Source organism: Protopterus annectens, chromosome 13.part0 (assembly GCF_019279795.1).
Source record: "Protopterus annectens isolate FY-2018-M chromosome 13.part0, PAN1.0, whole genome shotgun sequence".
In the NCBI taxonomy this organism is placed as follows: domain Eukaryota; kingdom Metazoa; phylum Chordata; order Ceratodontiformes; family Protopteridae; genus Protopterus; species Protopterus annectens.
In genome coordinates, this window is record NC_056747.1 from 581,673,629 (window position 1) to 581,745,717 (window position 72,089).

Below are 72,089 nucleotides of genomic sequence, written 5' to 3' on the forward strand. Positions count from 1 at the left end.
AAAGCAGTACAAGCTTTTAAAAACCAGTATTTATTAAAGAGTGATTGGAATCAGCTGACCGTGCCCTCCCCCCAAAACTTTAAATCCAGGACAGTTGCTCCCTTCACTGTGTCCTAGCTGTGCTACTGATTAACAGCTCAGAGCCTTAATCCTCTGTGATATCCACAAAGCACACAATCATACCTAAACTACTAACAGAAAAGAAAAGAAAAAAAAAACAGTTTCCCATTTTTGTAAGTGTTATTGGTAATTTTAGAGATGTGGAGGGTACAGCTTTACTATATGCACAGTGATTACAAGTTACTCGCCCTTTGATTTCCTACCTTCCAACACCCCTGGGCATACCCTTTTGTGCATTTTTGACTTATTGACAACATATATGTCTTGTCTACGCACAATGTTTTTCTTGTAAAAGCTGGCAAACACCACTCTATATAATTATTTAACTAATAATGATCTGAAGGGGTGTGAGTTATGACATATTTATTCCTGACTGATCAGATTTAATCCTGAAGGATAAAGCCCAATATATCAAACACTAATGCCATTAGGAAGCCAATCGCAGCCATAACTCTTACTTCCTCATGGCATTATTCTTGTTACACGGTTTATCTATGTTTTCAGTTGATTATTTTTATTACTACTACGATTATTATTATTTCAATCAGACATGTGATTGCTAGGCATGTGTCGTTGTGTGCTGCTTACCTGTCACATAACCGGATTAGTTGACTTTTATTTAATTTTTCAGTACCAATGGAGCAGACAATGTGCTGCCACTGGTGTCTCTAATTGATTTTGGATGTCAGGAGTCACATCTGACCCACCTATACCTAATCCAATACCCTCCGATTGTATGAGAGGAGGTAAAGGCATTCCAGTACAGTGTCATAATAGTGGCCATATTGATTTTTTTATTTATATACTCTGTCCATTTACCACTCCAGTGCTTGATATGGAATGACATAAGTGCATTTCCCCAGAACTTGTAAGTCCTGCATATCTTGGTATCACAATCAGGACTTTCATCCTTGCTTAGAACCCCCTCATCTTTTCTTTCAGCAAGTTGTTCCACAGTATCTACATTACAAAGTAAAAGATTTTTGGACACTGAAGTAGAATATTTGTGAATAGAAGTTTATTTTACAGCACTTGCGTTTATGCAGCAGAGAAGCAGGGCGGCAAAGGTACTGAATTAAAATTTTAAATTAGCTAAGAAGTTACACAGATGCATTTCGTTTTGTTAAGTGTTTCTCTTAAATTTGATAGTATGATTTATTCAGTGTTTCTCACTCTTAATTAGTAAATGAAAATTCATGTTAAAGAGTTTATCTTTGTGGAACAGCAGAATAACAGGTCATCTGTGGAACTAAAGCTGTATGCAGGTATATTGCTTTATTCAGTGTATGTTTTAAGTTTAATTCTGTCTTATACTTCCATTCTGAATGGAGATTCCAGTCTTTTTCTGTAAGAATTTGATGATCTGAGTGTTTCTTGTGGTTACAGTTGAAACTCTTCCATCACGGATGTTATAAAAGAATAATGGATAAATGAAAACTTACCAACTGCGATCATTGCAAGTGCCTTTTGTGCGAATCAAAATCTCTGAAAACCACTTTCAGTGAAAATATTTTTTGCAAGGACAAGATACCTTTACTTCTATATTAGGGAAACTGTCGAGTTATATATACTTACTCCATCGTCTTACAAAAGAGGTGAAAAGCACTACATCAATTACTGTGAAAGATGTTTTTAGAATTCTGATTTGTATGAACAGCACTAGTTGTGATTGATTGCCATCAGCAAATTGACTGGCTTCCCTGCTGAAAGCTCTAATGATTGATTGTTAGGACAACAGAAGCAATAATCAATGCGGTATACTGATCCATAAGTGTTACAGTTAGGCCACGAAAATGAAGCCTAGGTGGAATAACAAAATCAATACTGGGTGAAAAATTGAATAACCTGTACTCTCAGCATTGACTATTACACTTTTTAAACATTTTCTTTCATTTGTATTTTTGTCATGTACTGCAAAAGTACACTTGTTAAAAAGTTGTCAATTTGTACTTGTTAGTTTGTGCCCCCTGTATGCTGTTTCAGAAGAAGTAAGTGTAAAACTACTGAATATAATTACCAGTTTCTATCCATTTTTTTTAGCAATGGCCATCATTTTCAGATCAAATAGTATAAGTTTTAGTTCTAAAGTACGTACTTCTACCTTATTGTGCCATTTAACTGATATTAAGCAGGAAAGGTCTTAAAAAGTATTCTCCACCTCCTCCATGTGACTAGGGACTTGATGGGATATGCAACCTTCTGTTGAGTGCTGGTAACACCGAGAAAGGGGCAAAGTTAAGAAATGTGTTGCTTCAAAGTACGACACTTTGGGGAAAAAAGTGATATTCTGTGCTTTTTATATAGTGTATATCTGACAGTGCCGTAACATGAATCTCATAAGCAATCTATGATTTTTCTTAGCTTGCTCTTGTTTAGTGTTGGGGAGGAAGGAATGTGTTAAGCCTTATATGGCATAGTACAGAGTAGTTCAGTAGTACAAATGTTCTACAGTTTTTGTTTTGATTATCTGCAGCTGGGTCTCGGTGTTTAAAATTTGTAAGAAATTTTGTCATGGTAAGGCTGGGCCACTAACTGGCTGAATAACAGAATCCATGGTATAATCTCAGATATAATATGACACAGACATCTGCTTTAAGTTCTGACTAATGAAAACATTTCTCATAAAAAGGAGATGCTTATTCAAAACAAATACCTATTCCAGAAAAATGCGTTATACTTCAAGAGAAGTTATTAGGGTAATGAAACTCATTTTTTGTCTGAAAAAGTTGGCAAGCTGTGCAAATAATACATTCATTTCTCAGATGGTCACATGAAAAAAAAATCTCTCTATTCACAGTTAGTGTTGCATAAAGTAAATAGAAGATTAGAAATAAATCTGTATTTAGAAAAAAGTTCAGAAGGAGGGAATATAATGTCAAATATTTAACTAATTAGCAATTTCACTGCCATGAGTAAATTCTGCTTTCTAAGAGAAGACATGGGACCAGCCAGTTTACACAAAATGGAAAATGGTTAATAGTAACTTACTGGAAATGACTGTTTCAAATGTCAGGCGTCCTGTAGGCAATCTTTCATTTTATTTCTGATTTTGCATGTTTATGTTAAGGAAGTGGCATTTTTTCACTATGCTAGGAAGTTATAATGGTATAGTTATTTTCAACAAGCATTACTTACAATGAAAAATGACTAGAAACATAAGATGCTGGCAAGCTTCTCTTTGGCTAAATCATCACTGATGACATTTTTTAAAAGTGTAAACTTTGAACATTTCAGTGGGCAAAATTAAACTTTTCAGATTAAGTAATGCAACCAGACTTGCAAAGTTATAACTTCACTGCATTTGCTAGAGAATAGTAAACCTAGAACCTCTCCTGGAAAACTAAGGGGAGTGTACCAGTTATTACACAAGGATGAATTTGAAGACTGATATGTTATATTTTATATATTTATGTTTACATATATGTATATACAGTATATATATATATGTGTGTGTGTGTGTATGTATGCTATATTTTACTACATTACTGGTGTTTAAGCTGTGTTTTTTAAGTGATATTTGCATTTAAGAACTAGATGCTCTCAAATCTAAAACTAGACATAACTAAAACAATTCAAATTGTGAACCAATTGACCAATGCTAATAACATAGGATCAGCCACATCATGGAAAAAGTATTCTCTGGAGGGAGTCTGAATGATTTATTTACTTATCAAAATGTGATGAAAAAAAAATTAATATGATATAATGTCAACAGAAATAATTTTTCATGCTGATGTTTAAATAAAATTAAACTTCTGGCAGCCTATGAATGTGAAAATCTTTAACATTCATGTTAGGTAATATTTTTTTCTTTCAAAAATAAAACTGGTTGCAAAAGCACACAGATCACATCAGTAGGAAAATAAGTTCTTCCAAAAAAACCAGAACATACTGAAGCCTAGCTGAGTTTTGAAATATACATAAGTACCTATCCATCCGATTGTTGAGACAACTAGCTCACCACAACTGCACTGTTTCAACAGCACTTTCCATTATATTTAGCATTTGTCAAAGATTAGAGCATCTCTTTGTGTTTCAGCTTGCATCAGTCTCTAGGAATGTTTCTCTGGGGTTGGTGCCAGAGTTTTTGTTATACCTGCTTTAACTAAGGAAAATAATCAGAACTGTATTTGACCTTAAAATACGTAGTATAGCTGCAGAAAAAAGCTAATTGCAGTGATACATATGAAAATGAGTATGAAGTGTACCCCAGTTTAGCTAAACTTGTAAATCAGCAGTGAAGACATTTGTCTTGCTAAGAAGATATTTTGTCTGCTTTTAAACAGAAGCATCTTAATTGAGCCAAATACATAAAAAGCTGCTCTTTGTAATGGGAATTATAGATGCTGTATAAGATGCATGAGGAAATCAAAGCAAGGGTTGTGAGCGGAATAGCTATACAGTCATTCTGAATAAAAAATATCTAAAATGCAGTGCAAAGACTAGAGCATTGACAACTTCAGAGCAGGAAATACATGAAAATAATCTACTGAGAATTGTATGAATGATGTAAAATAATGTTAGAGGGAAAGAGGAAAGACTAAGAGTTTCTGCATGCTTGAGTGGATGCAGTGCAAGTCAAAGGTTTATTAATAACCAGTTGAAACATAACGAAGAGCAAGGTATCAGAGGCATTCTACGTTTCTGGAAAATGACTCAGCAGATGGTACAAAGAAAGTCTGTCAGGTTGCAAGATAAAGAAGAAAGATAAAGAAGATAGTCATCAGAAAACATTCATATGTTCATAGGTGAACACTAGATTAACTGCCTGGAAGGCCATTTTAAGCTTAGCCAATAGCATGAGGTCAGAATTAAACCACGTACCTTATGGTGCTGCGGTAGCGTTGTCGCCTCACAGTATGACGTTGTCCTGTTCGATTCTCAGCTAGAGGGTCTTCTTTGTGGAGACATGCATGAATGGGCGTACCTTCGTTGAAGGTTGTGCGTCAGAGCTGGCAACTTGGCACATAAAAATCTACTGCCAATCATTAGCGGACCGGAGTTCCGCTGTGGCGACCCCTAACCGGGAAAAGCCGAAAGACACAAACAAACCTTATGTTTATGAAGTGAAGACCTTAACTGTTATGCCAAGCCCACTCATTCATTAGGGATGCCAGCAACAACCTACTCACCAGTCCACAGGACATCAAAAGCAGATAGAAGTAAACTTTTGAATGAAGAAAACCCAACAGTAACTGTATTGCCCCAGACACAGCCTATAATGAAAGAGGAAGACTAGCCCACTCTAGAAAAAAGAACAGCACTGAGGAAACTGAAATCAGGGAAAGCAGCAGGCTCAGATGAGGTCATGGGAGATATAATCAACATGTTGTGAGTTAAAATCTCCCTACAGAATACTCTTTCAGAAATATTGGATGAGCAAATGGGTGTAACTAAGGAAATATTTTTGAGCTGTGATACAGGATCTGAATTGCTTAGATATAGCAAGGCCTTGTTAAGTTTAATTCTGGTGGCCACCAAAAAAGCAATTACTAGAAAATGGAAATCAAAGTCTAAACCAACTGTATTTGAAGTATTGAATATTGTAACAGAGATAAAAGAACCGAAAACGTGATCTTTAGAAAAAGGTATGAGCAAATTGCATAGAAAAAGGTGGAAATTGTGGGAACAATACATGCAGAATAATGTTTTGGAGTAAGGTTTAGATGAAGGCAGGATTTGATCAATTTATGTAATGTTGGACTAAAGATAATTACACAAAAGAATACATAGGTTCATAGTTTCATACTAGGCTATCTGCCCTAGGTTATTTATAAGCCTAGCCAGAGTGTGTTTGGCTTTCGCCACCCATTTTAAATTAATTTTGCTATGCCCTTTTTCGAGGTTAGTATACTGTGCCTCTGTCTAACAGTGACACAGAAGTGATACCTGGAGTAAACCTACGATCTCCCATCCACTCATCAAGATTCCTCTTGAAGAGAGTCAATGAGGGACTCTGCCTAACCTGGACTGGGATTTTATTCCAGAGTGAAGGGAGCCTCTGGGTTATGAATCTGTCCCTCCAGCATGTCCTATTTATTTCAGTGCTGAGGTTCAAGGTTCAAGTTATATGTGGTGTATAATGCTTGCAAATGGGCATATGTTAATTTTTTATATATAAATATATGTTTATCTGTATTTTAAGTGATAATTCAATAAAGGTGTTAAAATCAGATGTTGTGTGAGTGAGGGGAAAACTGTCTCCTAAGTATCCTCATAACAGTATGGAGAGAAATGGGTATCAACACATGACTAGAAAACAAGCATTCTATTTTCAGTGTACAAGAACAAAGGGGGCATTTACAACTGTGGTCAGTGCAGAGGTATCAAACTCTGGTCACACTGCAAGAACATGTTGGAGAGAGTGACTGATAAATTAATATACACAGTAGTAGAAAGTAAGATGGGAGATGAACAGTTTGGATTCAGATTAGGATGCAGCAGGACCAATCTAATGTTTGTAGCGAGTTAGACAATGGAAAAGAAGTTACTGATGAGGAAAGAATCTAACTAGATATTCCTAGACATGGAAACAGCATATAACTTAGTCAAAGTAAAGCTGATTTGGGCAGTATTGCAAATGGTTGAAGTCCCAGAAAATTTGGTATAATTAGTGCAGGCTATGTACAAGGATCCACAGACTCATGTGCGAATGGTGCTCGGACTAACTGAAGGGGCATCCCACAGTAGCGTAGAAAGAGTGGTGAGAATGGGCAACTGCTCCAAATGCAAAGTGTTAGGATGTGCGATGAGCCACCCAGTACATTATTCTGATCACTGTTTAGTGCATAAAGGCTTTAGCTGGTAGTGCTCCATGTGTGGTCTAAATCTGATTTTTATGAGATAAAATGCTCAAGACTAAGCTTTATTGTGCAAAATTGTAAGATGGTAGGCAAGAAAGTAAGGAAACATTATGCTGAATGCTTCGGTATTGATCAAGATGAAAATCAACAAAACCATTTTTTTCAAGCAAAACAGAGGCAGAATATGTCAAGTACAAGACATATACTGAATAATAAAGATAGTACATTGGGTAAGCTGCGTCTTTATTTGCTGTATTTGTTTTTTGTCTTATATTTTCATTATCCTGATGTATCACGTTATGGTCATATCACCTGACTCCTGGATGCCATGTAATTAGTAGATTAATAATGGTACATCCTTATATGTTACATACATTATGCAGTGCTTGGTTCTGTGTGGGCCATTGATGTCATCAATCATGGTGAGCAGTAGGGTTTATAAGTGCTTACACACAGTGTGCTAAAAGTGGAATGTTCCCTCCATCAGCACTTGTAATATCAGTGAAATGTAGATGCCTTCCATGGTTGTTGGATAAAGTGATAGGAGTCATATCTATCCTGTTGAATGAATTGATGAAGGCTATTTCGCTGTAGAGATGCTTCTGGAAAAAACTGCTCTGACTTCCCCTGGATGACCTACTTTTTGAAATTATATGCTTTATTACATTTTTAGCAAAATAAAACACTATTTTCAATAACTATACAACAGAACAGAAATTAAAAAAGAAGAAATGACATAAAAGTGCACTAAACCATTAATCCTATTTATTCAGTCTGTCTGATCTGACCTGATGGTGCTTAAGCCTCTTGTTAGATCTGACCCAACAGTATAAATGCTCCATCCTCAAGCTCCTTTAAGATTTTCTTTTGCATAATGCCCTAGTGCCCTGAGTTACCCCTAATCTCATTTGCCGCCAGTGTGTACAGACATAGATTCCATGTTGCTCGGCAAAAGCTTGGTGCTCCACCTATCTTTATTAAAACTTTTACCTTGTGTGATTATGTGAGGTATTGCCAGCTATGCCAGGAGAAGTAAGACAGTGGATGTGCAGCATATGCCAGCATAGCTATCTGAAGGTTTGTAAAGAATTATATGTAATTTGTATATGATGCTGATTTGTACAGGTGCTTGTGTTGAAAATGTATTTGTAAAGTTGCTTGTGTTAAAAAAAATGTGCCAACAGTGAGTGGGTCCTGCTAGACAGAAAAAAAGAAATGCACCTGTATGTCAGGCTGCATTATAACTGTGGAAATTAATATTGTAACAGAGGATACTGGAAGAGAAGTGGTGAAGCTCAGCCCCAGCTTTTACAAAAATATCTTGAAATTAAATTACTTAATTTAGGCCATAAAGATTGTATGTTACAGGCCTCAGTGCAGACAGAGATAAAAATTCTATACTAGAAAGCTTTCTGTATTGTTCTTGGGGGTGAACTAATTTCTACTCTGGAAGGGTGGAAGTCTGGAATTATTTTATGACTTCCAGAAGCTGAAATACATCTTTGCAAGGCTCTGACTGTGTGTATGGTCACATATAAGTGCGAGATTCTGGATATTTTTTTAGTAAAGGGGGTAGAGTGGGAACCAGAAGTCAGATGACCAGCTGTATGTGATGTCATTCTGTAATCCAGCACAAAAATGATGTTTTAATACTAGATGAGACTGAAGTCTCAGGGCAGTCTGTTTTTGGAACCTGACATAGAAGGATCACTCACCCACTTGATCTTGCCTTGCTCTCGTAAGTGAACTAGGGAATAGTAATTCTTTAGATCACTCAGGAAAATATGGTGAAATTAGCTAAATACTGCTTTTCTGTATCTGTATGAATCTATTCATCTGTGTTATTTTAATATTTCCTGTGATTGAAACTTTGGTGTTTATTGTAAATAGATATGTAGTATTTTCATGTTCTTTTATTATTTATTATTAAATAGGTTCATAGGTACTTACTAGGCTAACAGCTACAAGGGCCTTTTTAAGTCTAGCCATGCATCCCAAACCTCTGACACATTCTGATACCCTTGATACGTGAAAGCATATGTCTGGGAGATGAACCATTTACAGATTACATCTGTCCATTAGAGACAGGTGCCAAACCAGGGATAAATTTCCGGTTTCCCATCCAATTGTCCAAGTTGCATTTGAACTGGTTTAGAGAGGAACTCTGCTTCACATGGATGGGGAGCCTGTTCCATAGATGGGGCAGTTTCTGGGATATAGACCTATCTCTCCAGCAGGTCCTATTTATATCACAGGCAAGGTTTAAGTCTTTTGAATGGGTAATTCTAGTGCTGTTTGTTTTGTGGATATGCAGGAGGTCCATGAGAGTGGGATCTGACAATGTCCTGTATGCCAGGCATACATCTCCCCTCAAAAGCTTGCAGGAGAATACAGGGATAGGGCCTTGAGACGGTCTGCATAGGACATATTACTTACGCCCTTTATTGTTCTAATGAGGAACCTATGTGGATGTTCCAATTGTTGGATATACCTGGTTAGGTACATACCAAAGGGGGCATTGTACTCAGTGATAGGTCTGATGAATGCCTAATACAGTGGAACAATGACTTCCTTGGACTTAGATGGCATACCTTTGTTTATAAGTTGCACAACATAGAATTATTTCCTCACCACTGTAGACACATGATGATCAAAGGCTAGATTACTATCTATGTGTCCCTAAGTCCCTGACTACTGGGTCAACTCTAAGGAGTGTGTTGTAAATATAATAGTTACCAGGGATAGATGACTTCCCAAAGGATACTATATTATGCATTTCTTGGCATTTAGGTTTAGCCCATGGCTCTGACACCAGTTGTTTGTCTGTGTCAGCCCCTCCTGAAGAACATTTGTGTCAGTGTGAGATTCAATGACAGCTCCTAATTTGTAATCATCTGCAAATTTAGTCAGCTAGAGCCCACTGACATTGGTCTTGACTTCTGAGAAGTGGCTGTTTTTTAGAGAATATTTTAACCTTTGAGAGCACTTATATTTATTTGGTGACACTGTGGCTGCTCCTGAAAGCCTTGCTGTTGGGTCAACATTACCATTTGTATTAGTATTCATTTTACTCAGTATAACTGGGTACCCTTATAAGAGCCTTAGAGTACCTGACTTTGGAGTGACAGGTGGCAGCAACTACCTTATAGTCTGGGCAAAGGGTAGCAAAGCGAGTAAATCTGTATCTGCCTTTTCCAGGTGAGTGGGTGAGTGAGTGAGTGTGTGTGTGTGTGTGTGTGTGTGTGTGTGTGTGTGTGTGTGTGTGTGTGTGTGTGTGTGTGTGTGTTGGTAAATCAAATCTTAAAGAGTGTGTGTGTGTCAGCTGCTTGGAGCAGGGACACAGAGCACTAGTTTCACAGAGAGAATGGTGGAGGACCTGGCTTGGACACTTGGCTGAGGACTCTGCTCTAAAGCTGTGCCATTGGGGAGTCTTATTGGGTGCCTGGAGAGAGAGAGAGGGAAACCCAGCCCCCAGAGTGTGTGTTCCCTGTGTACTCTTAAGGGAAATTGTGCTTGGTGTAGAGAGCTGCATCTGGAAATACGGTGTGCATCTATTTTTGTTCCAAGTGAACGTCTCTCACCAGTGTCAGTGGTGAGGATTCAGGCTCCTTGATTACTGGTCCAGAGGAGGGGACATCACATATTGGTGAGCAGTGGTGTGGATATTAATTGAACTTCTATTGCTTGTAGGCAGTTGACACTGAAGGCGTGTATAGCAGCCACAAGGTAAACATACAGAGTTTCATTTTCACAACATTTTTATTTATTTTTTTAGTTCAGTTTAGTCAGGGAAAGCAGGCAAAGATGTCAGCAGAGGATTATGGCAAGCTGACAAAGAACCAGTTAGCCAAGGTGTATGAAGCCAGAGGACTGGTGCATGCCAACATGACTAAAGAGGAAATGATTTCAGCCTTAGTCACAGCTCAGACCAGTTTGGTGATGAGAATTTGAAGCGCCCAGAAACAGAACAGTTCACCTTTTCCTTAGAGGACTTAAAAATACATCTTGAGTGAAAGAGACTTGAACTGGAGGCTAAACATTTGGAATCAGAATCAGCAGGGAGACTGCGGTGTTTAGAGGTAAATAAAAATGAGAAGCAGCATCAACATGAGAGGGAGATGCTGACCCTTTGCCAGGGTCATGGAGGTAATGGGGAAGGGAATAACCAAACCCCAGAAGCAATAAAGGCTAGTACATGTCGTCCACAGTTTACAGAGGGTGATAATTTTGATAGTTTTATTCATATATTTTAAAGAGTATGTAAACAGTATAATGTTGATCAAAGGCTCCGGGTACGGTTCCTGACTGCTTTACTCCATGGTAAAGTTGTAACTGCTGTTGTTAAATTTTCTGATATTGATTGTTTAAACTATGATAGAGTGAAACAATGTTTACTAGAATGTTTTAAGTTAACACTTGAAGCTTACAGAAAAAAGTTTTGTGAGCATAGATGCAAGACAGATGAAAGTGTATGTGATCATATTGCTGAGTTAAGCACTTATTTTCATAGGTGGGTGAGTGGGTGTCAGGTCACCACTCTTGAAGGGCTGGCAGACCTTTTGGTGAGGGAACAAGCCCTTAGCAGTTTGCCTAAGAACATGAGAATCTGGTTGGCAGACTGGGGGTGTAACTCTGCAGATGAGCTGGGGAAAAAGGGTATCTCTACTTAGCAAGCAGGGCATAACTGCACAGGAAGGGGATAGCCAGTGCTGCACATGGATTTAAGGGAACCCATGGTGGGCAGCCCAAACCATCCCAACATAGTCCATCAGGGGCAGGGGACATCACTAGCTCAGGTACTCGATCAGAATCAAGGGTTAGTTGTTTTAAATGTAACCATTGGGGCCATGTATCATATAGATATCCACAGAGGAAAGGTGGGGAACAAAAGGTGGGTGAGCCAGCAAGCAGAAATAATAGTATGCCAGTGGTAAGTTGTCTGGAGACAACAGGGGTACCCAACTATCACCAGAGTTTATATCCTGTCTTTGTGGATGGAAAACAGGCCACTGCTAAGAGAGAGACAGCCACTGACATAACCATTGTGAAGCCTGCAGTGGTTAAAGAGGAGCAGCACTTGCTTAGGCAGTCCACTCCAGTCAGAGCTTTAGGAGGGACCCCATTCCAAATGCCTTTGCCAAGGTTCACCTTGACTGGGAAGGTGGAAAAGGAAGCAAGCAAATAGGTGTGTTTGAAGATATTCCTGCAGATGTCCTGATAGGGAATGATTTTGATAATGCAGTACCTTGTGTGCATACAGTTAGGGTTGGAGACAAGCATGTGGGGCTGGTAGCCTGGGGGAGACCAAGAGAGACCCCACACCTGAAGCCAGGGCTGGTGATGTAGCTATTTCAGGGAGGGAGCTACCCTGTAGCAGTGAGCCTGAAGCTGAGCCACAGCTGCTGGTAGGTACTGATGTTCCCTTGGACAGAGTGATTGCAAGGGCAGAGGTGAGTGGTAGTACCCAGGCTGACAGTGAGGCACTGCTATCAGAGGATACCAGGCTTCCTGTGGAAAGGGAGCTGGGAAGGGTCACAAAGATAGAGTTGAGACAGGCTCAGCTCTTGGATCCTACCTTACAAGGCTTGAGGGAGGATGCCAAGGAGGTGCCTGATATACTGGAACAATGGGTTATTGTATAGAGAGTGGACCCCTGAGTTAGGGCTAGAGGGTGGGGTAATACAGCAGTTGGCAGTGCCTAGAGCCTGCCATCTGGCACTTCTAGCTATAGAAGAAAAACAAAACAACTACAGGCAATAGAAGTTCAATTAAGTGCAACGTTGAGTATCTTTAATAAAAACAATGTAGAGCTTAAGGATAAAATCTTTCATCAGTACGCAGCACATATTTGAAATCACAATTTAAATACTAAAATACATAATCACATGATGTTATACAGCCAATAAACCATCACAATTAATAAAACAATTAACACAAATTTATCTCAAGCACATTTGTTAGCATTTGAGAATTGGCTTCAAAGTAACGATTTTGTTAGTACCTGGTGTTTGATCAGCTTGTAAATGCAGGCTCCATTTATATTCCTTTAAGTTTCAATTTATTGTTTTGATCCCCACCTGTAATGCTCTTAGAAAGTAAGTCCATAATGCTAAAAGTAAACAAATGATCACTGCTGTTTTCTTTTGATGCTGACCCAAGGAATTAGTCATAATGCGCCTTCTCGTTTCAGACCTATATTCTATTATATCTTTCAGTTTTCTGGTGGATTTACCAATATAAAAACTAGAAATTTTTGCATGTTGCTCTATCAAGTAGAGTGATCCCCAGCATGAACTTTCTATTTCCCATCCACTCATCAAGATTTCTCTTGAAGAGGGCCAGAGAGGTGCTCTGCTTGACATGTATGGGAAGTCTATTCCAGAGCATGAGCAGTCTCTGGGTTATGCACCTGTCCCTCCAGCATGTTCTGTTGATTGTGGTAATGAGGCTGAGGTCTCTGGAGCGTGTGGTGTGGAGAGATTTGGATTTCTTTAGATGTAGGATTTCTAACAGAGCTGGGTCAGACATGGCTTTGTAAGTCAAGCAGAGATCGCCTCTTAGTAGACGATATGAGGCAGAGAATAGCTGGAGTTTTTTGAGGTTGTCCATGTAGGACATGTGTTTAAGGCCCAGGATCCTCTTTGTGAGGTACTTTTGTGGCCTTTCCAGCTGTTGCATGTGTCTAGTGAGGTACATGCCAAATGGGGCATTATACTCAGTGACTGGCCTAAGGACGGAAGAACACAATACTTCTCACATCACAGACTAGTAACCAAACCAAAAGCCGAAAAACCAGTGAAAACTGTTTATTATAACACAGCAACAGAAACAAAAGGTTTAGCTCTTTCATCCATCAGGACATCATCAGAACAATGAACCAGCCCATTCAATCAGTATAAATAGTAATTAAAACCATCACATGACTCTAAGCTCATTAATTAAACAAGTATTAATAAAAACTGTGAACAATCCATTCTAAGATAAAAACTATTTAAATAAAAGTTCAAAAACAATCACATTAACATTCTAAACTTTTTAAAAATAAAATAGGTGAAATGGAGCAAGTGTCATTAAAGACCTGGCTCCAATAGGGAATTTAGATTGAGCTGCCATTTCAGTTCCCTCACAAGTAAATGTTCTTCCACAATTCTACCCCTATCATCCCTCTTAAGCTGTTCTATGACAAAATACCCAAATTTGTGTCCAGGGTTTTTTTGGATATGTCTGGACAAAGCATTTGTGTCTTTTTTATTTTTACTATCTCTTATCAAATTCGTATATTCTCTCTCTCACCCATCTAATAGTTTTGCCTGTGTAATAGGCAGAACAATCCAAACAGCAGGCAGCATAAATAGCCCATTTGGTGTTACAATTATATTTCCCCTTAATGAGAACCTTAAACCCATTAAGAAAAAACTGACAGCCTACTAATATATGAGGACAAGTTCTACAACATCCACACTTGGACATACCTCGAGTGCCAGATGAAATACAATCCCTACTATGTGTTCTGTCCAATAACTGTTTGAAACAAAGGTCCTTCCTATAAACCACAATTGCTTTATCACCTAATAATCTACACAATTCGGGGTTCGCAGATATCAGTAGCCAATTATTTCTCACTGTTTGTACAATTTCATGACTATCCAAAGAACAGGTACAAATAAAGGACCTATTGTACTTATGTCCATCACACACCTGAATTTCACTTGTGGTAGCATCAAAGCCCACACCCAAGTTCCCAGTGACATTATCTTCAACTCCACTATTATTATGATATAACAAAGGGAGATAGAATCTACTTTTCCTCTTACTTGCCACTTCATCAAATGTGGGTTTTAAAAATTCCATGGGATACCCCTGCTTAGTAAACATTTCCAAAAGAAGCTGATATTCATCCTCAAAAACCTCATCCTCAGAAATCATTCTGGCAAGCCTAACCAGTTGGCCTTTTACCACTGATTTCTTCTGGCAATGAGGATGGTGGCTTTCAAAATGTAAATAGCTATTAGAAAAGGTGATTTTACGAAAAATATTAGATACTATACACTTCTTTCTCAAATCCTTAGTAATAGTCACGTCCAAATAAGAAATACTTGAATCACTATACCCATGAACAAATCTTAAAAATGATGTTGTGGAATTAATGTATTGGAAAAAGCTGTTAAGTCTTTCTTCACTATCTTTCCAGACAATAAAAATATCATCCAGAAAGCAGGTGTAAAAAACAAACCTAGAGCAAAAAGGGGAATTAAACACAAAATGTTTTTCCCAGAAGCTCATAACTAGATTTGTAAAACTGGGAGCACACGCTGCCCCCATTGCTACACCCCTGACTTGTCTAAACAGTTGTCCCTAAAAGAACAAAAATTGTTTAACAAGACCAATTCCATGATGGCACTGATAGCGTTAATACGATCTTGGGACAAAATACCTATCTCTGCCAATATATCCTCGAACCATCTAAGCCCAGTGTTGTGTGGGATGACAGAGTATAGGTCACAAATGTCAATAGTAACCAAAATATAATCAGCCTGAAAAGGTACGTTCATAGGTTCACAGGCTGGTACTAGGCTATCAGCCCTAGGGCCTATACAAGCCTAGCCATAACAATTCCCTGGCTATTTCTTCCCACACTATTTACTTCCCTGGACCCTGTCTAGCAGGGTGACTGACTTGATCCCTGGGGTGAATTTCCTTTCTCCCATCCAATCATCAAGGTTCCTTTTGAAGAGGGCCAAAGAGGCACTCTGCTTGACATGTATGGGCAATCTATTCCAGAGTCTGGGGAGTCTCTGGGTCAGGAACCTATCCCTCCAGCATGTTTGTTTATTGTGATGACAAGGTTTAGATCCCTGGAGCATGTGGCTCTGAGGGATTGGGATTTCTTTAAGTGTAGCATGTCCAACAGCTCTGGGTTTGACATGGCCTTGTATGTTAAGCAGAGATCGCCTCTGAGTAGACGATATGTGATGGAGTATAGCTGGAGTTTTTTAAGGTGGTCAGCATAGGACATCTGCTTTAGGCCTGTGATTCTTTTAGTGAGGTATTTCTGCGGCCTTTCCAGTTGTTGCAGATGTCTTGAGAGGTACATACCAAATGGGGAGTTGTATTCTATAATGGGTCTAATGAGAGATGAGTACAGTGGGACAATGACCTCCTTTTTTCTGGATGAAAAGCCCTTAGTGATGAGGTGTGCCACATAGAAGGATTTCCTGACTGTTGTGGCGATGTGGTTATCGAAGGTGAGATCACTGCCCACCTGTGTCCCTAAGTCTCTTATCACATTTTCAGTGTTTAGTGTACTGCCACCTATATGGTAATTCACAGATGCATGTTTTTTCCCAAAGGGGATAACTATACATTTCTTGGCATTGAGCTTGAGCCCATGGCTCTGGCACCAAGCATATGTTTTTGTAAGGCCCTACTGTAGAGTATCCACATCATTTGGGGATTCAATAATGGCTCCCAGTTTGTAGTCATCTGCAAACTTTGTTAGCCAGAGTCCCTTAGTGTTGGCCTGTACTTCAGAGAAGTAGATGCCAAACAAGAGCGGTCCCAGAACTGAACCCTGAGGTACTCCACTTGTCTGCAGCTGGATTTGGAGATGTCTACTTTTACAGTGTGGGTTCTATCAGTAAGCCAGTCAGCAACCCATTGGGTGGCGTAGGGATTAATGCCCAGCTTAGTAAGTTTATCTATGATTCCAGAGTGGGGTATGGTGTCAAAGGCCTTGGCAAGGTCTAGATAGGCTGTGTGGACCACCTTACCCTTGTCCATGGCTCTGGAGACTGATTCAAAGAAGTCAATCAGGTTCAGCAGACAAGATCGGCCCTTCACAAACCCAAACTGGGTGGGGTCCAGTGTTTGAAGGTTGCCAATGTCTTTGTTTATAAGTTCCATGATAATACGCTCCATGGCCTTGCAGATAAGGCTTGTCAGACTGATGGGACAGTAGTTTCAGGGATCCAAGGTGGATCTCCCCCCTTGTGGAATGGGATAACTGTAGCTCTGTGCCACTCAGTGGGCATGAAACCTGAGGTGAGGCTATGATTAAACATGACATTTAGGTGAGGTGCCAGTTCATATTGTAGTTCATGTAGTACATAGCCCGGGATGTCATCTGGTCCCATGGATGCTGTATTCTTAGCTTTGGAGAGTGCGTTTTTTACCTGTGTGGCCGTTATTACCAGAATTTGGCAATCTTCTGGTATTGAGATGGGTCATTTAGGGGGTGAAGTTGGCATTGAATCGATCTGCCAGGATATTGGCAATATCCTTGGGATCACTATATTTAATGCCATTCTGTTTTAGCTCAGAGCAGATCTGAGCATTACCATTTAGATTCTTGACATAGTTATAGAATGCCTTGTGATTGTCTTTGGAATATTTGGCAATTTTATTTTCGTAACTAGCTTTGGAGGATTTTATGGGGGATCTCTGTTTTTTGCTGAGGCTGGTTTTCTTTAAAAAATCCCAGGGGTCTTTGCAAATCTGGGAAATAGACCCCACAGAAGCTTTTAACCAATGGTCTATCAACTTGGAAAAGTAGTAAGTCTTACACCTATTACCATCCACAATAGGTCTGGGGGGGGGTTGTATATCCTTATGGATTTTAGGAATCCTGAATATACCTGCTATCACAGGCCATTTGTTATGCAAAAAATCATACTCATCTAAATCAATCTGCCCTTGAAACAACATGTCTAATAGTTGAACATCAATTCTAGCATCGACCACATTGTTCATTTCTAGAGATTTCTTGCTAAGTATCAGTTAACAATAATGCATTCATCCTATTGTTATAATCAATTAGGTCCATGATAACCACCCCTTCCCCCTTATCAGGTTTCATGATATGCAAAGATTTGTCATACATAAATTCAGACAACTGTTTTTCAGTTTCACTCAAGTTGACATAATTCTGTTCAGACATATCCAAAAAAAACTGGACATAAATTTGGGTATTTTGTCATAGAACAGCTTAAGAGGAAGGATAGGGGTAGAATTGTGGTAGAACATTTACTTGTGAGGGGATTGAAATGGCAGCTCAAGCTAAATTCCCTAGTGGAGTCAGGTCTTAATGGCACTTGCTCCATTTCACCTATTTTATTTTTAAAAAGTTTAGAATGTTAATGTGATTGTATTTGGACTTTTATTTAAATAGCTTTTATCTTAGAATGGATTGTTCACAGTTTTTATTAATACTTATTTAATTAATGAGCTTAGAGTCATGTGATGGTTTTAATTACCGTTTATACTGATTGAATGGGCTAATCCGTGGTGGTGCAGCGGTAGTGTTGTTGCCTCACAGCAAGAGGTTCTCCCATTCGATTCTCGGCTGGAGTGTGGGGAGTGCCTTCTGTGTGGAGTCTGCATGTCCTCCCTGCGGTTGGGTGGGCATTTGAAAGACATGCGTAAATGGGCATGCCTTCGTTGAAGGTTGATTGTTGAGCTGGCACCTCGGCGTTCGTTAAAATATACTGCCAATCATTAGCAGACCGGAGTTCCGCTGTGGCGACCCCTAACCGGGAAAAGCCGAAAGACAACAACAACTGATTGAATGGGCTGGTTCATTGTCCTGATGGATGAAAGCACTAAATCTTTTGTTTCTGTTGCTGTGTTACAATAAACAGTTTTCACTGATTTTTCGGCTTCTGGTTTGGTTACTAGTCTGTGAGGTGAGAAGTACTGTGTTATGGCTTCAGGAGTCAGAAATACTAGTGAATTGGCTGGCTTAATTGGAGGACTTAATGCCTCCATATGAAATCTTACTAACTTACTTATCCAGCTCAATCAACAACTCAATGTACCGAATGGTAATATAGGGAGCACAAGTTTTAATCTTCAGCCTACAGTGAGTTCCAGCAATTCGGAAGAGAATGCAGACAGTTTGGGACTTCCACTTACTCAAGCAACACCAAATGCTACGAATGGTAATGTTTTGACTGTTCCATTTAATGACAGTACTGAATTTAGCTTCCAAGCTTGGAAGGCTAATAAATTTGACATTAAAAGTGGGGTTTCTCCATATAACATTGCTACAGTTAATGGTTTGGGCTCTTTGCAACAACAACTGCATGTCTTTAAAAATAAAATGAGCCAATTTAAGAGACTGCAATTAGACAATGTGCATCTATGTGTGTGTTTGGGAAATAGGTGGGTCCCAAAGGGCCTACGATTCTGGAGATTCCCTAATGGTGTAACTAAAGGCTCTGATTTTCATAAAGTACTTATTGGGATCTTTGACAGAGCAGGATGTGAACTGATAGAGCAGTTAATTAATTTTAATGACCAGCCGATCAAGGTTTTGTCCAATGAGTTGGACAATCTTGATGCCAGTATCACGTCTGACCTGTTATTTTTCCAGTATAAACATAACTATAATGAGATAAAGATATTTAACAAAATTGAACTGAATGCAGTATAAATGTTCAAAGGAAAAAGAAAAAGCTTCAACAGCATGCCGAAGCGTATGCCAGTGGGTGGGTCTACCCCGATCCTATTGGACCTAGAGACACGCCCACTGATGAGCCTTTCCCTCAACCTATGGGGACCCAGGCGGGTTTCCCTAATGTAAACCACACCTCTAGAGAAGTGCAAGGGGAAAGAGGAACTGTTAAACTGAGGCGGTCTGAATGTATTCAGGCCCAAAGGGTGAATTTTACATCTTCAAACAATGCTGGGTACTCTGGGGATTTTTACGAGCAACAAGGGGCGAGACCCAAGTCAGGGTTCAAGAGGAATGGCTCGAGATGGAAACAGTAGAGCTAACTGAGGGCCACTTAGCCATCATAGATAGCATTAACATCACAAAACAGGTACTGAACTCAAATAAAGACTTCACCATTTTTAACCTTTCTGGTAAAGATTTTACTGCTGAGCACGCTGATTTACTGGCAAAGGGGTTTGGATTTATTCCTGCCAGCAGGGCTAAAATTGATCAGATTTTAATTGACTTGAAACTTTATGTTCGCAAGCTTAATATGGCTGTGTTTTTTTTAACGCAAATGGTACTAGTGTGAATAATGTTTGTTCAAGTTTGTTTGTTTGTGTCTTTCGGCTGGAACAGTTAGGGGTCGCCACAGCGGAACTCCCGTCCGCTAATGATTGGCAGTTGATTTTTACATACTGGCTTGCCAGGCCTGATGCACAACCTTCAACGAAGGTACAGCCATTCACGCATGTCTCCACGCAGAAGACGCTCTAGCTGAGAATCGAACCGGACAGCGTCTTACTGTGAGGCAATTTTAAAAAGTTCTAGCACATTCAATCCCCCACTACATGGGGTTCTGTTGATGTATGAACACGTGTGTAGTACATTATCCAAAAACCAGGGAAGAATTATGTCAACTTGGGTGAAACTGAAAAACAGTTGTCTGAATTTATGTATGACAAATCTTTGCGTATCATGAAACCTGATAAGGGGGAAGGGGTGGTTATCATGGACCTAATTGATTATAACAATAGGATGACTACATTATTGTTAACTGATACCTATCAAGAAATCTCTAGAAACTAACTTAATGTGGCCTATGCTAGAATTGATGTTCAGCTATTAGACATGTTGTTTCAAGGGCAGATTGACCTAGATGAGTATTTTTTTTGCATAACAAATGGCCCATGATAGCAGCTATATTTGGGATTCCTAAAATCCATAAGGATATACAAAACCCCTCCCTCAGACCTATTGTGGATGGTAATAGGTGTAAGACTACTTTTCCAAGTTTACAGACCATTGGTTAAAAGCTTCTGTGGGGTCTAGTTCCCAGATTTGCAAAGACTCCTGGGATTTTTTTAAAGAAAATAGGGAATGTACCTTTTCAGGCTGATTATATTTTGGTTACTATTGACATTTGTGACCTATACTCTGTCATCCCACACGACACTGGGCTTAGATGGTTCGAGGATATTTTGACAGAGATAGATATTTTGTCCCAAGATCGTATTAACACTATCAGTGCCCTCATGGAATTGGTCTTGCTAAACAATTTTTTGTTCTTTGAGGGACAACTGTTTAGACAAGTCAAGGGTGTAGCAATGGGTGCAGCATGTGCCCCCAGTTTTGCAAATCGAGTTATGAGCTTCTGGGAAAAACATTTTGTGTTTAATTCCCCTTTTTGCTCTAGGTTTGCTTTTTACACCTGCTATCTGGATGATATTTTTATTGTCTGGAAAGATAGTGAAGAAAGACTTAACAGCTTTTTCCAATACATTAATTCTACAATGTCATTTTGAAGATTTGTTCATGGATATAGTGATTCAAGTATTTCTTATTTGGACGTGAGTATTACTAAGGATTTGAGAAAGAAGTGTCTAGTATCTAATATTTTTCGTAAAAGCACCTTTTGTAATAGCTATTTACATTTTGAAAGCCACCATCCTCATTGCCAGAAGAAATCAGTGGTAAAAGGCCAACTGGTTAGGCTTGCCAGAATGATTTCTGAGGATGCAGTTTTTGAGGATGAATGTTGGACTCTTTTGGAAATGTTTACTAACTGGGGGTATCCCATGGAATTTTTAAAACCCACATTTAATGAAGTGGCAAGTAAGAGGAAAAGTGGATTCTACCTCCCTTTGTTATATCATAATAATAGGGGAGTTCAAGATAGTGTCACTGGGAAACTTGGGTGTGGGCTTTGATGCTACCACAAGTGAAATTCAGGTGTGTGATGGACATAAGTACAATAGGTCCTTTATTTGTACCTGTTCTTTGGATAGTCATGAAATTGTACAAACAGTGAGAAATAATTGGCTACTGATATCTGCGACCCCCCAATTGTGTAGATTATTAGGTGATAAACCAATTGTGGTTTATAGGAAGGACCTTTGTTTCAAACAGTTATTGGAGAGAACACATAGTAGGGATTGCATTTCATCTGGCACCCGAGGTATGTCCAAGTGTGTATGTAGAACTTGTCCTCATATATTAGCAGGCTGTCAGTTTTTTCTTAATGGGTTTAAGGTTCTCATTAAGGAGAAATATAATTGTAACACCAAATGGGCTATTTATGCTGCTTGCTGTTTGGATTGTTCTGCCTATTACATAGGCAAAACTATTAGATGGGTGAGAGAAAGAATATATGAACATGAAAGAGATATTAAAAATAAAAAAGACACAAGTGCTTTGTTCAGACATATCAAAAAAACCCCCTGGACACAAATTTGGGTATTTTGTCATAGAACAGCTTAAGAGGGATGATAGGGGTAGAATTGTGGAAGAACATTTACTTGTGAGGGAATTGAAATGGCAGCTCAAGCATTCCCTAGTGGAGCCAGGTCTTTAATGACACTTGCTCCATTTCACCTATTTTATTTTTAAAAAGTTTAGAATGTTAATGTGATTGTATTTGAACTTTTATTTAAATAGTTTTTATCTTAGAATGGATTGTTCACAGTTTTTATTAATACTTGTTTAATTAATGAGCTTACAGTCATGTGATGGTTTTAATTACTATTAATACTGATTGAATGGCTGGTTCATTGTTCTGATGATTTCCTGATGGATGAAAGCGCTAAACCTTTTATTTCTGTTGCTGTGTTCCAGTAAACAGTTTTCACTGTTTTTTCGGCTTCTGGTTTGGTTGCTAGTCTAATGAGGGAAGAGTAGAGAGAGAGAGATATGACCTCTTTCTTTCTGGATGCAAAACCCTTAGTAATGATATGTGCCACATAGAAGGACTTTCTGACCACAGTGGCAAGCCAGGATTGATTTTTGATCTGACATCTAATTGCCAGGATAGATTTCAGCTACACTTGATCTTAAAAAGGATAGAGTGGGTAATTAATGAATCAGATAATGAAATTAATGCAAATTTTAAGTAGAATTTGAATTCCACATTCATCTGGGGGTGGGTAAATCCCTACAGCCCTCATGCAGGAGTATGATCCCTTTTCTTCTTCGTTACTCTGTATAGTCAGCTCCAAAGTCACTGTACGTTAGGAAAAAGGGAATGTTTTGCAGCACCCTAGTTCAGAGACAGTGCTTTACTCTCTTGATGATCATTATAAGCACAGACATCACACTCAGTGAATGCAACTGCTTTCTTCTTTACATCTAATAATCCAGTTTGCTCTTTACACATTTGTTTAGGTGCTTCCTAAGAGCCACAGACTCTTTCACAGCAGATAGCTAGGAAAATTAATTAAATTACAATGTGTGCAAGAATTGTGATACTTACTACTACAGAACATATGATGGTAGTCTGTGATGCTGTGTGCTGTTTGTTTATTCATGAGTCTTGTCATCAATAGACAATTTAAAAAAACTAGATTATTTTTGTATTTTCTCAACAGAATATTCTTCTTCTTCTTTCGGCTTTTCCCGGTTAGGGGTCTCCACAGCAGAAATCCAGTCCGCTAATGATTGGCAGTAGATTTTTTACAGTGCCAAGGTGCCAGCTCGACGCCCAACCTTCAACAAAGGCACGCCCACTTACACATGTCTTTTGAATGCTACTCAACCGCGGGGAAGACATGCAGACTCCACACAGAAGGCGTTCCAGCCGAGCATCGAACGGGAGAACCTCTTGCTGTGAGGCAACAATGCAACCGCTGCACCACCGCGGCTATTTTTTTTTCTCAACAGACTATAATGTTTCTAAATAGATATGAACATAAGAAATTGCTCTGTTAATTCTGAAAGTTGTTTCTGTTGTTATAAACCATAGTTAATTGTCATTTAGGATCTACCCTTTCCATCTCCTGCATGTGGTTTTGTATTTACCTTTGCTCAACATTTAACTCTTTTATGCCTCATGACAAGCTGTGTGATTTCTATTTAGTATACATTCAGATTTGAATTTACAAGAGTGCATTGAAAGGTCACAGAAAGTATAGTTTTATAGGAATGTGGTTTTGCATCCATCATCTGTTTATCTTTTTTGTAGGCTATATGATGGCAAACATTCTTTTAGCGAAGAGGTTTTAAGTAAAGTACTACTGTTTAACAGCAGACAGATCCCACAAGATTTAATGCATAAAGTATGCTGTATAGCGTGACCATGTGCTTCACATAATGTATTAAAAGAATGACAAAGGATGAACTCATGGTAAGGCAAAAGCTACACTGCTTAATAAAAAAGATGAGAAAAACAGAAACCACGAGCCACCAAAATGTCAAAATGGGGTCAGCAAACCTTTCATTATCTTGTTGTTTTCTTGAAGGAACTTTTTTACAAGGAGAAAGTGATTCCCTTTTCAACAGTTGGCAGACTGTAAGGCATTTATTTGACATATCTTCAGAAAAAGAAACTTTTTGCAATGGCGTAACTTTTGTAAAGATAGTGTGAATGACAGAAAACAATTGGCCTAATTGTGCTGAAATATTGCCAGCAGTGAAAAATGGTTGGTCATAGAGTAACTGGCAATGTTTTGGCTTTTCTCAACTTTCATCAGGTGGCTTCAAGTAGAACAGACTTTATCTGTCTAGTACAATTACAAAAACATTGACATCACATTTATTACTCGAGCAGTGAGTGAAGCTGGGGAATGCAATACGTGGCACTAACCTGGTTCCTGTATGTCTGAATGACAGAGTCAAAAATCAGTAGTGCAAAACGTGCTTTCAGATTTGCCAAGAACAATGAGTTTATAATAAGCTGCTTTATTTGGTGGTGGGGGAGCTCCTAGGACCCTTCTTACAGTTATATATCAGGAAACTATCATTGCAACTGGAAGTATAAAAGAACTTTTTCCTTTCCAAATACTTTTTTCCTCCATGCCTGCCAGCCATCAAACCCAACCCCCATAGGTATTAAACCCATGTATTCTCGCTGCAGGGGGTCCTGTTAGCACTGAGTGAGAGTCAACTAGTGGGGGGCCATCATTTAAGCAGCTTTGGGGATTTGATGAATTTTGTGTATCCTATCTTTCATTTGCTGCCAAAGAAGGGATTCTTCTTCCAAATTGCATGAAAGTCTGACTTTACTTCCCCAGACTGTGGCTATTTGTTTTGCAGTATGGACCCTAATTGCCCTCAGACCAGGAGACTGTACATCACACCCCCCCCCCTTTGTTAGCAGCTTACATCAGCTCAGATTAGATCATGAGTGCTATAAACTTTTCAGCTCCTCTTCATAATACACACTGTCTATTCCTTGGATAAATGCAGTTATCACATATTTTGTTTTGGCTAGCTTAATTTATTTTACTTTTTACCATTTAATACTTATTAAAACACAGTGTTTCTGTTCAGGGCTGAGCTGGATACATTCGTCTAAAGAAATAACTTGTTCATGATCATATGGTATGCAAATGGAATATCATGACATTAATCCAAGATCTAAAGGATCTGTGCTGATAGCTGTTCATAGCCATGACTCATCACACCATGTTATCTGACTGCCACCTTAAATGTAGAAAACAGCTTCAAGACAAATATGTCTTATATGAAAACACTAACTTTGTTAATACTTTCTTGGATCAGTTGTTGTCAGTTCTGTTTATTGCAGTAGCAGATAAATCATTTTCTGGTTGCTAGTTAGCTCTGTATTTTAATAAGTACTGCAGAGATACATGAAAATACACTCATACTTACATATTCAACTTATTTCATGCACAGCCAGGTCATTCACTTCAGCTTATAGCACAGAAAATGATGTGCTGTCCCTGGTAAGCAAGTCAAAGGACAAAAAGCAAACTTACATGATATTTTGCAATAGGCATGCCAAATTACAAAAGTCAAGTTTTCCTTTGGAGAACAACTCCTGAAATTTACCATGTATAATTTCTGCAGTATGATACAGAAACTCTTAGGACAGTATTCAGAAAAATAACTCTGTGATTGCAAAAAGTACCTAACACAGATAGGTCAATGTGTGACCATGGAAAATGTGATTTAGAGACATGTTTAGCTGCAATGAGAAAAAAACTTATTATTGGCTAATTTGCATATCTCTGAATATCCCCTAATTACTGCCAGTACTAAAAGCACTTTGCAGGGGTAATTACCTCAGGTGGTCCATACAGCATGTTTGCACAAGCACTCCCTTATACACTCTCAAACACACATTCAGGCATACATTCGCAGACCCATACACAGACATTCTCTTAACACTCTCCACACATGAATGGGCTCACGGACACACCCATTCAACCATGGACACACACACACACACACGCACAAATTGACACTCCCTTCATCTTCTACCTGAGTACTCAGGCAGACACACACACACATACATATAAAACACAATCATCCCTGTCCATTCATATCCCTGCAGACACCCACACACACACATAGTACAACGCACATACATACAATCACCCCCTCCACTACCTCTGTGCTGAGCATACTAATCTTACTTCAGTAACTATAATGGAGCACTTCAGCATTTTTGTTAACTATCACAGCTAATTTATACAGCTCACTGCTCAGCAACATAAATGGATTCCTGCTGGCATTTCTGGGGGCAGAGTACATGGCTAATTAATATTCACTTCCCTGGATTGCCTTGTCATCCTACAGCAAAGCCAGCTGGACTGTCCATCACATTAATTCTTCTGACAGTAGAAAATGACTGCAGTAGGCCTGTTTCTGAATTAGAATGGGTTACCATGGAGGCTTGGCTGCTTGTGGAAGGGTGTACTATTTGCAATAATCTTTTCTAAATCGTGGTCTTAATTTTGTTTTGATGTTTAGTATTTTGGTGGTATGGTAATAAAGCTGGCTGCGGTGAAGGCCTGGACTGCTTGGTTCTTAGCTTGGTTTCTCAGTGGGGTGTTTACTTGGCATTTAAAAACGTTCTTGCTGAATCTATATAAGTTTTCAAAAAGACTTGTTTCCTTCTACATCCCAAAAACATGGTAACCGGTTAACAAGTATCTTCATTGCCCGGCCCCAGAGATATACAAATTGTATGTCTGTGTATCTTGTGTGCAGTGGTTGACTGATTTACTGTCTTCTGCTGTCTGAGAACTGGAATAGGTCCTGAGCCTTCTGACACTGAATGAATGAATGAATATTCAATGCTCAGCTCTGGCATCATAATGTAATTCTTTGCTTCATACTTAATAGTTGTCTAGAACTGGTATGGAAGGCAAACAACGCATTCATTAGTAAGTTAAGATATGTTAACGTATGAAAATCATTTGAAATCGCAAACAAAATAGACATGGATATAAAATGAGAAATGATCAGGTTAACTGCATAGCAGAGTATGCAAAGGGCAGTAACAGGGATCTGATGTGGAAAATTAGAAAAGATTATGGAAAGCAATAAGAGCGAGGGGCATGTAAGGAAATAAGATTTATTAAAGAGAAGAATGGGACTAGAAAAGGAAAATTAGAAATTAAATGGATGTGCAGGAAACTGTAAACGTGTGGTCTAAGGGATTTCATAGCTTGAAAAAATAATAATGGGACTGCATGGAATAAGGTACACCTTGGATTAGCTGGATATTAAAAGGCAAACCACTGAGGATGAGAGGGTAAGGAAGAATAGCAATGAAAAAAAAAGATGAATCTTGTGAAAAGAAAAGCATTTAAAAAGCAAGTGGTAGAAGAGTAATTAATGTGAAGAGATTTCAGACTGTGAGTGCTGTGGAGAGTTAGCAGATGAACATGGTTGGTATAATGATTAAGGTATTCACCTCCCAAGCACAAGGCACAGAGATTGAGCCTAACCTCCGGCCTATACCTGTGTGGAATTTGCATGTTTTGCCTGTGTCTCTGTGGGGTTCCTTGCCAAAACATTCTGGGTGTTTCCACTTCAAACTCACCCAAAAAATTGTATGGAGTTCTGTGCAACAGCATGGACTGTTGGTGGTGCCTATCAAGGGAATAGCCGAGTACCACTTTAGGTTTTAGGTATCAACCGTGGTGCACAGTAACGTCACTCAGTTATGCAAAAATTGACTCTAGGTCATTTAATCATACTAACTAATGTCGCCAAAAATGGGCTCTGGTATTTGTCAGTGAGCACCTTGCACCTATGCAACGGACCCATGCTAATGGGTGGAGGGGTCTTTGTATCTCTATTGGCTAGTGTGTACCCAGCTCTGTGTCAACAAATTACTGGCTTGCCAGTGTCCAGTTACCAAGCCTGGGTTACCCCTAATTGCTCAGTGAAGTGAAAGCTGGGCATAAAACCAATCAACCTGCCAAACACGAACTAAGGGTTTCTACTCTGAATATATGTTTACTGATGTGATGCAGCTTGGAAATGGACAACATGATGGCAAGGAGGAGACTGGATGGCCTGTATATCTGATAGACAAGGTAGGAGGACAGTGCAGCAAAGCCACTTGGCCTGAGACCCAGAGTTTATCACTTGAAGTGGAGGACAGAGTGAAGTCAGTGAGAGATGTTATCAGAATTAGTGAGAGACTCCTGCCATTCAGACTTCAGTGTAAAGACAGGGCAGTATTCATAATGTCAGCTTATGTCTCACAGCAGGGGGTTGTGATGAAGGAGGAAAAAAGGGCATTCAGACAGTAGTTCCACGACCTACTAGATAAAGCAGAAACAGTTGGCCCACAGCATAAACCACTGGTGGCAACAATAAGCTTCAAGCAGTGGTTAAAGAAGGCTCTAAGGTCAACAGAGACTAGGCTGAAGACTTGGAAGTAGACTGGAGTGAAAGCACTAAAATTCAAGGATATACTCTGTGCTAGTACCTCAGGAAGAGGAGAAAATAGGTAGAGTCAAAGAAGAACGGCGGCATCTCAAAACATCATTTGTGAGATAGAACAGGTATGTGACTAAGCCAGATATAGAAATAAGGTAAATACATAAAAGCTGGTTGTGGAATGTGGAAGTCTAGCAGGTTGAAAAACAACTCTAATGGTGCCCCTAGAAAAAAAAAAACAAGCCCTACGACAGATCCAGGGAATTACAAGCACATTCAGTGTTTCATATCTGACCTTTTAAACTCTGTATTAAAAATCTTATTCAAGTAAACTCAGAATAGTTAAGTTTGGTCAAAAACAGATAAGTTACAAAACTTTGTAAACATATTTGAGAAGGTTACAGAAGTAGTAGATAGTGGTCATGCATTCCACACAGCACATCTGGATCTGGCCAAGGCCTTCTGAACTGTACCTCATGCTAGCATTGTAAACAAACTAAAGAAGTAAAGGTAGCCCCTTATGTGGTAAGATTGATTGCAACTAACCAAAGGATATAACACATACACTTAAGGTGACAGCTGCCATTTCAGAAGGTAAGAAAGTAACCAGTGGAGTACCACAGAACTCATGACTGAAACCTTTCCTTTTTTGTTATATTTGTTTCCAATCTCCACACCACAATCCTGACCTATGGTTAACCATATTCACTGATGACTGCAAGCAGAGTGTCACTGTCTGACTTCCCCAGTCATACAGAAGAGCTTCAGCAAGAACCACTCCTTATGACCCAAAGGTGTATATAGAAAGCGCTCAGACTAAATTCAAAAAAGTGCATCATCATCATCATCATCATCTCCAGCTTTGGGAAGCACCCCACATTTACAATAGCCAGTTCCCCACACCACATAGGTAAGGTAGTCAGGGATCATAGCATGTGAGTGAAAAATTCCCTTACATCTGACCATCATATTGCAGCAGTAGTTAGGAAATTCTGCCAAGCATAACTGATTCCCAAAGATTTGTTGTCTAAGTCAAAGGATGTTATTGATCTTATATACTCTGCCCTAATTAGACCAGTTATTTAATAATATGCCCCCCTTCAGCATTTATCTAGCCAGAAATATCATACAACTAGAAAGGTTCCAATGATTTTTGTTAAAATAATTATTGGCTTAAAAACCTTTAGCTACCAAGATAGACTAGAAGCCCTATCCATATACCTTCCTTCTTACAAACTCTTGTGAGGAAATCTATGCCTGGCTTTCCTTGCCATCAAAGACCCCATTCTAATGGATCTCTTATAACTTCCCAGGATGAATGACTGCACAAACAACTGAACCAAGAATCTGAACCTCCATCAACAGATAAATAAAACACACTGGAAAAAGAATGTTTTTATTTAACAGTTGGTCGTACATGTTAAGCAGGAAGACATCCTTACTTTCTTCAATAGTAATCTTGATGATTGAATGGGCACCTACAATTTCACCCCTGGCTTGACATGTTTAACCCTCCAGGAAGTTGGGGGGAGTACATCCTGAAGGTGGTATTTGGCAAGGCATGTGTGGTCTTCAGACTTACTTGCCTTGTGGTTCCTATGATCATGTATAATACAATTAATGATAATAAAGTGCTTGCATTCTGTTGTATTCCACTGTGCTTTGTAATATGTACTGAGGTGTGCATCTTATGTTTTGTAGGTTGAACAGTAGCAAATGATAGACAATCTCTGTAGCACTGAAAAAATGCAGTCTTCATGTTGGTCCTGAAGGAACATGGCCTCATGTTAGAAGCAATGGTGACATCGCCCAGTACAGACAAGACCAGCTGTGGTAGGTTTTCTGCAGCAGGTTAGTGTAGTCAGTGGCCATGGCATGACTGTCCTGTTGTAATTCTGTCTCATGGAATACCACAGAAAGTGTGGCACGTACTAAGTAGTTTGCAGATACTGAGGACTTTCTTGGACCCTTATCAGGATCTGATCTCTCAAGAATCATTCTCGGTGGTGAGAGCATAAGGTCCCACATTTGACTGGATGATAAGCCATGTCAGGGTTACACACACCATTTCTACAAAAAGCATATTTAAAATGGCTGTACCTGGTGTATCCTTTCTAGGCACCACATGGCTACATGCTGGACATGCATCTGTTCCAGAAAGACACACCTGTATGTATGTTCATATTATTTGTAACCTTTCACTACCTGCATCATCATCACAGCATTACTTGGAATGGTACTTTATCAATTAATGATAATGCAGGCATCACCCTGCAAGTAACAGCATGCCTGAGAAAGCTGCAGTGAATTCCAGTAGGCAAGATACAAGGCATAAAGCTGATGTGGACCACATTCAACTACCCACTGATGTCGCACATCTTTGTGACAGCCATTGATAGTGTGGGCTAATTGAAGATGGCTGGAAAAACACTTGTGTGTAGGAGCACATCCCAGGTGGAAGATGCAGATACTATCACAGAGGTGAGCGATACAGAGGTGGCTGTGCATTCAGGTTCCCCTGAGGATGGCCTTCCTGCAGTGTCTGGATTCTAGCACAGCAGGTTCCATAGTACAGGAACGTGTATTATCAAATATCATTACTGAATTGAATACAGGCATAAGTTATATCCAAGCATGACCCAGAATTATTGCTCAGGTATATTTTCATAACATACCCAGAAGTACAGTAGCCCACAGAAATTTAAAAAAAAGAATGGCACAGAGTCATCCAAACCTGGCATGCTGTGTGCCATCCAAGAGCTATATACAATACACATCACAAACGAAGATGCGGTGAAGCAGCAATGTAAGTTCATGTACTTCAAGATAACTCTTGTGGCAAACTCAGCCTCTACTGCTTGCTCCCTCAGAATGATGCTGCTCAACCCTACATCTGCCAGACATGGCTAGGGGAGATGTGGGTGGGCTAGCTCACATAGAGATGCATATATCTGCAGCAGCTGGAGGAAGACATGGAACAGCTACCACTGTGCTGAAGAGCCCTTTCACCTCCAGGCTATGGCCAATAATGTGAGGCTGGTACATGCTATGGCCAATAACGTGAGGCTGGTACATGCTATGGCCAATAATGTGAGGCTGGTACATCATCATCATCCTGCTCAGCCACTCCTTGCTATTAAAAATGGGATGGTGTTACTGGGAGGATCTTGAGGTGGAGGACTTCCTGTCAGAAGGGGGATTTTGCACTGCAAACTGGGAGCAATCAAGGAGTCCTCCAATGATGTCAACATATTACAAGAAGGGCTAACACAAACAAATGATTGGTGCCAAAGCCACAGTCTAAAACTAAATGCAAAAAATGTGCGATTATTTTCTTTGGCAAAACGGAATTCCTTACAAATTAAAATATTGATAGCACCCCCTCTGGAGTTCCAACCAGTGGTACCCCCTCCTGAGTTTCAACCAGTGGTGCAAGACTTGGGAACACAGGTTGATAGCAATCTGAACTTTGACCACTGAGTTTCCACAGTGGTAAGGAAAGCCTTCTATGTACCACACCTCATAAGCAAGAGCATAGCATCCAGGTCAAGGGCTGTTATAATTGCACTTTAATTGACCGTCATCAGACCACTAATAGAGTATAATACCCCCTTTTGCATGTACCTCACCAGGCACCTGCAGCAGCTGGAGAGACCTTAGAGGTTTCTCACCAAGAAAATACAGGGACTCCAAACAATGACCTATGTGGACAGGCTGAAAGCACTGTCACTTTACTCTGTATCTAATAGGCTGCTGAGAGGTGACTTATGCCTGGCCTATAGGGCAATCTCGGACCTTACCGTAATGCAAATGCTGCACATCCACAAGTCAAATGGCACAAGAGTTACTTGCTTTAGGGATCTGAACCTGGCTTGCAACATTAACAGAACATGCTGGAGAGACTGCTGCATCTCTGGATTAGCCTTCCTATTCACATAAAATAAAAGCTCCACACTGACCCTATTCAAATGCATCCTAGATAATTGGAATGGGAGACCACAAATTCATCCCTGCAGTAACTTACTTGTCATTTGACAGGGCCTTGAGCCTAGTAGCTGCACAAGGGAGAGGGGCACTCATGGAAAGGCATATATGGAGGTGATATTTTAGTGGCCTATTTGGGAAAAGGATCAGGAGCTGCTGGATTTCAAAGTAGATGGGGAATACTAGATTGTCTGCTTTATGCCAATGTGATATGCAGTAGCTTGTGCTGTGTTTGAGACATTTGGCTTATTGGTTCACTAGGTGGAAAGTTATACATTATTTTGATGACTTTTCTTTCACTGGATCTAGGGCATCAAAATTAATTCTTCACATTAATTGTGGCTGTGTGTGTGTGTGTGTGTGGGGGCTCCAAATATTTAAGACAATTGGGGTACTTTTGGCAGAAAAAAAAATGGAGGGTCAAATGACTTGCTGGCTATTTCTAGACATTAAAACAGACACTGTGGCTGGAGAAGGGCAATTACTGAGGGACAAAGTTACCAGATTAGCAGAGGAATTTCAGACAGCCAGGGAAGCAAAGAAAGTGATACTGAAGCAACCCAATAGCATGGTTGGACTTAAGTATTTTGCTTGTAGGGTTATTCCCATGGGGCAGTCATTCATGTGGAGGTCTGCAGCAAAAGGGCAGGGGTGTAGAAAACCACATCCAAGACAGAGGATCACAGTAGAAATCTATGAAGATCTGGGGGTATGGCAAGGGTTCTTTTGGGAGTTTAAGGGTGTGTTACTATGTCAACAAGGAGACCCAATTGTTCACAGATGCAGCAGGAGGCATCAAATGTGGTGGATTTCTGAATGTCAAGTTATTTGCAGAATGGTGGCTGCAAGACTGGAAAGAAGGGAAGGGTGTTCCAACCATTAGGGAAATGGAATTCTTCCCATTAATTGTGTGTGTGTGTGTGTGTGTGTGTGTGTGTGTGTGTGTGTGTGGGCCGATTTTCTGCAGGGCAAGCACATTTTATTTAGGATCGATAACATGGGGTAGTCAGTGTGTTAAACAATCACATGGGGGGTTGGGGAACACAGGGAAACTAATGTGACAGTTTATCTAAAGTGCATGCAGCACAGCATGACATTCAGAGCACTCCGTATTCAAGGGAGAGAGAATGCTATTTCTGACTTACTTTCTCATGTTATGTGGGACAGGTTTAGACAACTACTTAGAGCTGCAGACCCAAAGCCTTGCAGGATTCCACAGCACCTTTGGGACCTGATTAAGAATGGATATAGATCATGATAAAGAAAGCATTGTATCTAAGTACACAAGCATGGTATAAGAAATGTATCATCCATTTTGTGGAAACAAGGGCTGAAGAAGGCTGGCAAATGCAATGGGCAGTACGAGTATCACAGACATTAAGTTACATTTTTAATTTAAAAAAGAAGGAAATGTCAAAGTGAAGTGCAGGTGTGCATGTGGCAGCAATTAACTGGCACCAAAGAGCGGTAGGGTGGCAGGACACAGTGCATTTGTAGTTAGAAAGATGCTATAAGGTTGAGTGAGAATAGAGGTCATTAGACCAGTTAAGCATCAGACCAGTGGGATAAGTATTTTTGCACGTCTCTGGGGAGTTCTAAGAGAAGTATGTAGTTTAGAGTTTGAACTGTGGCTGTTTTGGCCGTTATACTTAATAGCATTTTGTGGGATGTTACAGATATCTGAGATAGTGCAGTGCACTAAGCATGACAACCATCAATGGATGCTAGAGACCAGGGATATTAAGTGGGAGGCTGACAGAGTATGGGTCCAAGTGAGGAACAGTAAAACAGACCAGTTAGGAAAAGGAGCATGTCAGAAGTTTAAGTCCCCAAATGATACAGGTTGGGATATAGTTAGATGTGGGCGTACCTCAGGGTTCCATATTGGGTCCCTACTGTTCAACATTTTCATAAATGACTTCCTCCGGAACATTCCTAGTGCTAAACTGATTCAATACGCAGATGACTCTATAATCATCTGCTCTGCCACTTCCACCTCCACTTTCTTAAAATGAACTCAGGATGCTTTCTCTTAAACCGAAAGTTGGATGATAGACAACTACCTATCACTCAACACATCAAAAACTAAAATTATGTTATTTTCCCCTTCAAAAAGTACTATTATAGACAAGAACTCATTCTGCATTACTAGCCAAAACAATACCTCTCTCGAAGTAGCTTCCCATGCAAAGCTTCTAGGTGTTCTTATTGATGAACAGTTAAAATTCGATACCTACCTACTAACTAATATAAAGAAAATCCACCAGAAACTAGGCATGCTCTACTGCCATAACCGCTATATCACTCCCACTACTAAACTTGTACACTGCAGTACCTTCCTCATTCCTTCTCTCCAATATGGTGCCCCATTTCTTGCCAACCTTCACTCTTCTCTAAAACCAAAGCTATCCTCCTGTTATAACAAAATTTCTAAGTTTGCTACCAGCTATAAATCCTCCTCTCATCACTGCAATGCCATACACAAACTAAATTGGTTAGAATTTCCCAATCACCTTACCTACATTCAACTTACTCATGTCCATAAACTCATCTTTAATCCCTCCATCTGCCCCTCCCTTGCCTCCTCCTTCAAAATGCACCTACCCAACAGACTTCTAAGATCCAATAACCAGAATTTGCTTGAACTGCATAAGCCTGCTCGTCCTCCAGACACCTACTATCCTTTTCCCTAGCTCACCTCTGGAACTCCCTGCCACCTCTTATTTGCACTACAGACAACAACTCTACCTTTAAGACCCAACTTCATTCCCATTTCAAAACTCTCTGGGAATGTCCCTGTTCTCATCCCACATGACTCACCTCTTTTTTCCCATTTCTCACACTCCTTTACTTCTCTCTTCTCTTCATCATACTGTGCTTCTCTGACTACCACCATCTTCACTTTTCCTCATTTATTCCTACTCTTGCTCTATTTTTTTTTCTTATTGCCCCACCCTTCTTAAATTCAACAATTAACACCTCTAATCCCCCATCCTACTTTAACTCAGCTAAGATTTCATGTAAAACTGTAATGCCTACCCTATGTTATTTCACTTTTTATCAAATTTAACAGGAATATGCACCAATGGATTTTTCTTATTTTAATTGACCTATTTATGTGTGTGTGTGTGTGTGTGTGTGTGTGTGTGTGTGTGAGACTTTACCTTTTACTTTTTTAACTGAATTTTCACTACAATCGTAAATTTTTTATCATGTTATGTAATACCATCGTTCTTCAATAGTATTACATAAATGTAAATGTATTTTCTTCATATTATATTGTTGTTCATGGAGCTTTTCTCTCCAGGACTCCATTGAAAATCGGCTCTTCTTGGCCTAATGGACTATCCCAGTAAACAAACTGTAAAATAAATAAAATAAATAAAATTAGAAAATACCAGGCTATGTGTCCAAGAAGTGATGCACTATTTTTGTGTCACAAAGATCATGCTCCTTTATCAAATTACCAAATCAGGGCTGTCCTACAACAGGCCATAGCGAGGCTGGGTCTTGACAATGGCAAACAGCACATTCCTGCAGATTAGGGGTTGTTTTACAATCCTATGCAAAAGGGGCATTTCTAATTGAATTAATGTGCTTAGGCTGGTGGCGATCGCAGGAGTACAGAAGATATGTCAGATCATGATGACTAATCAGTATTCTCCTTTGCAGGTGTCATAAAGCAACCAGGACAGGTATGGATTTGAGGCATTCTTTTGTGCATCACACACAAAATTGGGTGAAATGGGCAGAAAGCTGGATTTCAAAGAAGAAAATATTTGAGTTCACTGGCTCAGAAGGGGAGGAATACAATGGAGGCACCTGATGGCACCTTTGACAGCATATACTGAGTCACTGTCTCAGCCAAATGTAATAGTATTGCATATAGGGAGAGAACGATGTTACATGTAACCCATTGCTGCACCTGAAAAATAGAAGTTGCCCATGGTTGGAGCAGATCAGAGAGAAATGGCTGAACATGAAGCTTATATGGTCAGATATAATTGAAAGACCAGTCTGGCAAGGACAAAATAATGTCAAAGTAGTAGAAAGGGTTAGGAAGTTAACCAACAGGTAATTGAGCTAGGGGTTTGGCTGGTACAGCACACTAATATTAATATCCATTCTCCAGAATATTACAGAAGTGATGGCGTTTACTTGCTGCATTTAGAAACAAATTTATTTACAAGAAATGTTAAAAAAGGAATCAGAAAGTTGGCAGATGTGCTTGGTGGAGAGATGGCTTGCAGAACGAGCCATTTTCCTGTGGTAGAAGGGCAGGCTCGGAAGGCTAAATTGCAAAGGAGTGTGCTTGGCCTGGGGGTGCAGGCTTGGACAGCTTGGTCCTTGTCTGTGTGACCCACCCCATGGTGTAACAGGCAGCATGGGTGGCAGTTCATCTTCAGCAACTGGTATCTGCTTGAATGGTGACAGGTGACCGTCGGTGGTTGGTTGCAGACCCCATGAGCCATTGGTGTTAGGTGACTATTTACAAGGTTTACAGTGGTATTTTATTGCCTTGTTGATTTGGCTTCTTTCTAAGTTCTGCCCTTTGTCCACATCTGAATATTCATGAATGGCATTGATTTGGTATGACTGGCATTGACTTCTGATCAGGCATGGATTTGATATATAATTCAGTCTGATTGGCATAATAATGGTTGCAGCCATTTCCTGAAAGAAAGTGTTAGGTGTAATTTATTTAATTATGTGCATACTTTTTTTCTTCCAAAGGCAATATTCATTGCTACCATATTATTTTTACTGAAGACAAAAAGCATATTCAATTTTTCAGAGAGAGCAAAACATTTAACTGGAGGACATATCCACACACAGGATGCTAGCTGAAACAAACAAAAGACTTTTCTAACAAAACAATTTAAATGTAAATAGGAAATCTAGGCAAAACACTAAGCATTTTGGGAAATACACTTCAGAAGTTTGTTAGTTATCAGAATGATTCCAAATAGGTTCATGCACCCCTGGGCCAAGCACACTGCCTTCCAGTTTATAGCCTGCTACAGACCACCCTCCCAAACCCTGGAACCCCACTCGGCCTTCCTGAGAACACTGGAAAATATGAAGGTCTCTCCAAACACCATTATATTGGGTGACTTCAACTACCCAAACATAGACTGGGAGCATTACTCTAGCTCCAACACCCTAGCCCAAAGGTTCCTAGAATTCATAAACTCAAATGCTATGGAACAACTTGTTACCACTCCCACAAGAGGGGAAAACATACTGGACCTGATCATCACCAACATGGGGACTCTATGCTCCAGACCAGAAGTGTATCCCTCACTGGTAAGATGAGACCATAAACTGATATCACTGGATATTCACATCCCGACCCCACCCCCTGCCCAGAAAACCACAGTGAAAAACTTCTCTAAAGCAAATTTCACACTCCTCAAAACAGAGGTGGAATCTTTCAAAGCCCCCGGGCCTGTGGAAAATACGGCCCAGACTGCAGAATCCTTTATAAATACATTCTATGAACACCTTCAGGAATGCATGGATCATGCAATCCCAAATAAAACCAAGACCCAATCCTCCAAAGGCAGACGTCCTGTCTGGTGGACCCCAGCCATAAAAAAACTATACAATAGAAGGAGGAAGCTACTACATGATAGAGCAAAATCCCAAAAAGGGAAGGCATCTCTGATCAGTATTAGCAAAAAACTAAGGGCACTCATAAAATTGTCTAAGGCCAGCTTTGAGAGAAAAATTGCACAGGACACTTAGGATAATCACAAGGCTTTCTTTAGTTATGTTAGGAACATGGGTGGGAATTCCCAGATATGCTCAGAATTAGTCCAAAATGACAAAAAATACACCGAACCCACAGATATTGCCAACATCTTAGCTGACAGGTTCAGCGCAAACTTCTCCCCCCCCCTCCACACCAAAAGGGCAAGTATCTATCCCAGCAGAGTGATGCCCCCTGACATCTCAGATGCCCTCTCCAAAGCAAAAAACACAGCATCAATGGGACCAGACGGTGTCCTGGGCTGCATCCTACATGAACTCCAAGAAGAGCTAAACCCAAACATAAAACTACTGTTCAAGCTCAGCCTTACTACAGGATATGTACCCAAAGAAACATTGTTGTACAGCAACAGTGGTCCCTCTCCTCAACGGACCCTGAAAACTATTGCCCCATAAGCCTGACTAACTTGGTCTGCAAAGCTATGGAAAGGATCATCATGGACCTCATAAATAAAGATATTGGGGACCTACAGACACTGGATCCTACCCAGTTCAGCTTTGTTAAGGGAAGATCCTGCCTCTTAAACCTGGTCGACTTCTTTGAAACAATCACCAAGGCCATTGACGAAGGGAAGGTGGTCCACACAGCCTACCTGGACCTTGCAAAAGCCTTCAATACAATACCCCACTCGGGCATTATAGATAAGCTCACCAGCTTAAATATAAACCCCTATGTCACTAGATGGGTTGCAAACTGGCTCAAGGACAGAACCCACATGGTTAGAATTGCTGGAGCCATGTCAGACTCCAAACCAGTTACAAGTGGCATCCCACAAGGCTCAGTCCTGGGACCTCTCTTGTTCGGTATATATTTCTCGGAGGTACAGGCCAACACAGAAGGACTGTGGCTGACTAAGTTCGCAGATGACTGCAAACTGGGTGCCATAATCGACTCTCCAGCCGACACAAGCATCCTCCAAAAGGGCCTCATAGAAACAGACAACTGGTGCCAGAGCCATGGCCTCAAGCTAAATGCTAAAAAGTGTATAGTCATCCGCTTTGGCAAAAACAAAGTGCCCACAAATTACCACATAGGCGGTAATCCATTAAGTACAGAAGAAGTAATTAGGGACCTGGGGACCCAAGTTGATAGCAGTCTCTCATTTGACAACCACGTGGCCAAAGTGGTTAGAAAAACATTTTATATAGCCCACCTAATCATGAAGGGATTCACATCTAGATTAGGGGAGGTCATCGAGCCTCTTTACTCATCCCTCATCAGGCCCATAATCGAGTACAATGCCCCTTTTGGGATGTACCTTACCAAACACCTGCAGCAACTGGAAAGACCCCAAAGTACCTCACCAAGAGGATCAAAGGGCTCAAACAGATGCCATATGCTGCCCGGTTAAAGAAACTCCAGTTCTACTCAGTGGCATACCGCCTGCTCAGAGGCGACCTGTGTCTGACGTATAAAGCCATGTCCAACCCGGAATTAAGGGACATGCTGCACCTCAAAAAATCCAAATCCCATCAAGCTACATGCTTGAGAGACTTGAACCTCAGCACTGAAATAAATAGGACATGCTGGAGGGACAGATTCATAACCCAGAGGCTCCCTTCACTCTGGAATAAAATCCCAGTCCAGGTTAGGCAGAGTCCCTCATTGACTCTCTTCAAGAGGAATCTTGATGAGTGGATGGGAGATCATAGGTTTACCCGGAGTATCACTTCTGTGTCACTGTTAGACAGAGGCACAGTATACTAACCTAGAAAAAGGGCATAGCAAAATTAATTTAAAATGGGTGGCGAAAGCCAAAGATACTCTGGCTAGGCTTATAAATGCCCTAGGGCAGATAGCCTAGTATGAACCTATGAACCTATAGGTAAGTACTAGGCTATCGGCCCAAGGGCCTACGTAAGCCTAGCCAACAAGGTTCCCTGGCTTACACCACCCAAGAAAGTTATTTTCCTGTGCCACTGTCAAGCAGAGACACAGAAATGATCCCCGGGGTGTATTTCCTATTTCCCATCCACTCATCAAAATTTTTCTTGAAGAGTGCTAATGAAGAACTTTGCTTGACATAGACGGGTAGCCTGTTCCAGAGTATGGGAAGTCTCTGGGACAAGAATCTATCCTTCCAGCATGTCCTGTTTATTGTGGTGACAAGGTTTATATCCCTAGAGCATGTAGCTCGGAGGGATTGGGATTTCTTTAGGTGTAGCATGTTCAACAGCTCTGGGTTTGACATAGCTTTATATGTTAGGCAGAGACCACCTCGGAGTAGGCGATATGCTATGGAGTAAAGCTGGAGTTTTTGAGGCGGTCAGTGTAGGGCATTTGTTTGAGGCCAGTAATCCTCTTTGTGAGGTACTTCTGTGGCCTTTCCAGCTGCTGCAGATGTCTTGTGAGGTACATTCCAAAAGGGTCATAGTACACTTTAATGGGTCTAATAAGTGTCGAGTAGAGGGGAACAATGAACTCTTTTTTCCCGGATGAGAACCCTTTTATGATGAGGTGTGCCATGTAGAAGGACTTCCTGACTACTGTGGCGATGTGACTATCAAAGGAGAGACTACTGTCCACCTGGGTCTCAAGGTCTCTTATCACACATTCAGTGTTAAGTAGATTGCTGCCTACGTGGTAGTTCATGGGTACAGAGTTTTTACCAAAGGGATGACACTGCACTTTTTGGCATTGAGCTTGAGGCCATGGCTCTGACACCAGGCATCTGTCTCAGCGAGGCCCTTCAGTAGGATATCCACATCATTTGGGGACTTGACTATGGCTCCTAGTTTGCAGTCTTCTGTGAACTTCATTAGCCAGAGGCCTTCTGTGTTAGCGTGTACTTCAGAGACGTAGATAGCAAACAGGAGAGGTCCCAGGATGGAACCCTGTGGTACTCCACTTGTCACTGCTTTGATGTCAGATTTGGAGTCTGCAACTTTTACAGTGTGGGTTCTGTCAGTGAGCCAGTTGGCAACCCATCTTGTGACGTAGGGATTTATACCTAGTTTAGTGAGTTTAGCTATAATTCCAGAATGGGGGATGGTGTCGAAAGCCTTGGCGAGGTCAATATAGGCTGTCTGAACAACCTTACCCTCATCTATGGCTTTGGTGACTGCCTCAAAGAAGTTGATCAGGTTCAGGAGGCATGATCTGCCTTTCACAAACCCGAACTGGGTGGGATCCAGAGTTTGGAGGTTAGCAATGTCTTTGTTTATGAGTTCCATGATGATACGTTCCATGGCCTTGCAGACCAGGCTCATCAGGCTAATACGGCGATAGTTCCCAGGATTGGTGGTGCTCCCCCTTTGTGGAGTGGGTAACTGCTGCTGTGTGCCATTCAGTGGGCACAAAGCCTGATGCGAGGCTATTATTGAACATGGTGCTTAACGTTCTGAAGTTCGTGTAAAACGGAGCCTGAGATGTTGTCTGGTCCCATGGATGCTGTGTTTTTGGCTTTAGAGAGTGCAGCTTTTACCTGCGTAATTGTGATTACAGGGACTCTGCATTCTTCCTGCATAGATATGGGCCCTTAGGGGGTGGGGATGGGGGTAACGTTAGCACTGAACCTATCTGCCAGGATGTTGGCAATATGAGTTGGTTCTGTAATTTTCTTGCCGTTGTGCTGTAACTCAGAGCAGATCTGGGTGTTGCCATCGAGATTCTTGACATAGCTATAGAACGCTTTGTGGTTGTCCTTAGAATTAGTGCCAATTTTGTTTTCATAGCTAGCTTTGGAGTATCTTATAAGGGATCTCAGCGTCTTACTGAGGCTGACCAGGCAAGCTCCTCCATGCATGGGATTTTACTCTCTTTTGCAACAGTTTTTTCCTTCTGTTGTAGATTTTGTTTATGGCAGGGGACCACTAGATTGACTTCCTTTTTTTGGAGGATAGCATCTTGGTTCTGATTGGGATAGCACGATCCATGCACTCGTGTAAGTGCTTATAGAGTGCATTTGTGTAGGATTCAACAGTTGTAACTGTATTGTCTGTCTGCATGGGTGTCATGAAGTTTGCCACTTCTGTCTTAAGAAGCATGAAGTTGGCTCTGGAGAAATTTTACAGTAGTTTTCTTAATGGTGGGTTTGGGCGGGATGCGGATATCTAGGGTGATTAGCTTATGGTCGGATCTGACCAACGAGGAGTTGATTTCAGGTGTGGAACACTGGTCACTCATGTTGGTAATGACTAGGTCTAGGATATTGTTGCCCCTGGAGGGGGGTGTGGATAAGTTGATCCAGGGCAGTGGAATTTATGAATTCCAGAAAGCGTTGAGCTAAGGAGTTGGTACATGAGTAGTTTTCTCAGTTAAATGTGGGGTAGTTGAAATTTCCCATTATTAGGGTGTTTGGTTGAACCCTAATATTTTCCAGTATATCAAGAAAAGAGAAGTGGGAATCCTGGGCCATAATAGGGGATCTGTAGCAAGCTGCAATTTGGATTGCAGTTTTGCCCAGAGTTAGTTGCACTTGGATAACCTCGGATGCATTATGCTGCGTAACTAGCCTGGAGGTCTGGTTATCCTTAATGAATATGGACACACCTCTGCCTTTGGTGTTCTGGTCCAGATTAGATGGCCGAAAAGTGTGGTATGAGTTATAGCCTGGTAATGCAGGGGTGCTCTCTAGAGCCTTGAACCAGGTCTCAGTCACTGCACAGATATCGATGTTCTCCATTTTAAGGAGTGCCTTGAGTGAGTGCATTTTGAGATTTAAACTTCTAGCATTGAGTAGCATTACCCTCAGTTTTTGCTAGTACTTAAACCTAAGCACTTTTATAAAAGCTTCAGTAAAGTAAAGCAAGTGGTATAATGAAATATAAATTAGATTTAATGTTGAAACATTAAATATGGCAGCACTCTGAGCAACTCATTTATAAAACAGTCCAAATCCAAACAGATAAAACATGTGGAAAAGATGCAGAAATGGAGTATTCCGACAAATATATTAACCAGTACAAAAATGATAGTATTCCTGGATCATATACAATACATGTAAAGTAAGAACAAAACAGAACCCAAGCACTTTTTTTTCAACTGTGTTACACAAAGGCAACAATAAAACAGATGAAAAAAATTATGTTTCATAGTTGAATATCAAATCGCAAATGTTTAATGGATTTACATTCCCAGTTATTTAATAGGCAATTATATTGACTGCAGTGCAGTTCAGTAAGTAGGATAAAAGTAACAAGTCTCAAGAAAGTCATTCATATGGAAACATTCTGAATATTGTTTATTACATATTTTTATAAGGACAGATAAATACAGTAATCACAGATAAAACACAACATAGCTTCATGAGGAGTAGATCACCAATAACACATTTAACATCCTGTTATACTCTATTTAAAAAGTAAGATCAAGGGAGAAAGAGCATAATTATATTTGCATATAAGCAAGACCTTTGATATATTAACATATATTATTCCACACAGAATCTCCCAGCAATGAATTGATCAATATATGATATGATGAATTACAAAACATTTGAATGGTGGAAAACAAATATTGGTAATATATGAAAAAAATCGAACTGAATAAAAGTTACTTCAAGTATACTTTAGGGATTTGTCCTAGGACCAGTATTGGTTATCTCTGGTTTCATTAACTCTAAAGTGTTTTATTTCAGCAAGTGTGCTGATATCTTTAAAACTGGTGCAGTCATTTGCAATAATGGCAGTTAGTACACATTAAATAATAACGACACAAACAAATTTATGGGCATCCAAAACAGGCTTATGACTTTATATTAGTAATTGCAAAGAAGTGACTTTAGGAAAGTTTGAATGCAAATTAATAATGAACTATCACTTTTTATTTCTCCAAGTCTTTTGGGTTTCTAATACCATGTTGGGAATGGACCCCACTTCTAAGTCAAAGTATGGTTAAAGTTCATGAAATTAGTATTGTTTCAGCCTTTGATGTTAACCAGAAGTGCTCTATGTAGCGCCCTCAATGTTTACAGTATTGACTCCTTCTGCAGTTCATATGGCGTTACATGTATTAGTAACATATCTGATTACAACTGTGTATTGCCATGGTGGTGCAGCAGTAGCACTGTCGTCTCACAGCAAGAGGTTCTCCCGTTCGATTCTCAGCTGGAGCGCCTTCTGTGTGGAGTCTGCATGTCCTCCTCACGGTCGAGTGGTGTTTGAAAGACATGCATAGGGCGTGCCTTCATTGAAGGTTGGGCATCGAGCTGGCACCATAAAATTCTATTGCCAATTGTTAGCGGACATGAGTTCCACTGTGGTGACCCCTAACCAGGAAAAGCCGAAAGAATAAGAAGATTCTTTTTTATAAGATCTGTTGCTCCTACTACTATTGGAACTGCTTGGGTATCCTTCTTCCACACTGCCCTCATTTCTGCCTGCAAATCCTGGTATTTTCTGACTCTGTGTCTCTCTGTACGTAAGACATTGTAGCCACTGGGTGAAGTAATTTCAATGATCAATGCTAGTTTCGTCTACTTTTCATGGACTACTGTACCTGGTTTTCTCGTATCTATTTTTTGAACTGTTGGTAAAGGGAGATCCTCTGTGATCTAAACTTCATCCTATAATGGTTTGTGGCTCATTTTTCCAATGCTTCTGAGCTATTTCAATATTATAATGTTTGCAAAGTCTCTGATGCAATAATCTTGCTACATTATTATGTCTTTCAGTATACAGTCCTTCTGCCATTAGTATATCACAGCCAGCAACAAAGATGTGTTACCGTTTCCAATTTTGTTTCACAAAACCTACATTCGTCTGTTTCTCCCACATGTTCAATGGACTTTGTAAACCAATGTTTACGTAGTCCACTATCTTGGGCTGTCAATATTAACCTTTTGTCATTTGGTTTAAATTCACCTCTCCTTAATCATTTCTGCATTCAATTCTCATCAACGTGAGGTTGTCCAGCTTGCAACTATATTTGTGCATTTTCCACATTTCTTGCCTTCTCATCTGATCCTTCACCTTATATTCTTTATTTTTTTTGTTTTTTTCATGTTCAGTTACTAGCTGATTTTTATCAACTTCTGGTTTGATTTCCATTCCTGCTTGACTCTGATATGCTTCTGCTAAATTAAGCAGGGAAGTCACCTTAGACTTATTGCAGTATGTACCTCTGATAGAGGGTATCTATTTTTTTCCTTTATGTTTTGTCACTTCATTTGATTTTTGCCTTTGTTCTAGATGTGTAATTTTTTTTTTTTTGCTGTTTGCAGTATTGTGTTGTAGGTTGGTTTAATGGTTAAGGTGTTTACCTCAGAGTCACAAAGTACATGGTTTGATTCTTACCTTTGAAAGGGTAATTGGCTAGGCTCAAAATGACCTACAAGTGCAGCTAGCCTAGTAATTACCTATGAGCAAATTAAATTTCTTTGCCGTTGTCTCTTTCTTTAAGGGCTATAAGAAAGTTTTATTACAGTGAAACCCAGTTGCTGATTAGCTCATTAAAGTGATTCATGGTATAATTTTATGCCATATTGAGAGTACATTGTACATAATTAACATGAATTGAACACATGCTGACTGGCTGCTGACCATTTTCAGCAGTGCGTAAATCATCTTCTAACTCTTGCTGTATTGTTCCACTGTCAAACACAAGCTCATTTATAATTTCTATTCATTTTCAAATGAAAACAGAATTGTTGCAACACACAGCATACAGAACTCTAAAATGTCAAGCAAGTTCAGACATATCACCATGTAAATGGTGAGTTAATAGCTTGAATTTATAAATAAATTACACCATGTACAAAACTATGGAACAAATGTAAGTCCATCTTGTTTCATACATACTTTGGAAACATTATAAATATATAACTTTGTATGCACTTGCAAGAAACAAAGTAGTTTTATGAAATTCAAGGAAATACTACATAAATGGAAAATTAGGCTTTGATCCCGCAGCATCAAAATGAGTATGTTTCATCAAAGACCAAAGTGGTTACTTGTTTGAGTCATTGGTTTTCTGAGTCCTGTGAATTTTATTGGTGTGACTTGAATATATACAAACACGTGCACCTACACACACACACACACACACACACACACACACACACACACACACACACACACACACAAACGCACACACACCTACATGGAAGTCAACACACAAATAAAAGTGATGGATGGTCTGGTAGGATTTATTCCTTCATGACCTGAGAGTTTCAGCTTCAGGATCTGACCTGACCGTGATGGGAATGAGTTCACAGTCACTGGGGTTAATTCACCTTTGACAGTGCTGTGGAGTTCTGAAAATGCCTTCATTTATGAGCTGCTGTCCAAACATGGCTAATATGTCAAAGTAAACTTTCTTGTCATTCAGAAATCACACAAGTGCCAAAACGGAGCGAAATTCCGTGTCTCCAGACTCAATGTGCAGACAACATGTAGACTATTTTCACAGACATGTACACATATAACACCTAGCTATTACATCACGGACATGCATATAGACAGACTAATACTGCACATAATTAGAAACACATTTTAACACGTTTTGCAGTGAGCACTTACTTGCATGAGACTTTAGTATTGCACAGGTACTTGGTTAAGACATTGCATTGATCCTTGCACAGAAAGAGACATTTGAGTATTGCACTGTGAACATTAGAGTATTGCACTATGGACCTTAGAGTATTGCACTATGGTTAATTTATGAATTTGCAACATGTATTGCAGTGAAAGAAGAGATATTTTACTGTATTGCTACTGCTGTAGATGGCCTATAAGTTAACAGTCATGGTAAACCTTGCACTAAGTATTAGATGAAACTGGTAACCAGGTTAATGCACAAGCTGAGACAAGCTACTACACTTTCTACTGACCCAGTTGGACATCTTGGAGTGTAGTGGTTATTAGAGTTCACAGCCTAATCACATTTGGAAAGAAGCTGTTCTTGAATCTCGTAGTTCTGCAACGTATGCTTTGGAAGTGCTTTCTGGTTGATAGATGCAGGAACAGTCTGTAAGCAGGGTGAGTGCAGTCTAATTATTCCTCTAGCCCTGCAGAGACATCTGGATAAGTCATGGATAGGTGGTAAGGTGGTCTTGATGATACTTTCAGCTGTCTTAATCCCTCTCTGGAGGGATTTGTGCTCAGTGGTAGAGCAGCTTCCATAGCAAACTATGAGGTTGTTTGTCAGGATGCCTTCTATAGAACCTCTGTAGAAAGTAGTGAGAACTGTCAATGGGAGATTCGCTCTCCTCAGCCTTCTCAAAAAGTGCAATCTCTGGTGCACTTTCTTATTTATGGCATTTGTACTGGTGTTCCAAGACAAGTCCTCATCAATGTTCACTCTCAGAAAATTCATGCTTCTCACTCTTTCCCCATTGAAGGTGACGGGAGAATGTTCCTTGCAATTTTTCCTGCAGTCTACAATTATCTCTTTTGTCTTGTTCATGTTTAGTGCCAAGTTACTATTTCCACACCAGGTAATCAGTTATTCCACCTCATCACTATATGCTGTTTCTTCGTTGATACTAATGAGGTACACCACTGTTGTGTCATCAGCAAACTTGATGATGTGATTTGTATTGTACCTGTCTGTACAGTCATGTGTTAACAGGGTGAACAGCAAGGGACTTAGTACACATCCTTGTGGGACTCCAATGGGATGCTATCCGAGGAGTTATTTCCTATGCACACTTTCTGATGTCTGTCTGTGGGAAAGTCAAGAATCCAGTTACAAAGTGGAGTGTTGACACCTAGTTGGAGTAGCTTCATTACCAGATGAAGAGGGATGACCATGTTAAAAGCAGAGCTGAAGTCGGTGAATAGTACCCTTCCCTACGTGTTTTTATTCTCAAGGTGTTCCAGCTCTAGATGGAGTGCTAGAGAGATGGCATCTGCCATACAGTGGTTTGCTTGGTAAGCAAACTGCAGAGGGTCAAGATCAACAGGCAGCCCAGATGTTATTGCAATCTTGATCAGCCTTCCAAAGTGCTTCATCACTGTGGAGGTGAGGGCTAGAGTCCGATAGTCATATGATGGCAGATCTGTTTATAGTTACTCAGTAGACAGATGCAGGCTCAAAACACTGGTGCCTAAATGTATTTGGGGATCGTTTTTTCAGAGCAATCCTCTTAGAATGCCAATTCATGATCTATAACAGTGCAATTCCACTTAGAAGGGTAATCATGCAGGAGTATGGTGTTTCATCAAGTATGTGTTAGTCAAAACAACAAGAGCTAGATTTCACAAAAGACAATGAAAGATTAATTCATGTTTTGTGCCATTGTGCATTAGTAAAACATGTGTGTGTGTTTGACTTCAGCCTTTTGCTTCATATTCAAGTGGCCTTAGAGGAGGATAAGTTCAAAGAGTGAAGTCCTTCGTATTGGAGTTGTGGGGTGAAGCTACCTCATTTTAAACATGGAAGTAAAACCGGTGGCAGAATAGTTACGACTCAGGGGATGATAGTCACATGGGTAGTTGCTATGGGGTTGGGTAGTAATCCTGAGGTCACCAGTTATATTGAAGATAAATATGCTCTTGCTCTTTTAGGGACAGTTTATGAGACCATTATTTCTCTGTGTCATTATCTAATTTCAATGGTGCGTACATTTGTTTCCAGCATGGAGAAAGAGGAGAATGACAAATGCTACACAGCTTACTAGAACATTGTAATGACACACACATCTAACTGGTCAAACAGGAAGGAATTGTTGAAGTCAGTCTACCATTTTCATTCTCCCAATGTGACATGCATGGATTATTCCATAACACGGAGAAGCCTTTTATGACACGCATGGATTATTCCATAACACGGAGAAGCCTTTTATATCCAGGGATGCATCTTGTCAAGTTGAAGCACATGCATGTGAAGGAAGCTTGTTCGATGTTTAGTTGTTTTTCCTTCATGAAAGTTCATTTTGGAGTGACTTTGATCACTGCACAGCAACTCAGGGCCTACATTTCCTCATACAGCAGATGTCTGGGTTTCTGACAGGAGGCTGAAGACTTGTATATTTTTTGACAAGATGGACTACTGATTCCACATCAGGCATTATCTCTGCGTGTGTGTCTTAGCAACTGAAAAAAATATGATCAAACTTGCCACAGGCACCAACAGATAAGGGATGGAAGTTTTTTTGTCTTAAGGTAAAGTGTGGCTGATTTTATTTATGTGTTTAACATAAAGGACTTTCTTGTGCCTATAGTTTTATAAGTTGTAAAGCAGCAAAGGCTTGTACTATGTGAGGAAATCTTATTTGTAGCAGTTGATAGTTACACCATGATACAAATTATTTATTTATATTTGCTGACTTTGAATTAGCTACAATTTAATCTGTGCACTGACTTCTTCCTGTGATCTTCAAAGTTTCCCAGACTGTATCCAGTATATCTAGGGGATATGAGGCGTATCTCTGCCTTGAATAATGTCAAGTCGTCACACGTGGAATTATGTGGAACTGTGACACAGATGACTGAGATGTTTGCTGGGTAAGCAGATGGTTGACTTGAAGCCTGTGATGGCTGGATTGGTCAAGGATTGAAATCATGTGACGGGGAGAGAATAATGGGATGAATGCTGCTCTGATCAAAACATAAGGATGGGCCTGCAGACGTAACAGGAATTTGTAAATCATGAGTTTCACAGACCACTACTGCATAATTCTGACACAGTCTGACACTTAGTTTCTGTTTGGAAGTCCACTTGTGGTATATCTGATACAGAGAGGTGAAGGATTATGTGCCTGTAGTTTTACTAGATATTTTGGCTTTGAAATAAAAGGGTGTGTACATGTTGACGATCTGCACTGTCATTGTTCTGTGCTGATGAGGTTTAGTGCATTTGTGAATCTAATAATGCACATTATGGAATGACGCATTTAGATGGATTTTTATAGTGGCATTCTCAAAAAACATGTTGTGTGCCCAAAACATGAAGATGTGGAAAAGCTTGTGTCCATTTTATAAAATAGATAAAATATACTGAACTAAAAAAGGCCATACAAAAAGATAATACAGTACGAACTTTGGTTACCAGCTAGCAATAGAGGGGCATAAGAATGAAGCTGTATCCACATTTCAGACACAGAGGGATCTGAAGCTCCTATTAGTAAAAATGTGCCTGGGGATATATGGATTGGTGTGTTCACAGTAGGCAGGCTGGTTTGAGGTCAAAACTAGTAGAAGATTTTTTTTCTTAATTCCATATACAAAGGACATCCTTTTTTAATTTAAGACTGGGCATTGCTGGGATAGGATTCTATTACAATCATGGCATGGAAAAGTTGATGGCAAAACCATGCACTCCTCTCGGTGTCATTTAACACAGAGTTGAGGTTAGCTAGAGGGCAAGGATAAGAGGCGGGGTTAATTTTATACTGTACAATAAGCAGGCCGCACTTGGTCTAACCAGCAGGCTGATTTTCTTCCCTTCGACTAAGGGATTCAAGCAGATCAGACACTTTTCAGTTTACTGGTCTAATGCATTTAACACTTGCTATGTGAGTGACACTCACCTCTATCATGTACCAGATGTATAACCATAAACCATAAATGCAAAATATCGAATACAGCTGGTCAATCAGCAGCTTCTGAAAAAGTCAAAATAAATAAATAAAACATTTTTGTGCAAGGGGGACCCTCACACTCCCTGCTAATTGTATATGCCAATTCCAAGATCTTATTAAAGTGGGAAAATAGTAAAGTCCCTAATCCTCACTATATCTCAATCTTGCACAGAAAAAAGCTGGTTCTTTTGATGAGCTGATTTTTGCTCATCTCTACTGGCTTTTTTTTTTTTTTTATTTGACAAGTTTTTTTTGAGAACCTGTATGTATTCCTATATACCATATAGTGGGGAATATTGTTTGGTGGGTGGGATGCACGGATAAGTGATTCAGGAAAAGTCTTTTTAATAAGATAATTAGATTATTCTTCTAAGCTATACAATACAATTATTTTATTTATTTATTTACTTCAGATATCAAAGGATGAACAGGTTGGACACTTTGCAGTGTTTGGGAGCTGGCACTGGGTAGGACTGGACCTCTCCCTTTGTCACACTCTAAGTATTCAGGTTTACAATGATACATGTGACAAGTGGAAGGACAACGTATGAAAAAAACCACAGAAAATGGATAAAGTGTCACAGATGATGAGAATTACACATTCCTCATAGTTTACATCTCAGACTAAATTTGCAGTTTCCTTCTTTTTGCCTCTAAGAATTAGTTATTTCAGACCTTGGTTCTGCAAGTATAGCTCCTTCATCTCAAATACTAACAGCTACCTGTAAGGCTAACTTGACAATTAAATCGCTGTCACACACTACAACATTACGAGAACATTGCTACCAAACATATTAAGTCTTTTCAATGACCATGTACCATAGAGTTACTGTGAAAATGCAGCAGCAAGAAGAAGTCGTGGAAAGTAACATTTTGCAGCTGTAAAACATGAGGGGATAAAATATTATTTCTAATGGTGTGCAATAGAAAATATTTTTAAATCTAAAGACAACAATGGATGACATTAATTGAATAAATATTTAATGTTTTATGCTAAAAGTATATTTCTGTTACTCATCATAAATGACTAATGCCCTGTGGTATGGCCAGCTTATTTAAACTATTGTTAATTTTTTCATAAACTCTTTACACTTATTAACCGAAATAAAGAAACAAATTGTTTAATGTCGGCACATCTATTTCCCTCAAGCAGTTCTAAACAAGTTAATCTCTTTTATAGACAGATATACATCATACTTTTGGCAACAATTCACAAGTACTTACTTGGCTTGAAACGAATTACAGAATGGTTCAGACTCCTTTCAGCTGGGTCTCTTCAAAATATTGTGACAGACTCTTTATTTATTAACTTTCATGCTTCCAGACATCAACAGAGCGTTCAAAGAATCATGTACTAAACCTTTCAAAGTTCTAAGGTAAGAATTTTATTCACATGTATTTTAAAGAGTGTATTATATCACACAACCGAAGACAGTATTTTTAATTCAAGAGCAAATTATTTACAATGATAAAACTACAATGAAATCAGAATATTCTTGTTCAGTACAATTGCTTCTTAATTGCAGTTCATCGCAAAATCTCTTGAAGCGGTACATTATTTTCTGACAGTTCACAGCCTTTGTAGTCTAGTTTAAACCAGGTCTCCTTGCAACTCTTAGCATATCTGAAACAGGTCCCTATTATGGTTAGGATCCTGACACACCTTGAATAAATCCTCAGGTGCGGTCCTTATATTCCACAGCTACTTTTGGCCAAGTGTACCCAAGAGTCTCTGCTCTTGTCATGAAATGTCCTGTCTAGAAGAGGAAAACACCTCTGCCTTTTTTTTGTTCTAGGTCTTGTGCTTAAGTGGCACTTCATCATGTGATTCATTTTACAGGTTTTGCTAACTCAGTACACTGATTATATATGCAAGCATCCATTTTTAACATAAAGTATAGAATATAACTCGCATCAAAACACTGTCTCTGGTCTCTGAAATAGCCACTGAGTCATGAACGATATTTCTCGAAGACATGAAAACATGTACCCTACTGCTAAAGTAAAGCATGCTGCTCAAGGAATGCAAATTATCTGGAAAACTCATTAAGATGACGCAATTACATATTAAATTACTTAGTGTATGTTTGTTGCTGTAACTAGAAATACAGTGAAAATTGTACGAGTGGAAAATCCATTGAGCTGCACAATAGGAAAATACATAATAGTATTACAGATTCACGTACTTCTACAAACAGAACACTTGGAAATACAGTCTTTTGAGACAGCTTTAAAAGAGTTAAAAAGGTAATAGAGATAAAGGGAATACCATGGACAACACTCAAAATGAAAATGTTCAACAGATATTTCTTTTAAAAATAGATTTAAAGAAAATTTCTAAAAAAGCCTTTACCAAGTACACCTTCTATAAAATGTCTAAACATAAAGGTAAGACAGATGTGCCTACTACAAAGCTGACTACAAAATCAATGAACAAAACCAGCAATTCGTTTGAAATTATATTTGTACCTCATAAGTTTCATCAACATGAGATATTCCCATGAACAAAATGAAAACATTATCTTTAAGCCTGCCTTTAAAATGTCATGGAACTCTAAAAAAGCCCTTCTGGATCAAACCATTTGAAATGTAATTTACAAGCTCTATCCCTTTAAGAATGTACCTGTGCCATCATGATGAGGTATCTGTCAAGCTGCCTTGTGTGGACATTGCTCATTTCATTGTCTTTATTTGTGAATATTTACTGTGTTGTAAACATTAATTTTTGTAGTTTTTACTCCATGTAGATATGGGTATGAAAGTGCCCAAATCTGCAGGGAGGTCATTGTATTAAATAAAAACTGCTGTAGTTAAACTTACTGATAACCATTTCAGGTGATGCCTTGTTTCAGCATCCCTTATCAGAGCAGACAGTACATAGCAGTGATATAGTTTTCTAAAGTGTAAAGAAATGTTTATAATGCAATATGATTTACCAAGAAAGATATACTTTTTTATCTTTTTTATCACAGTGATGGCAAATTACATTTCTCATGTATACATAGTAAACCAGTACATACTTCTCCTGGTATGGATTCAAACTCTTAGATTGAGTGAAGCTATTACAGCAAATTCTGAGAGAGGTTCAATGGCAGCTACTAGGCTAATGTTAAATGTTACAAACCATGTACCAGACATTCTAGTTTTCTTAGCTACCTTACAAAATCTGCACTCTTTGTATATACACACTGTACTATCATGGCCAAAAAAACAGAAATAATTTCAGGGGTTGCGAGTAGCCATAGTGATGTCATTTTAAGTTATATATTTCTACATGGGATCTGAGGCAAATATAATACAACTGATTAATGTTTCTGAACTTTTGGCTGTTGTTGTGGGTGATCTCATTGTTTTTCTAATTAATCATTGCTCCTATTTAAGTAAAGTTAAGTCTTATGAAGTGCTTGTCATGCTGTTTTCAATAATCTCAGTGATTTACAGCCTACAGAAGTACAGGCTGGGGCTTTATGTTTAAGACATTATGCAGTCAAACTTCACAGACTTCACACATATTTGCCCAGTGATCAATACATATAGACACATTACAGCTGACGTAATGGCAGCAGGGGAATAGAATAGCAACAGTGAGAGTAGATATCTATATATGCAACTGCAGTTTCACAGGGAAAATGTTACTGTGTGCCCGTCATTTCTGCATGGCAGTTTGAGCTTGATGATGATTAAACATTTGGTGCATGTTATGTTATATCTTACACAGAGCAGTATGCTTGAAAATTAAGATTCATTTTAATAGCTAACAAAATGCACAATGAGAAATAATCTGGATTTTTCTAGTCTGCCTGAGAAGTGTTTGGTACAATGAATATTATTCTTTTACTAATAACTGGCTTAACTGTTAGGTTTAGTTAATCATGTATAAAACCCTTTTCAGGCAACACGTCTCGGAGGTAATGGTTATCAAACACAATGCATCTTCTCACAGATGCAGTTCTATTTTCTGCCATTTTATGATGTGCTAAAGCTGTCAAAGAGAATGAGGAAAGAAGCCATGCTGAAAATAATTTACTAAATCAGTTGTTATGTAATATAGGCCAGCTATGATAGAGATGTATTTCAGGGCAATGGTTAGCTTGCACTGTATGGAGAGAATACTTTGAGGAGCAAAACACACATGAAAAAAACGCAGGAATGTATTGCATGAGTAGGCAGAAAACTACTTTATGGAGGTAGATGAGGCAGAATAGAAGTGTTGTAACTGAAGCAGATGGACACAGCCCTGAACATGCAAAGAACACCAGAGCAGTGGTCTCACACTGTAGTGTACAAAACTTACAACAATGCATATAAGAGCTGCAGCATATAGCACAGGTAAGCAACTGGCAGATTCAGGCTGCTATTGGTTGAAAAAAATATATATACAACAGATGTAACATACAGTCAATGGGTACCTTGCAAGCAGGACATCATTTTGGTTCTATGAAAAGTGGAAAGTAGGACAAGGGGTATAGTAGGAAGAGGAACACAGTAGGAAGACTGTTAATGTAAAGCAGAGATGATAGAGGCACTGGGAACTAACATCAGGCGGCACGATGCCAGGGCACTTCTATGGGCTAGGCTTGTAAACGTTCCAGGGCCATTAGCCTGGTACACACCTACAAACTATGAAGCTATGAGGGAAGGTAGGGCACATCATTTTTTTGGAGGAAGGCCACCATTTTATGTACAGTGAGAGAGAAGGGAAAAGGAGAGGTAATGAAAGGCCAAAAAAAGGAGGAAAGGGGGGAGGCTATGCAGGACAGTATACATACATCTAAGGAACAGCATAGATGAACATAGGAGGATGTTCATACACAAGGAGGGTGACATGGGAGGCAAACAGAAGGTAGGGACAGAATGGGGAATGGCAAGTGTGCCAGCTATCGTTTGACCCAGAAGAACATTACTGAGACCCAGCAGATGGAGGTCTCTGACTCTAGAGGCAGCGGCATTTACAAACCTGCCTCTGGTGACCTGTTGACATTGGAAAGCCAGTTCAGTATGCCCAATGTCAGCTGCAGATGGGATCAATTCATGGTGACCCATAATGCCATTACCTAGTCAACCATCATGGCCATCACCATCTGAGTCAAGTTTCTGATGATGTCCTATGAAACTCAGGATGAAAGTGCTTAAACTTTTTATAATTTTAAAATCAAACTGAAGGATGGCAGGTACTCCACGACAATCGAAGCAAACCACTGAAAATAACTTAAAATATACTCCTTTTATTCCACAAAGTAAGTGCTTTTGCGTCTCCAAGGACGCTTCTTCAGACTTGCAAAACAGTTACAAAACACTCTAATGTTCATTTAAATATACCTACACTTCTACTAAAAGCCAATAAAATGTTTCATAAAAATCACATGCTGTAACTTCTTAGTGAAAGCACTTAAATGCAATCTTCTTAAACTGACAGCATGCAAATATAAAGTTCCTTATGCATGTATGTATATATATATATATATATATATATATATATATATATATATATATATATATATAAATCACTAAAAATACATGTTCTAAACATATTAAAGGAAAAAATCTACACCAAAAGTACTTTGTGTTATTAAGGCTCGGTCAAGCAAAAATGGTTTCAACGAAACTCTATCATTCAAGCAAGGGAAATGGATAGTTAGGTTGCAAGCAGATAGGGGACATGGCTTGAATGATAAGAGTTTCGTTGAAACCATTTTTGCTTCACCGAGCCTTAAAACATTAAGCAGTAGTGATACCACTGATAAATATGATTATTAATATCCTTTTATATATATATTCATAAGGAATATATATGTATTATTATTTTTATTCTTTGAATGATATTTAGGAATTGTATTTGTTTTAATAACACAAAGTGCTTTCAGTGTATGCTTTTTTATATATATGTGTCCATATAGTTTATGGAGTTATTTCATAATTCATGACATGTAGGTGTAATTTACTTGAAATTTAAATATATATAATATTACTAATAGATTTTTTTCCTTTAATATGTTTAGAACATGTATTTTTAGTGATTTTATATATATATATATATATATATATATATATATATATATATATATATACACATATATACATGCATAAGGAACTTTCTCTATATTTGCATGCTGTCAGTTTAAGAAGATTGCATTTAAGTGCTTTCACTAAGAAGTTACATCATGTGATTTTTATGAAACATTTTATTGGCTTTTAGTAGAAGTGTAGGTATATTTAAATGAACATTAGAGTGTTTTGTAAATGTTTTACAAGTCTGAAGAAGCATCCTTGGAGACGTGAAAGCACTTACTTTGAGGAATAAAATGAATATATTTTAAGTTATTTTCAGTGGTTTGCTTCGATTGTCGTGGAGTACCTGCCATCCTTCAGTTTGATTTTACAGAGTTTTTGCTTGGAGGTACATTACCCCTGTGGTGTTTTCTTTCTTTTCTACATTTTTATAATTTTAGCTAATAAATACAGTCTTTTTTTTCTTTTACCTGGGGGTTCCAGTCTCTCAGTGTGTGATTATACAAGGTGAATGGGGTGGGCTACCTGCCTGGGATGGGCTGTAACACCCTCTGCTGAGACACTGCCTCATACTGCTGACTGGCCTCAGCAGCAGCCCTGGACAGGGCAGTAGTGGGCAGTGACTGATGCACCTGAGGCTCAGATGGGCCATTGTGCCCTGAAGAAGGGAAACACAATGAGAAGAGTGCCATTAGTGATGATGCGCTATAGCCGGTACTACATACATATTATAGATATGGAAATAAGACAGCACTAACCTCAATGTACTATAAATCTCTGCTGCCTCCTGCAGCAGCCAGCAATTTATCCTCTTGGTGTGACCATGCTGAAAGACAAATGGGTATGGAGGCCCTCACATGACATACAGGTGTGACTGAAATGCAGGTTACAGTGTAAAGCTATATCTTCATGTACATGTGCAAGCAAGCAGAGGACTGAGATAGTAGCCAAAGCTCCAGTCAAATACTACACTACCAGTTGTATGTGCAATCAAACAGAAGCAGGACATGGTGCTCACATCCAGGACAGCAATCTGCAGTATCATATGTGGGTGCAATTGCACATAAGCACCTACAGTATCTCCTCAGGTTCATGCAGTATAGCAGAAACATTATATGGTTGCCAAAATGGCTGTGTAAAACACATACCATTATTTTTAGTATACTTAACATTCTAGGCAGGTGTTCTCCATGGTGTACTTGCATTAGCAGCCATCACTATGGATCTACAGCAATACAAAATGGGAGTCTGAGAATTATACCCTACATGGCAAATTTGATTCACTGCCAGTGCATCTTAGTGCCATGATGCAACATGACAAAAACGCATGCATAGTCTACCTCCATGAGTGACCATACATTGCATCTTGGTGATGACTGTCAGAACTTATGTCACAGATATGCTTCTGTAAGATGTAGCAGTTCATACACACTGATGAAATATAGCCTGATTTCCATATGTACAGTTCAGAGTGGTACATATTATCAATTTTGATAGCCAGACCATTATTTTAGAAGGCAATGGTAACATTGTTGGGTATCAGGTAGTAATAATGGTCTGTACTGTGCTGCCCTGCAACAGAGAGCTGTGAACACTGTACGGACTGCTCTCCCCACCTACCCTTCACATGGTGTGATCATCAGCTGGGGACATCCACACACAGTGTCCCTGCCATCATATCCCTGCTTTCTGTACCACCCATGTGCTCCTGTTAACCCCCGTATCTACTGTCAGGGAAACTCCCATTATGTGCAACTCCTAGTGGACACCTGTGTGTTACAGCTACATACACCAATTGCAAGCCTGTAACTCTACACTACAAACCTTGATAATGACTGGAATATCCAGTGTCCAGTATATTTATGGTCCCCACCATCTACCTAACCCTATCCATCACCGTCATGTGCTGAGTAGCCAGGTAAATGTTTGTGTATGTATGTCACTGCTATTGCTTTCTACCCACTGATATGGTCTGCTCTTCCTAGTTGTATGAATATCTTCCAATGGTGGCAGACAGTGGAGGTTAGACAAGTTCTGCCTTGCTCAGAATGAAGTACTGTTACAGGTACTCAGGATGTATGGCCAATGCTCATTTGGGAGAGGAGGCATCCTTCAGCTTCTGCGAGACTGCATGCCAATACAGTGATCTACAATGTCAAAGCTGTGGGTGGGAGGAATTATACAGCAATGTTGGAAGCATGTCAATGATATGATAAAGTGGGTCTTGCAGAAAGCATGCAACATAGTGGTAAGAAAGGTGCAGCTGAAAGGGGGCCACCTTTCACTGCAGCCATCACATGGGGAGTTATTGTTAGCATCGATCACTGCATGGTAATAATGGGGAAAATGGTGTCATACTGGGAGGAGTGGATACAGGTTCTGGTGGTATCATACTGGGAGGAGTGGATACAGGTTCTGGGAGCTGCTAGATGATTCAAATCTCACATGGAGAACCACCGCACTAGTATCCATACTGCATACGTTACACAGAGTATGTGTCTAGAATGACATCAGCGAGTATACGCTGACCAATGCCCATATACTCCATGGGTAAATCTGGCGTTAAGACTCAGTGGACAACCAGCACAAGTGGCTGATGATTTCAAGCATTCATCCACCTGCATTTGAAAAACACCACAGGGCATCACAGCTTGTGGGATGGTTACAGCCACTCTGATATTTCACTCATTGTGTAGCCACAGGACAGACAATTTCTATGATGACACCTGTAGAAGTCTGGGCCAGGACGGCAGGCTAAGGTCAGAGTCTAATGAAGATGATGTAATGTTGTCTGTGGAAACTATGTGAAAACTTTATTGCCACATGCCCAGTATATAGTCCCCAGCTTATCCTTACTGAAATGTTGGCATTCATAACGCTGAATGCCAACATGCCGAAAAAACAAAAAAGCAAACAAAAAAAAAATGCTGAAGAAGAGTGAGTGTTGAACATTGCTCTTCTCCTTTAAAATTATTTTTTGCACCTACCAATGTGGGGGGGGGGGGGCAAGCCTTTCCCCCCAAACTTTTATATTTCAACTCAAAGATGGTCATACCTCAGAGAAACGGATATATTCCAAGAAATGCCACTCTGGACTTGGTATGTATAAGTCAGATTTTTCAGCCATCCAGTCTCCCTTGCTAAAGCAGTTCCCACCATTTGAAATGGTTACCATTCTCAGCACTTTGGAGAGGTGGGTGACATCATAAAGCCAGACATGGTGGTGTCAGTTTGCGCTCCTGCTGTGTTAGGAAAATAGACATGTTTGGTCACATGTGGCAGTAATTTCTCAAGGAATGTCATTAGTATTTGACTATCTGAGTTCTGTGATGAACCTAATGTTTCTTCCAGTTGTCTCTGCAATGTCCCTGTAGCTAGAATGGACTGTACTATACATATCTTCTATCCACTGGTAAGAAAAGTCTAGACATTCCTCCTTTTCCAGGTTGTGGGCCATACAGGCCAACCATAGCCTATTTAATGTCTGCGTCTACTCAAAAGCAGTCCATGAGCTGTTGTGTTATCATTGGTGTGCTGTGAGGCTGTGCTGGTGCTGCTTTTAGGCCTGTGTGCTATCGTGTCACATGCCTGAGAAAAACACAGTCATGCTAAGTAAATTCTGCTGAACAATAGCTGCTGCTGCAACAAGCATGTTTGGTCTTGCATCTCTACAAATTTTGGCATACTTCTTACCTTTATAACCGGAATCACCTGTCTGTGCAGCTGTGTGCCGCATGATATCGAATCATGACCTGCTTTCACCAATCCTCATTTGTAATATCATTATGTACTGTATATCCTGTACTACTACTTCTGCACGTCAGTATACAGTCATAATCACACCCCTTTTTTGTGCACTATTTAGCTCATTGCTCTGTAGTGCTACATGGTTCTTTGAATGAGTACCTAGATGTACTTTCTCGATTTTAGTGCAAGAACATGCCGTATACTTTGCATTTTGACTGTAAATACTAGGGCATAAATTCAAGGATAATGAAAGGGCTGCCAAAGAGAATAAGTAGTGGTTATATTTATATTTGCAAGATTTCTTTGTAAAGCATGAAAACAGAAAGATGAGCCAAAGGAATGGAAAGTCATTTGGATAAAGATACTATGCAAGGAGGCTGTAGTAATACAGAAAACATGCCTTCATACCAGGTTCTCTATTACGCTGTTGCAGATGCAGTTTGTTGAATGCGTCTTCATCAAACCAAAAAGTGCGAAAAGGCAAAATAGCAAATCGGCTTTTCAGCAAATTCTTTCCCTGGGAAAGAATTCGCTTGGCCGCTTTCACTATTTTGCCGTTTTTGGCACTGTAGTGCGATCTCAGAGTTGGTATATTTAAGTAGGGGGGTGTGGGGGACACAGCCCCCCACATTGGGTAGGTTGACCCCCACATTATGTAATGTTTTACAGTTTTTCTTTTTGTTTTATTTCGGAACAGTGATTTTTTTCCCTTGGAAAATAAATCGCTGTTCTGAGGTTTCGACTTTGTAAGCTTTCACTTACATGGGGTCAATTATGTGTCGTTCACTGTTGTGTGCATGCGATATCATAATATAGACCCTTCATACCATACTCACATCTCTACACTACCTGTACTACCCAAAGTATTTTGACACTGAAATCTAAAAGCAAACCCTAGAGTATGTATGACAAAAATCTTAATAAGAATACATACTCTAAAAGCCATAACGGAAACTCCTGGGAAACTCAGATTATCTGTTTTTATTTTATTTAATTTTGTTAATGCTGTAAATCACAGTGAGCCATACAACCATTTTATATAGTGATCTAGGAAGTCAAGCACTATAATTCAGTAGTATATAGCAAAATAACACATGAAATAATTTCACTGTTTTTTCTGTTATCCATAAATAATATTGGCATTGTAAAACAGACAAAAACTATCTAAAACCAAATTTAAAACATGATAAAGTAAAAGTCCAGCTAAATTAGTAGTATACAAAGTTAGTAATGTCCTCCTAAAATGTCCATAAAGAGAAGGATGTAAGGGAACTGAAAAACATACACACACAAAAAATAATTAATAATAATAATAATAATAATAATAATAATAATAATAATAATAATAATAATAATAATAATAATACACATGCTAGGCAATATTGCATACAAATATAGCTGTACCAGTGCATGCTAATCCTAACCCTAACACTGCACCATAACTTAAAGCAACCCCTTCCATATTGCTACCACTACACGAGGCAAGCTCAGACATTGAAACATGCACCAACACTCACAGCACTAAAAGGTTTCACCTTACTTAACCCTTAATCAAACCCAAAGCCATCAAGCCTCACACAAAGACACTGTATTCTAAACTGTCAGAATTCTGAACTGTTGGCATTTTGAATTATAACTATATATATATATATATATATATACAGGGGGAACATATATAATTTCAGATTTCCAAAATGCAACCTCCGAGATCTCACCCACTTTTCTCCCAGCCAAATGTTTTCCAGTGTTACCTTTCCAACACTAGGTGAAACATATACAAGGTTATTTAACACACACACACACACACACACACACACACACACACACACACACACACACACACACACACACACACACACAGTATTTTTCTACAAGAGTTATATATCTATCTAGTACCTACCCTTCCTTATCTTTAAGTAAACTTTATGCAAAAGATCTTTAAAATACATTTGCCAACAACTGAAATGCTACCAGGTCTGCACTCTAACCTTTATACTGGTAAACTGAAAAAAGCACCAAGGGTTTTTACCACCCCCTTCTTCCAATTCATGATAGCTCTAACCATGGTTCTGTAATGGTAGGGAATGTAATCAATATTAAGAAGACATCTGATGTACCATATGAGCGTTCAATGATTATCACTTTTTCTACCAACAGTTACGATATTGTGGGTGTGAACAAATTTTGGCCGGTAGTTATGAGTATAAATGAGGATACTGAACTGTTTGGGATTAAACCAAAGGCTGTCTTTAGGAAAGGTAGGACATTTAAGAACCTACTGGAAATGAAAAGGGGCAATACAAGCTCAAACAGACCTAAAAGTATGTTCAAGTGTAATCACTGTAACTATTGTCAGTATATTTTGATATGTGAATCATTTATCAGACACAGGAAATATGTCATCAAAAAACATTTTAGTTGTTCATCTAGGGGGGTAGTGTATGGAGCTCTTTGTCATTGTTATTCAGCCTTCTATATTGGAAAGACTTGTATGTTAAAGGAGAGAATGTATGAACATTTGAATGAAATCAGGAAAGAAAGGACAACTAATACACTTTACATGCATATTCTAGCTTTTCCTGATCTCCATTTCAAGTTTGTGGTGATTGCCTACTTGGAAAGTGATCCAAGAGGTTTCAACATTGATGAACATCTTAACAAAAAAGAGCTTACATGGATTTTAATGTGTGGTGCTCTTACCCCCCAGGACTGAATGAATGTTGTTCTGTCACCCCTGTTTTAAAGTTAAGAAGTGATTATATGTATTTTTCAAGGTTGAGTATTTTTCTTTCATGATTGTTTTTAAAGTACGACTTAGCTCATTGTTTGTTCCTTGTATATATGATTATTTCAGTGTATGGGAGGAGTTTTATTCTATTGGTTGATTTCAATCACATGATGGTTCAATTGTAGTATTTACATTTTTAGTTTGATGTGTTTCAGCAGTTCTGAAGAAGTCTTGATGCAACATGAAAGCACTTGACTGCTTTTATTGCTTTTATTTCTAATAAAATTACAAAATTATCTCGGTGGTGGACACTGGTCTGTGTGGTTCCTGGACCTCCATTCAGTTTTTTTGGTTCCTGGTTCCTAGTTGTTTCTTCTTGTTGAAAATGTCTACACACACACACACACACACACACACACACACACTAAAACACACACACACACACACACACACACACACACACACACACACACACACACACACACACACACACACACACTCATGCAAACATAGGCATAACTTCCTATGAAGCTATGGAACAGACACCTGCTTCATGTCATGCAGAGCACCTCATTGGCCGTCTTCAAACGCAGTCTGGATGATAGAATAGGTAACCATAAATTCACTGCAGCTACCTATGTCCCTCTTGGACAGGGGTGATAGGTGCTGATCATGGAAATAAGGGTAAACTTGGCTAGGCTTGTAAGGGCCCTAGGGTCCTCCTATGTTCCTATGAATTACATATATACACACATAGATTTAAAAGCAGAGCGAGAGTGAGAGAGAGAGGAACAGTGGCTCACACATATAGAGAAATGTACACACAAATACACAGCAGTAACTTTATTATTGGTATGATTTATGCACTTCTTCATTCGTTGAATCAGAATAAAATATTTGAGGAGTACTCAGTCAATTAAGCAACTATAATTGATGGGCACAGACACAAACACAAAGATGCAAAGTCCCAGACACACAGGCAACTCACCACACACCCACTCAGATGTTTCATTATAATTCACTGGAGGAAGAAATACATACATTGTATCAAGAGTGAAGTCACTGTGGTCAGACCATACAGTCCCAAGCATTACATCTATCATTACCCCCCCCCCCCCCAACAGGCATACAGTGTTCTCAACTATCCCAGACTTTGCTGAATGTCCCTTTTTCTCATATTACTGCCTGTTCTTCAAACATTCTTCATATATTGAGGACTACATTCTCTAAATAAACAGTCCAAAGGTGGTGAAAGGTAGCCAAATGTACTGATAAGCCAAAACAGAAATCCAAGTGCAGTAATAAAAAGGCACAGTACGACCATCCACGTATAAACAGGTTTACTGAATCAAGCTTTCGAGTCAAAACTCTTTTTCAAGAATAAAATATTCAGTTAAAACCACTCATTAAATAAGTAACACCAGCCAATCAAGAAGCACATATCATTAACTCATTAAATACTTCATAAAAACAGCTTCTCTGCTTTAAAGATTTTAATATGAGGGAAGAGAGACCTCGATTTAATAAGGGTACAGCCCCCTGCCATAATTGCTCTTTCTGTAAGCACATCAATATGGAGACGGAATTTATACATCCCAATACTAAGGATAATTTTAGTTTTAAAGCATTTGGTACATGTAACAGTGAAAATCTAGTAAATTTAGCTAATTGTGAGAAGTGCCCATGTTTCTATATTGGTAAAACCAATTGTAAGTTTAAAGAAAGAATCGCCTCACACTTATCAGAGATACGTATAGGAGTTGAAACAAATGCACTTAGTAAACACATTTTAGAGCATGGGAATGAACATTTCTTTAAATTTAGGGTGCTACAGAGATTGTTTAAGAACAGGAGGGGAGGGGACTTAGTTAATATGACAGAGAGGGCAGAGTACAAATGGCTAAACTTTTTTAGATCAGACATCCATACTGGGCTGAATAAAGTTAATAGTATTAAACCCATTTTAAAGCTAAGGCAAGCATATGTTAGTTAGTAGATGTTATTTAGTGTAACTTACTACATTTTGTAAACTTTTTAGGTTGAATAAATAGAAGTGTATTTTATATTTAGTTATTGTCAAGCAAATAGAGGTGTACTTAGCTTTTTAGAAGTGTTTTATGAAGTATTTAATGGGTTAATGATATGTGCATCTTGATTGGCTGGTATTACTTATATAATAAGTGGTTTTAACTGAATGCTTTATTCTTGAAAAAGAGCTATGACTCGAAAGCTTGATTTAATAAACCTGTTTATATGTGGATGGTCGTACTGTGCTTTTTTGTTATTGCATTTACATTCTCTAAATAATCATATAGATTTTAAGTTTCAGACTTCATAAAATGCATGGCAGTGCAAAATCTGTTATTCAGTCAAATTTCAAAGTGTATAACAATATTTAAAATTTGTCTCTGATTTGAGAGTTTTGTATACAGTTATTTATTTATTTTGCCTTCTTCCCTAATTCTTGAACTAAGAGGTTGTTAGCCACTTACATATATACACACACAATCTTGTAACTGCTGGTATTGTAAGTGACAGAAGGTTATTTTTGCTTTCCATCCATGCTTCAGGGTGTCATAACAGGATGACGTAAAGCAACGGACTTCTACTGTGTATTCCAATTGGCTGCTTAAGCTGTGAAAGTTGTTGTCTGATTTGCCCTCTTTCCATTTTTGCCAATATGCTCTAACTGTGATTTGTAGAGCCAGAGAACAGAAGTGCAGTCATCAGTGTTGGAAGCAGAACAATGGAACACTGCTTTACTTCAGTGCCAAATGGGGAGCTTCTGCCCAATGCGGTATGTTTGAATGCTAAGGTGTGTGTTCACTGATGAAATTGGAGACGAAAACAAACTGGTAGTGGTTTCAGTGTTACTGTGTGCTGTGCTTTACTTTGCTTGCTGTGGAAATTCATTAAACATTAGTTCAAGGTAGATACGGCTTACTGGTGCTTTCTTTCATTTATTGGTTTTGTTTTGGGCACCTCATCCTCTTGGACTTGTTTTTTTATATTCCTACAAATGTTCTACATACTCTAAGCATTAAGTCAACTGCAGCAAAACATCTGACAATTTGCACTAATGTTTCAGATCTTCAAACCTTTCATAATACAAATGTTCATGGGGGATGAGTGCTAGATTGAGAGCGCAGCAATTATTATGTACTGTGTATTGCACTCAGGTTGCCATGTTTTGGCTAGACATGTATGTGAATATATGTTGTTGATGAGATGAAATGAACTGAACTGCTTTTAACCCTAAGTGTTTAGCCAGTTTAGTCAACTGGCCCAATCATTTCCTTAAACAAATGTTCTTAGTACTTAAATCCCCCCCACACAAGAAAATGGTGTTGATTCAAGCCTTTTTTATCAAAGCGGTACATCAGATCATAGTATCTTACTGAACTTGAAGAAATGAAGAGAGGAGGACAAATTTTTTAAAAGAAAGCACACAAACTATGACTATTCAAACTTCTAAACGTTCTTCCTCCTTTACCGGTTATTGAGCAGAACATCAAATCCAACTACTCTCTACTACTTCAACAATGCTACCAAGCAGAACCAGATGCTACAGAGTACAGCAATGTTCATTAAATACAGTTAATTTATAAGTAAAGGGAAAGGACTGTCTTCTGTAAAGTGCACTGCAAACATTGTTTCCAGAAGGCATTTCGCACATTTGCAGATGACTCGGTGGTTAAATGACTTAAGACACAGCAGTGCTTGCTGTAAAATACTACAAAAAACTTTGAAATATCTGTAATCCAAGTGAACCAAATGAAATTCTAACAATTTTAAATTTGTCCCACTGGTAAACTCACTTATTTATACAGCGCAATTCAAAATATATTTATTGATTTATTTACATTTGTTAACCGGGTAGTAGCTTACTGGGCTAGAAATCCATTTTCAGTGGAGACCTGGGGAGAAAAGCTCCAGTACAGTAACAATTAGTTAAGAGTTCAAGTACTTATGAACAAATTTTATCAAAATGCATTTAACATGTTTACATAGGGATACTAGTAGTCATGAACACAAATATTAGCAAAAAATTAAAAAAATGCAATTAAGGAAGGTTGCATAAAAAACAATAAGTAGTAAAGGAGTATATCATAATACTTTCTAAGTGATGAGCTGGAATCAGTGAGAGGGTCTTCTGTGCGCATTATAATATTGAAGTTTGTCACGTCAAGGGTTAAATGATAGATGAAAAGTGAAAAGAGAAGGGGGCCAAGGATGGATCCTTGGGGGAAACAGTATTAAGCACTCCACTGTCTGAAAGGAAGTTACTAACAAGCATTTGTAAAGTTTTGTTTTCTAGATAAAAAACATTCAATTGCTTAAAAGTTATTTCAAAGCTAAGTTTTGTTAGTTTATTAACTAATTACAGCACAGTGATAGCTCCGAATCATCTGCAGTTACATCCTACTAATGCCTCTAGGCATCTAATATATTCTGTTCATATTTGCATTAATAATTTCAAAACCATGGATTAAAACACAAATGGAAGGCTCAAGGAAACAAACTCCTGCAAGTAAAACCCAGAAGAACTTTAATCTAGAAACTTTTTGAAATAAAAACTTGTTTAAAACTATGAGAGATAAGCACTTTTGTTCACAAAAATACATGAACTTCTTCAGATAAACATTACTGGAAGTACACACACAATTTGTAACTTTTGTGTTCAATCACATGACCACCAAGCCCCCAGGAAATGAAGCATCATCTTGAAGGAGCTACCACAAATTTCAAAACCATGTTACATACATGCTATTGAAACAATTTATCTTAAACATTACATGATGTGCAACAAAACTGCAATGATGTTTGACCTTTGTCAAGTGCTGCTTAAGAGATATTAATTGTTGTTCATATGCTATTTATTTACATTGTCATAATGTTCATATTTTTTTTTCTAAACACCCTAACAGTCAAGTGGCAGAGGCAGAACTGCATAGCCTCATATGAAAGTTCTCAGCTGGATGAACAAAATGCTTAAATTTAGTGGTTACTGAAAGATTATAAGTTGTTCAAAAATATGACATAATTAATATTTATTGTATTTTATGACTTACAAAAATCAAGTTTAAAACCTGAAATCTAATGAACATTACCACTGTGAAGATTTGCTTGTGCTGAACAGTTTGCTATTTACATTTCTTTCCTATGGCTGCAGATTTATGAGCAGCTGTTTGAAATGTAAGGCTATAACTTAATTTTCTCAAAAATCACGGGATACAGACATTAGGAGTTAAGAGTACAAACCTCCAGAGCTCCATTGGAGTGAATGAGTTAGAAGAAAGGGGGTGGTCCACTTTTTCAATGACTCTTTTATTATGCCAATAAATAGGACTCCTCTATTATTATTAAAGATGATGTTAATTGCAGTGTAGTCCTTGCAGTCATCTGGTAAGGAGACTTTGGGGAGAGATAGGTAGGATGATTGTATGTTTGCCCTGGCTTAGAAATATTCCAGATTAGAAAGAAAATTGAACACATGGTTAATGATTTAGCAATACAGGGAGAAGCCATTTTTAGAAAGTAGAATAAGGTATAGAGAATTACCTTTGTTAAAATTCAGTATATTTAGTAATTTTTCTGTTTCATTGACAGTGATGTCATTAAAGTAAAGGAGTAGGAGAATGCTGCCAGGAAATAGAGTGAAGGGGAGTTATTGTTTTGTGGCATGAGAGGGAGATTAGGGGAAAACGTATTGATGATGTTGGTAATTGTCGAAAGGAGGTAATAACATTTTTTTTGTAAATTCTGAATAGATCTTAGAAGGAATGGTGGAAGAAGAGGGAGAAGGGTCAGCAATATTACTACTTAAGAGTTTTAGTTCTTTTCAAAAATTATTTTGGAGAGGAAAGGCGGTATGAAACTTTTGTAGAGTGTCAATTCTGGCATCTTTTCTAAGTTAAAGGAATGAGAGGTGCAAGTCATTGTTTGATGGATTTTGTTTTTATTTATCCCAAGATTTATCTCTAGCAGACATATTTATTTGTGTTGTTAGTCAGGGGAATTTCTGGCCTCTATGTCTTCTTTGTGTGAGAGGGAAAACAATGTCTTGGATTATCTCCCCTTGGGTGAGGAAGTAGGTTAATGCACTGTTAGGATTTGGGTCACTATACAATACTGACCTGTCTATAGATTGGAGGTGTGTGTTTAGTAAAGCCTGCTTAGTTTCAGAGATGGATCTGCATATACCGATCTGTGGTGGTCTTTTTGGAGTTATGAATGCCCATATTAAGAATACTGAGCAGTGGTCACTGGGCTGATTGCTTAGGATGTTTGCTGTTACACATTTGTTTTAATGTTAGTATTAGATCTTATACTGTACAAGTCTCTGCAAGTTAGTTTAGTCTAGTTAGTTGACTATTTGTTCAAGTCCCTGGTTTGTAGTAGCCTTTCAAGAGGGTCAAGTATTGCAAGAGCTACATGAATATTAAAGTCTTCAAGGACTATGGTCTTCCACTGGGGCACATATCAATTAGGGCTTGTTGAAGTGTATTAGTTGAAGCAGGAGATGAGATATATGTAGCATGTTCATACAAGTTTGTATGTCCACTGTGGGTATTGTGGGGAAAGATTCATTTGGTTGACTTTTTATCCTCTGTATTATCTTTTGAATCTCAAATGGAGATGATACTAGTATACTTTTTAATCACCAGATCTGTTTTTCCACCATTTCTATGACCACATCTATTGCCACAGATATGGTGTAACTGGAAAGGAAATGGGACGGGCAAAAGTAATCCTTAAACCATATTTCAGTTTTATACACTGTGTGAGTTTTCTTCCATGATTCAAATGCTGTACATTTATTGCTGATGTTTAAAGTGATAAATGTTAGATGCTTGCTTTCAGCCAAGGTGTTAACACAATAAAACAGATTAGCATAATTCTGGTGGCACCAGAGCTGTAATGTTGGGTAGAGGAGTGCTAAAGTAGGTGTTAGGGAAACACAGTAGTTTTGCCACCAGAGATGTGCTGCTAAGACAGGAGGTGCTTGTGGGAAGAGTTAGAGTAACTAAAGAGTGGGAGAGCTCTGCTGCCACCAGAGTTGTGGAGTTTGAGGAGCTAGTGTTATTGAGGAAACTTATTTTATCTGGTGGTATGGTCAGTCAGCTTCAAACAGTTAAGCTGCACAGTCACTAAAATTGGGTATTTGTTGAGGCTGTTAGTAGATGAGGTGTGGTAACAATGCTACCACCCAGTGGTGCCACACGTTCCGAAGAAATGACAGGGGTAGGAGAAAGTGGGAAGCAGAATGCTCAGTGACAACAGGTGGAAGAAGAGGGGAGAGGAATGAGTTAGTTAGGAGCTGCTGGTGTCTGAAAGACTAGGTTTGGGAGATACACAAATTCTACATTGAGCAGTACGGTTAGTTTGAAAGAGTGGGAGAGAGAGAGAAAGGAATTTGGCTAAGAGGTCTGGAAGAGATGAATTTACAAGTGAAATAATGCTGAAAAAGTTAGAAAAAGACAGCAGAAGATAATCAGGAGAAACGGAAATAGTGTTGCTTTCTTGCAACAAGGGTGGACAAATTTGGGTCTATATTAGAACATCAAAATTTCACAATTTTGAATGTTCCAACATCGACCCCTATTCAGCGAACGCTGACAACATCTAACATTCAGAAAAGCAAATTTTTTCCTAGGGAAAAAATTTTCTGTTTCGAAACACATACACACAACACAAGCACACCAAACAAACAGCAATCCACACACACACACACACACCCAAAATCTTACAGCCAACCCTACACTAAACTATACAAACACCACTAGTTAGGATTATTATTCACTAACCTTAACCCAAACCCTAACCCTAAGATCCGTCACTATCGCACACTCACCCGCTCCCTAACCCTAACTCACCTAACAAGCCCTAACCCTCACGTCCACACAAATACCTACCTCGCGCCCTAACTCTAACTCACCTAACCCGCCCTAACCCTCACATCCACACAATCGCACACATACCTAACCCGCGCCCTAACCCTAGCTCACCTAACCCATGCCCACACTTACCTGAACCCGACCCGTACCTTTCCACCGCAGCACTGAAAATAGTGAAACGACAGAAACGGACAACCGGATTCTCTCCCTAGGAAAAAATTTGGTTATCTGTCGTTTCGCTATTTTCCGCGTTCGCTGAATAGGGGTCGATATTAGAACATTCGAAATTATGAAATTTCGATGTTCGAATATAGACCCGGGCGAATTTGGTAAGTAGAGTATGATACAAGGATGTTGTTTCTGTATGAAGGATAGATAGGTGTAGATTGTGAAGCAAGGGAAAGCAAAAGTGTGGAGGCTTATGGCAATGAGAGATAAAATTAGAAATGGTATAATATAATTGGAGAAGAACTGTATATCTTATTCAAAATTAAATATAATAGGGAGAAAAGGGTGAGTGGAGATGGGGGAAGGAAGAAATGAAAAGTTTTGAAAGGAGTGTGATTTTAGGGGTTAATTACAAATTAGAAGTTGTGGGTGTGGCTAGTAACTATAAATTTGTTGACATGGAGAGCAGATGGAGAGCGAAGTAAAGCCATGTGTAGCACAATAGAACAGACTGAGGTTCAACCCAAAATGGATGGGGCACCATAACGTTTCACTGGGAGCATCCACAACCCTCCTGGATGTGGGCAGTCATCACTAAATGCAATCTTGGGTATTGACAAGCATTTATATGGTATTACATTGGGATGAGACATCTAGGCTTAAAATGACCTCTGGGTCAATAGCCTAGTAATCTCCTATCATCCTATGATCCTATGAACTGAGACCCCAAAAAACAACATATGATCTGCAGTTTCAGGTAAGTATAGCTGTGGGACCAACGGTATGCAATCAGTTATAGTGAAAGAGAGGTAATATAATAAGAAAATA